Source organism: Pungitius pungitius, chromosome 14 (genome assembly GCF_949316345.1).
Source record: "Pungitius pungitius chromosome 14, fPunPun2.1, whole genome shotgun sequence".
Lineage (NCBI taxonomy): Eukaryota > Metazoa > Chordata > Actinopteri > Perciformes > Gasterosteidae > Pungitius > Pungitius pungitius.
The window spans coordinates 18,544,216-18,616,304 of record NC_084913.1 but is presented as its reverse complement, the minus strand read 5'-3'; positions in this window follow the sequence as shown (position 1 = coordinate 18,616,304).

Below are 72,089 nucleotides of genomic sequence, written 5' to 3'. Positions count from 1 at the left end.
TGATGGAAACAGTGTAAGCTAAAGCATTCTTCATACAGTCCGTTTTAGCTGTTTCTCCTTCTGCAAAAGCTTTGAAAGTAACAATAATAGTCAAAACGTAGTTGAGTGAATCAGGTTCTAAAACTAAACCTAATCCTTCATACCATAATGATACTGATGAATAAAGGTCATTTGCTTGATGGAAACAGTGTAAGCTAAAGCATTCTTCATACAGTCCGTTTTAGCTGTTTTCTCGTTCTGCAAAAGCTTTGAAAGTAACAATAATAGTCAAAACGTAGTTGAGTGAATCAGGTTCTAAAACTAAACCTAATCCTTCATACCATAATGATACTGATGAATAAAGGTCATTTGCTTGATGGAAACAGTGTAAGCTAAAGCATTCTTCATACAGTCCGTTTTAGCTGTTTTCTCCTTCTGCAAAAGCTTTGAAAGTAACAATAATGGTCAAAACGTAGTTGAGTGAATCAGGTTCTAAAACTAAACCTAATCCTTCATACCATAATGATACTGATGAATAAAGGTCATTTGCTTGATGGAAACAGTGTAAGCTTAAGCATTCTTCATACAGTCCGTTTTAGCTGTTTTCTCCTTCTGCAAAAGCTTTGAAAGTAACAATAATGGTCAAAACGTAGTTGAGTGAATCAGGTTCTAAAACTAAACCTAATCCTTCATACCATAATGATACTGATGAATAAAGGTCATTTGCTTGATGGAAACAGTGTAAGCTAAAGCATTCTTCATACAGTCCGTTTTAGCTGTTTTCTCCTTCTGCAAAAGCTTTGAAAGTAACAATAATGGTCAAAACGTAGTTAAGTGAATCAGGTTCTAAAACTAAACCTAATCCTTCATACCATAATGATACTGGTGAATAAAGGTCATTTGCTTGATGGAAACAGTGTAAGCTAAAGCATTATTCATTAGATTCCGTTTTAGCTGTTTCTCATTCTGCAAAAGCTTTGAAAGTAACAATAATGGTCAAAACGTAGTTGAGTTAATCAGGTTCTAAAACTAAACCTAATCCTTCATACCATAATGATACTGATGAATAAAGGTCATTTGCTTGATGGAAACAGTGTAAGCTAAAGCATTCTTCATACAGTCCGTTTTAGCTGTTTCTCCTTCTGCAAAAGCTTTGAAAGTAACAATAATGGTCAAAACGTAGTTGAGTCAATCATGTTCTAAAACTACTCCTAATCCTTCATACCATAATGATACTGATGAATAAAGGTCATTTGCTTGATGGAAACAGTGTAAGCTAAAGCATTATTCATTAGATTCCGTTTTAGCTGTTTCTCATTCTGCAAAAGCTTTGAAAGTAACAATAATGGTCAAAACGTAGTTGAGTGAATCAGGTTCTAAAACTAAACCTAATCCTTCATACCATAATGATACTGATGAATAAAGGTCATTTGCTTGATGGAAACAGTGTAAGCTAAAGCATTCTTCATACAGTCCGTTTTAGCTGTTTTCTCCTTCTGCAAAAGCTTTGAAAGTAACAATAATGGTCAAAACGTAGTTGAGTGAATCATGTTCTAAAACTACACCTAATCCTTCATACCATAATGATACTGGTGAATAAAGGTCATTTGCTTGATGGAAACAGTGTAAGCTAAAGCATTATTCATACAGTCTGTTTTAGCTGTTTTCTCCTTCTGCAAAAGCTTTGAAAGTAACAATAATGGTCAAAACGTAGTTGAGTGAATCAGGTTCTAAAACTAAACCTAATCCTTCATACCATAATGACAATGATGAAAAAAGGTCATTTGCTTGATGGAAACACCGTAAGCTAAAGCATTATTCATACAGTCCGTTTTAGCTGTTTTCTCCTTCTGCAAAAGCTTTGAAAGTAACAATAATAGTCAAAACGTAGTTGAGTGAATCAGGTTCTAAAACTAAACCTAATCCTTCATACCATAATGATACTGATGAATAAAGGTCATTTGCTTGATGGAAACAGTGTAAGCTAAAGCATTCTTCATACAGTCCGTTTTAGCTGTTTTCTCCTTCTGCAAAAGCTTTGAAAGTAACAATAATAGTCAAAACGTAGTTGAGTGAATCAGGTTCTAAAACTAAACCTAATCCTTCATACGATAATGATACTGATGAATAAAGGTCATTTGCTTGATGGAAACAGTGTAAGCTAAAGCATTCTTCATACAGTCCGTTTTAGCTGTTTCTCCTTCTGCAAAAGCTTTGAAAGTAACAATAATGGTCAAAACGTAGTTGAGTCAATCATGTTCTAAAACTACTCCTAATCCTTCATACCATAATGATACTGATGAATAAAGGTCATTTGCTTGATGGAAACAGTGTAAGCTAAAGCATTATTCATTAGATTCCGTTTTAGCTGTTTCTCCTTCTGCAAAAGCTTTGAAAGTAACAATAATGGTCAAAACGTAGTTGAGTGAATCATGTTCTAAAACTACACCTAATCCTTCATACCATAATGATACTGGTGAATAAAGGTCATTTGCTTGATGGAAACAGTGTAAGCTAAAGCATTATTCATACAGTCTGTTTTAGCTGTTTTCTCCTTCTGCAAAAGCTTTGAAAGTAACAATAATGGTCAAAACGTAGTTGAGTGAATCAGGTTCTAAAACTAAACCTAATCCTTCATACCATAATGACAATGATGAAAAAAGGTAATTTGCTTGATAGAAACAGTGTAAGCTAAAGCATTCTTCATACAGTCCGTTTTAGCTGTTTTCTCCTTCTGCAAAAGCTTTGAAAGTAACAATAATAGTCAAAACGTAGTTGAGTGAATCAGGTTCTAAAACTAAACCTAATCCTTCATACCATAATGATACTGATGAATAAAGGTCATTTGCTTGATGGAAACAGTGTAAGCTAAAGCATTCTTCATACAGTCCGTTTTAGCTGTTTTCTCCTTCTGCAAAAGCTTTGAAAGTAACAATAATGGTCAAAACGTAGTTGAGTGAATCATGTTCTAAAACTACTCCTAATCCTTCATACCATAATGATACTGATGAATAAAGGTCATTTGCTTGATGGAAACACTGTAAGCTAAAGCATTATTCATTAAATTCCGTTTTAGCTCTTTCTCCTTCTGCTAAAGCTTTGAAAGTAACAATAATGGTCAAAACGTAGTTGAGTGAATCAGGTTCTAAAACTAAACCTAATCCTTCATACCATAATGATACTGATGAATAAAGGTCATTTGCTTGATGGAAACAGTGTAAGCTAAAGCATTCTTCATACAGTCCGTTTTAGCTGTTTTCTCCTTCTGCAAAAGCTTTGAAAGTAACAATAATGGTCAAAACGTAGTTGAGTGAATCAGGTTCTAAAACTAAACCTAATCCTTCATACCATAATGATACTGATGAATAAAGGTCATTTGCTTGATGGAAACAGTGTAAGCTAAAGCATTCTTCATACAGTCCGTTTTAGCTGTTTTCTCCTTCTGCAAAAGCTTTGAAAGTAACAATAATGGTCAAAACGTAGTTGAGTGAATCATGTTCTAAAACTAAACCTAATCCTTCATACCATAATGATACTGGTGAATAAAGGTCATTTGCTTGATGGAAACAGTGTAAGCTAAAGCATTCTTCATACAGTCCGTTTTAGCTGTTTCTCCTTCTGCAAAAGCTTTGAAAGTAACAATAATGGTCAAAACGTAGTTGAGTCAATCATGTTCTAAAACTAAACCTAATCCTTCATACCATAATGATACTGGTGAATAAAGGTCATTTGCTTGATGGAAACAGTGTAAGCTAAAGCATTCTTCATACAGTCCGTTTTAGCTGTTTTCTCCTTCTGCAAAAGCTTTGAAAGTAACAATAATGGTCAAAACGTAGTTGAGTGAATCATGTTCTAAAACTACACCTAATCCTTCATACCATAATGATACTGGTGAATAAAGGTCATTTGCTTGATGGAAACAGTGTAAGCTAAAGCATTCTTCATACAGTCCGTTTTAGCTGTTTTCTCCTTCTGCAAAAGCTTTGAAAGTAACAATAATAGTCAAAACGTAGTTGAGTGAATCAGGTTCTAAAACTAAACCTAATCCTTCATACCATAATGATACTGATGAATAAAGGTCATTTGCTTGATGGAAACAGTGTAAGCTAAAGCATTCTTCATACAGTCCGTTTTAGCTGTTTTCTCCTTCTGCAAAAGCTTTGAAAGTAACAATAATAGTCAAAACGTAGTTGAGTGAATCAGGTTCTAAAACTAAACCTAATCCTTCATACCATAATGATACTGATGAATAAAGGTCATTTGCTTGATGGAAACAGTGTAAGCTAAAGCATTCTTCATACAGTCCGTTTTAGCTGTTTTCTCCTTCTGCAAAAGCTTTAAAAGTAACAATAATGGTCAAAACGTAGTTGAGTGAATCAGGTTCTAAAACTAAACCTAATCCTTCATACCATAATGATACTGATGAATAAAGGTCATTTGCTTGATGGAAACAGTGTAAGCTAAAGCCTTCTTCATACAGTCCGTTTTAGCTGTTTTCTCCTTCTGCAAAAGCTTTGAAAGTAACAATAATGGTCAAAACGTAGTTGAGTGAATCATGTTCTAAAACTACACCTAATCCTTCATACCATAATGATACTGGTGAATAAAGGTCATTTGCTTGATGGAAACAGTGTAAGCTAAAGCATTCTTCATACAGTCCGTTTTAGCTGTTTTCTCCTTCTGCAAAAGCTTTAAAAGTAACAATAATAGTCAAAACGTAGTTGAGTGAATCAGGTTCTAAAACTAAACCTAATCCTTCATACCATAATGACAATGATGAAAAAAGGTCATTTGCTTGATGGAAACAGTGTAAGCTAAAGCATTATTCATTTGATTCCGTTTTAGCTGTTTCTCCTTCTGCAAAAGCTTTAAAAGTAACACAAATGGTCAAAACGTAGTTAAGTGAATCAGGTTCTAAAACTAAACCTAATCCTTCATACCATAATGATACTGGTGAATAAAGGTCATTTGCTTGATGGAAACAGTGTAAGCTAAAGCATTATTTATTAGATTCCGTTTTAGCTGTTTCTCATTCTGCAAAAGCTTTGAAAGTAACAATAATGGTCAAAACGTAGTTGAGTCAATCATGTTCTAAAACTACTCCTAATCCTTCATACCATAATGATACTGGTGAATAAAGGTCATTTGCTTGATGGAAACAGTGTAAGCTAAAGCATTATTTATTAGATTCCGTTTTAGCTGTTTCTCATTCTGCAAAAGCTTTGAAAGTAACAATAATGGTCAAAACGTAGTTGAGTCAATCATGTTCTAAAACTACTCCTAATCCTTCATACCATAATGATACTGATGAATAAAGGTCATTTGCTTGATGGAAACAGTGTAAGCTAAAGCATTATTCATTAGATTCCGTTTTAGCTGTTTCTCCTTCTGCAAAAGCTTTGAAAGTAACAATAATAGTCAAAACGTAGTTGAGTGAATCATGTTCTAAAACTACACCTAATCCTTCATACCATAATGATACTGGTGAATAAAGGTCATTTGCTTGATGGAAACAGTGTAAGCTAAAGCATTATTCATTAGATTCAGTTTTAGCTCTTTCTCCTTCTGCTAAAGCTTTGAAAGTAACAATAATGGTCAAAACGTAGTTGAGTGAATCAGGTTCTAAAACTAAACCTAATCCTTCATACCATAATGATACTGATGAATAAAGGTCATTTGCTTGATGGAAACAGTGTAAGCTAAAGCATTATTCATTAGATTCCGTTTTAGCTGTTTCTCCTTCTGCAAAAGCTTTAAAAGTAACACAAATGGTCAAAACGTAGTTGAGTGAATCAGGTTCTAAAACTAAACCTAATCCTTCATACCATAATGATACTGATGAATAAAGGTCATTTGCTTGATGGAAACAGTGTAAGCTAAAGCATTCTTCATACAGTCCGTTTTAGCTGTTTTCTCCTTCTGCAAAAGCTTTGAAAGTAACAATAATGGTCAAAACGTAGTTGAGTGAATCAGGTTCTAAAACTAAACCTAATCCTTCATACCATAATGATACTGATGAATAAAGGTCATTTGCTTGATGGAAACAGTGTAAGCTAAAGCATTATTCATACAGTCCGTTTTAGCTGTTTTCTCCTTCTGCAAAAGCTTTGAAAGTAACAATAATGGTCAAAACGTAGTTGAGTGAATCAGGTTCTAAAACTAAACCTAATCCTTCATACCATAATGACAATGATGAAAAAAGGTAATTTGCTTGATAGAAACAGTGTAAGCTAAAGCATTCTTCATACAGTCCGTTTTAGCTGTTTTCTCCTTCTGCAAAAGCTTTGAAAGTAACAATAATAGTCAAAACGTAGTTGAGTGAATCAGGTTCTAAAACTAAACCTAATCCTTCATACCATAATGATACTGATGAATAAAGGTCATTTGCTTGATGGAAACAGTGTAAGCTAAAGCATTCTTCATACAGTCCGTTTTAGCTGTTTTCTCCTTCTGCAAAAGCTTTGAAAGTAACAATAATAGTCAAAACGTAGTTGAGTGAATCAGGTTCTAAAACTAAACCTAATCCTTCATACCATAATGATACTGATGAATAAAGGTCATTTGCTTGATGGAAACAGTGTAAGCTAAAGCATTCTTCATACAGTCCGTTTTAGCTGTTTCTCCTTCTGCAAAAGCTTTGAAAGTAACAATAATGGTCAAAACGTAGTTGAGTCAATCATGTTCTAAAACTACTCCTAATCCTTCATACCATAATGATACTGATGAATAAAGGTCATTTGCTTGATGGAAACAGTGTAAGCTAAAGCATTATTCATTAGATTCCGTTTTAGCTGTTTCTCCTTCTGCAAAAGCTTTGAAAGTAACAATAATGGTCAAAACGTAGTTGAGTGAATCATGTTCTAAAACTACACCTAATCCTTCATACCATAATGATACTGGTGAATAAAGGTCATTTGCTTGATGGAAACAGTGTAAGCTAAAGCATTCTTCATACAGTCCGTTTTAGCTGTTTTCTCCTTCTGCAAAAGCTTTAAAAGTAACAATAATAGTCAAAACGTAGTTGAGTGAATCAGGTTCTAAAACTAAACCTAATCCTTCATACCATAATGACAATGATGAAAAAAGGTCATTTGCTTGATGGAAACAGTGTAAGCTAAAGCATTATTCATTTGATTCCGTTTTAGCTGTTTCTCCTTCTGCAAAAGCTTTAAAAGTAACACAAATGGTCAAAACGTAGTTAAGTGAATCAGGTTCTAAAACTAAACCTAATCCTTCATACCATAATGATACTGGTGAATAAAGGTCATTTGCTTGATGGAAACAGTGTAAGCTAAAGCATTATTTATTAGATTCCGTTTTAGCTGTTTCTCATTCTGCAAAAGCTTTGAAAGTAACAATAATGGTCAAAACGTAGTTGAGTCAATCATGTTCTAAAACTACTCCTAATCCTTCATACCATAATGATACTGGTGAATAAAGGTCATTTGCTTGATGGAAACAGTGTAAGCTAAAGCATTATTTATTAGATTCCGTTTTAGCTGTTTCTCATTCTGCAAAAGCTTTGAAAGTAACAATAATGGTCAAAACGTAGTTGAGTCAATCATGTTCTAAAACTACTCCTAATCCTTCATACCATAATGATACTGATGAATAAAGGTCATTTGCTTGATGGAAACAGTGTAAGCTAAAGCATTATTCATTAGATTCCGTTTTAGCTGTTTCTCCTTCTGCAAAAGCTTTGAAAGTAACAATAATAGTCAAAACGTAGTTGAGTGAATCATGTTCTAAAACTACACCTAATCCTTCATACCATAATGATACTGGTGAATAAAGGTCATTTGCTTGATGGAAACAGTGTAAGCTAAAGCATTATTCATTAGATTCAGTTTTAGCTCTTTCTCCTTCTGCTAAAGCTTTGAAAGTAACAATAATGGTCAAAACGTAGTTGAGTGAATCAGGTTCTAAAACTAAACCTAATCCTTCATACCATAATGATACTGATGAATAAAGGTCATTTGCTTGATGGAAACAGTGTAAGCTAAAGCATTATTCATTAGATTCCGTTTTAGCTGTTTCTCCTTCTGCAAAAGCTTTAAAAGTAACACAAATGGTCAAAACGTAGTTGAGTGAATCAGGTTCTAAAACTAAACCTAATCCTTCATACCATAATGATACTGATGAATAAAGGTCATTTGCTTGATGGAAACAGTGTAAGCTAAAGCATTCTTCATACAGTCCGTTTTAGCTGTTTTCTCCTTCTGCAAAAGCTTTGAAAGTAACAATAATGGTCTAAACGTAGTTGAGTGAATCAGGTTCTAAAACTAAACCTAATCCTTCATACCATAATGATACTGATGAATAAAGGTCATTTGCTTGATGGAAACAGTGTAAGCTAAAGCATTATTCATACAGTCCGTTTTAGCTGTTTTCTCCTTCTGCAAAAGCTTTGAAAGTAACAATAATGGTCAAAACGTAGTTGAGTGAATCAGGTTCTAAAACTAAACCTAATCCTTCATACCATAATGACAATGATGAAAAAAGGTAATTTGCTTGATAGAAACAGTGTAAGCTAAAGCATTCTTCATACAGTCCGTTTTAGCTGTTTCTCCTTCTGCAAAAGCTTTGAAAGTAACAATAATGGTCAAAACGTAGTTGAGTGAATCAGGTTCTAAAACTACACCTAATCCTTCATACCATAATGACAATGATGAAAAAAGGTCATTTGCTTGATAGAAACAGTGTAAGCTAAAGCATTCTTCATACAGTCCGTTTTAGCTGTTTTCTCCTTCTGCAAAAGCTTTGAAAGTAACAATAATGGTCAAAACGTAGTTGAGTGAATCAGGTTCTAAAACTAAACCTAATCCTTCATACCATAATGATACTGATGAATAAAGGTCATTTGCTTGATGGAAACAGTGTAAGCTAAAGCATTATTCATTAGATTCCGTTTTAGCTGTTTCTCCTTCTGCAAAAGCTTTAAAAGTAACACAAATGGTCAAAACGTAGTTGAGTGAATCAGGTTCTAAAACTAAACCTAATCCTTCATACCATAATGATACTGATGAATAAAGGTCATTTGCTTGATGGAAACAGTGTAAGCTAAAGCATTCTTCATACAGTCCGTTTTAGCTGTTTTCTCCTTCTGCAAAAGCTTTAAAAGTAACAATAATGGTCAAAACGTAGTTGAGTGAATCAGGTTCTAAAACTAAACCTAATCCTTCATACCATAATGATACTGATGAATAAAGGTCATTTGCTTGATGGAAACAGTGTAAGCTAAAGCATTATTCATTAGATTCCGTTTTAGCTGTTTCTCCTTCTGCAAAAGCTTTGAAAGTAACAATAATGGTCAAAACGTAGTTGAGTGAATCATGTTCTAAAACTACACCTAATCCTTCATACCATAATGATACTGGTGAATAAAGGTCATTTGCTTGATGGAAACAGTGTAAGCTAAAGCATTCTTCATACAGTCCGTTTTAGCTGTTTTCTCCTTCTGCAAAAGCTTTGAAAGTAACAATAATAGTCAAAACGTAGTTGAGTGAATCAGGTTCTAAAACTAAACCTAATCCTTCATACCATAATGATACTGATGAATAAAGGTCATTTGCTTGATGGAAACAGTGTAAGCTAAAGCATTCTTCATACAGTCCGTTTTAGCTGTTTTCTCCTTCTGCAAAAGCTTTGAAAGTAACAATAATGGTCAAAACGTAGTTGAGTGAATCATGTTCTAAAACTAAACCTAATCCTTCATACCATAATGATACTGGTGAATAAAGGTCATTTGCTTGATGGAAACAGTGTAAGCTAAAGCATTCTTCATACAGTCCGTTTTAGCTGTTTCTCCTTCTGCAAAAGCTTTGAAAGTAACAATAATGGTCAAAACGTAGTTGAGTCAATCATGTTCTAAAACTAAACCTAATCCTTCATACCATAATGATACTGGTGAATAAAGGTCATTTGCTTGATGGAAACAGTGTAAGCTAAAGCATTCTTCATACAGTCCGTTTTAGCTGTTTTCTCCTTCTGCAAAAGCTTTGAAAGTAACAATAATGGTCAAAACGTAGTTGAGTGAATCATGTTCTAAAACTACACCTAATCCTTCATACCATAATGATACTGGTGAATAAAGGTCATTTGCTTGATGGAAACAGTGTAAGCTAAAGCATTCTTCATACAGTCCGTTTTAGCTGTTTTCTCCTTCTGCAAAAGCTTTGAAAGTAACAATAATAGTCAAAACGTAGTTGAGTGAATCAGGTTCTAAAACTAAACCTAATCCTTCATACCATAATGATACTGATGAATAAAGGTCATTTGCTTGATGGAAACAGTGTAAGCTAAAGCATTCTTCATACAGTCCGTTTTAGCTGTTTTCTCCTTCTGCAAAAGCTTTGAAAGTAACAATAATAGTCAAAACGTAGTTGAGTGAATCAGGTTCTAAAACTAAACCTAATCCTTCATACCATAATGATACTGATGAATAAAGGTCATTTGCTTGATGGAAACAGTGTAAGCTAAAGCATTCTTCATACAGTCCGTTTTAGCTGTTTTCTCCTTCTGCAAAAGCTTTAAAAGTAACAATAATGGTCAAAACGTAGTTGAGTGAATCAGGTTCTAAAACTAAACCTAATCCTTCATACCATAATGATACTGATAAATAAAGGTCATTTGCTTGATGGAAACAGTGTAAGCTAAAGCATTATTCATTAGATTCCGTTTTAGCTGTTTCTCCTTCTGCAAAAGCTTTGAAAGTAACAATAATGGTCAAAACGTAGTTGAGTGAATCATGTTCTAAAACTACACCTAATCCTTCATACCATAATGATACTGGTGAATAAAGGTCATTTGCTTGATGGAAACAGTGTAAGCTAAAGCATTCTTCATACAGTCCGTTTTAGCTGTTTTCTCCTTCTGCAAAAGCTTTGAAAGTAACAATAATAGTCAAAACGTAGTTGAGTGAATCAGGTTCTAAAACTAAACCTAATCCTTCATACCATAATGATACTGATGAATAAAGGTCATTTGCTTGATGGAAACAGTGTAAGCTAAAGCATTCTTCATACAGTCCGTTTTAGCTGTTTTCTCCTTCTGCAAAAGCTTTGAAAGTAACAATAATGGTCAAAACGTAGTTGAGTGAATCATGTTCTAAAACTAAACCTAATCCTTCATACCATAATGATACTGGTGAATAAAGGTCATTTGCTTGATGGAAACAGTGTAAGCTAAAGCATTCTTCATACAGTCCGTTTTAGCTGTTTCTCCTTCTGCAAAAGCTTTGAAAGTAACAATAATGGTCAAAACGTAGTTGAGTCAATCATGTTCTAAAACTAAACCTAATCCTTCATACCATAATGATACTGGTGAATAAAGGTCATTTGCTTGATGGAAACAGTGTAAGCTAAAGCATTCTTCATACAGTCCGTTTTAGCTGTTTTCTCCTTCTGCAAAAGCTTTGAAAGTAACAATAATGGTCAAAACGTAGTTGAGTGAATCAGGTTCTAAAACTACACCTAATCCTTCATACCATAATGATACTGGTGAATAAAGGTCATTTGCTTGATGGAAACAGTGTAAGCTAAAGCATTCTTCATACAGTCCGTTTTAGCTGTTTTCTCCTTCTGCAAAAGCTTTGAAAGTAACAATAATAGTCAAAACGTAGTTGAGTGAATCAGGTTCTAAAACTAAACCTAATCCTTCATACCATAATGATACTGATGAATAAAGGTCATTTGCTTGATGGAAACAGTGTAAGCTAAAGCATTCTTCATACAGTCCGTTTTAGCTGTTTTCTCCTTCTGCAAAAGCTTTGAAAGTAACAATAATAGTCAAAACGTAGTTGAGTGAATCAGGTTCTAAAACTAAACCTAATCCTTCATACCATAATGATACTGATGAATAAAGGTCATTTGCTTGATGGAAACAGTGTAAGCTAAAGCATTCTTCATACAGTCCGTTTTAGCTGTTTTCTCCTTCTGCTAAAGCTTTGAAAGTAACAATAATGGTCAAAACGTAGTTGAGTGAATCAGGTTCTAAAACTAAACCTAATCCTTCATACCATAATGATACTGATGAATAAAGGTCATTTGCTTGATGGAAACAGTGTAAGCTAAAGCATTCTTCATACAGTCCGTTTTAGCTGTTTCTCCTTCTGCAAAAGCTTTGAAAGTAACAATAATGGTCAAAACGTAGTTGAGTCAATCATGTTCTAAAACTACTCCTAATCCTTCATACCATAATGATACTGATGAATAAAGGTCATTTGCTTGATGGAAACACTGTAAGCTAAAGCATTATTCATTAAATTCCGTTTTAGCTCTTTCTCCTTCTGCTAAAGCTTTGAAAGTAACAATAATGGTCAAAACGTAGTTGAGTGAATCAGGTTCTAAAACTACACCTAATCCTTCATACCATAATGATACTGGTGAATAAAGGTCATTTGCTTGATGGAAACAGTGTAAGCTAAAGCATTCTTCATACAGTCCGTTTTAGCTGTTTTCTCCTTCTGCAAAAGCTTTGAAAGTAACAATAATAGTCAAAACGTAGTTGAGTGAATCAGGTTCTAAAACTAAACCTAATCCTTCATACCATAATGATACTGATGAATAAAGGTCATTTGCTTGATGGAAACAGTGTAAGCTAAAGCATTCTTCATACAGTCCGTTTTAGCTGTTTTCTCCTTCTGCAAAAGCTTTGAAAGTAACAATAATAGTCAAAACGTAGTTGAGTGAATCAGGTTCTAAAACTAAACCTAATCCTTCATACCATAATGATACTGATGAATAAAGGTCATTTGCTTGATGGAAACAGTGTAAGCTAAAGCATTCTTCATACAGTCCGTTTTAGCTGTTTTCTCCTTCTGCAAAAGCTTTGAAAGTAACAATAATAGTCAAAACGTAGTTGAGTGAATCAGGTTCTAAAACTAAACCTAATCCTTCATACCATAATGATACTGATGAATAAAGGTCATTTGCTTGATGGAAACAGTGTAAGCTAAAGCATTATTCATTAGATTCCGTTTTAGCTGTTTCTCCTTCTGCAAAAGCTTTGAAAGTAACAATAATGGTCAAAACGTAGTTGAGTGAATCATGTTCTAAAACTACACCTAATCCTTCATACCATAATGATACTGGTGAATAAAGGTCATTTGCTTGATGGAAACAGTGTAAGCTAAAGCATTATTTATTAGATTCCGTTTTAGCTGTTTCTCATTCTGCAAAAGCTTTGAAAGTAACAATAATGGTCAAAACGTAGTTGAGTCAATCATGTTCTAAAACTACTCCTAATCCTTCATACCATAATGATACTGGTGAATAAAGGTCATTTGCTTGATGGAAACAGTGTAAGCTAAAGCATTATTTATTAGATTCCGTTTTAGCTGTTTCTCATTCTGCAAAAGCTTTGAAAGTAACAATAATGGTCAAAACGTAGTTGAGTCAATCATGTTCTAAAACTACTCCTAATCCTTCATACCATAATGATACTGATGAATAAAGGTCATTTGCTTGATGGAAACAGTGTAAGCTAAAGCATTATTCATTAGATTCCGTTTTAGCTGTTTCTCCTTCTGCAAAAGCTTTGAAAGTAACAATAATAGTCAAAACGTAGTTGAGTGAATCATGTTCTAAAACTACACCTAATCCTTCATACCATAATGATACTGGTGAATAAAGGTCATTTGCTTGATGGAAACAGTGTAAGCTAAAGCATTATTCATTAGATTCAGTTTTAGCTCTTTCTCCTTCTGCTAAAGCTTTGAAAGTAACAATAATGGTCAAAACGTAGTTGAGTGAATCAGGTTCTAAAACTAAACCTAATCCTTCATACCATAATGATACTGATGAATAAAGGTCATTTGCTTGATGGAAACAGTGTAAGCTAAAGCATTATTCATTAGATTCCGTTTTAGCTGTTTCTCCTTCTGCAAAAGCTTTAAAAGTAACACAAATGGTCAAAACGTAGTTGAGTGAATCAGGTTCTAAAACTAAACCTAATCCTTCATACCATAATGATACTGATGAATAAAGGTCATTTGCTTGATGGAAACAGTGTAAGCTAAAGCATTCTTCATACAGTCCGTTTTAGCTGTTTTCTCCTTCTGCAAAAGCTTTGAAAGTAACAATAATGGTCAAAACGTAGTTGAGTGAATCAGGTTCTAAAACTAAACCTAATCCTTCATACCATAATGATACTGATGAATAAAGGTCATTTGCTTGATGGAAACAGTGTAAGCTAAAGCATTATTCATACAGTCCGTTTTAGCTGTTTTCTCCTTCTGCAAAAGCTTTGAAAGTAACAATAATGGTCAAAACGTAGTTGAGTGAATCAGGTTCTAAAACTAAACCTAATCCTTCATACCATAATGACAATGATGAAAAAAGGTAATTTGCTTGATAGAAACAGTGTAAGCTAAAGCATTCTTCATACAGTCCGTTTTAGCTGTTTTCTCCTTCTGCAAAAGCTTTGAAAGTAACAATAATAGTCAAAACGTAGTTGAGTGAATCAGGTTCTAAAACTAAACCTAATCCTTCATACCATAATGATACTGATGAATAAAGGTCATTTGCTTGATGGAAACAGTGTAAGCTAAAGCATTCTTCATACAGTCCGTTTTAGCTGTTTTCTCCTTCTGCAAAAGCTTTGAAAGTAACAATAATAGTCAAAACGTAGTTGAGTGAATCAGGTTCTAAAACTAAACCTAATCCTTCATACCATAATGATACTGATGAATAAAGGTCATTTGCTTGATGGAAACAGTGTAAGCTAAAGCATTCTTCATACAGTCCGTTTTAGCTGTTTCTCCTTCTGCAAAAGCTTTGAAAGTAACAATAATGGTCAAAACGTAGTTGAGTCAATCATGTTCTAAAACTACTCCTAATCCTTCATACCATAATGATACTGATGAATAAAGGTCATTTGCTTGATGGAAACAGTGTAAGCTAAAGCATTATTCATTAGATTCCGTTTTAGCTGTTTCTCCTTCTGCAAAAGCTTTGAAAGTAACAATAATGGTCAAAACGTAGTTGAGTGAATCATGTTCTAAAACTACACCTAATCCTTCATACCATAATGATACTGGTGAATAAAGGTCATTTGCTTGATGGAAACAGTGTAAGCTAAAGCATTCTTCATACAGTCCGTTTTAGCTGTTTTCTCCTTCTGCAAAAGCTTTAAAAGTAACAATAATAGTCAAAACGTAGTTGAGTGAATCAGGTTCTAAAACTAAACCTAATCCTTCATACCATAATGACAATGATGAAAAAAGGTCATTTGCTTGATGGAAACAGTGTAAGCTAAAGCATTATTCATTTGATTCCGTTTTAGCTGTTTCTCCTTCTGCAAAAGCTTTAAAAGTAACACAAATGGTCAAAACGTAGTTAAGTGAATCAGGTTCTAAAACTAAACCTAATCCTTCATACCATAATGATACTGGTGAATAAAGGTCATTTGCTTGATGGAAACAGTGTAAGCTAAAGCATTATTTATTAGATTCCGTTTTAGCTGTTTCTCATTCTGCAAAAGCTTTGAAAGTAACAATAATGGTCAAAACGTAGTTGAGTCAATCATGTTCTAAAACTACTCCTAATCCTTCATACCATAATGATACTGGTGAATAAAGGTCATTTGCTTGATGGAAACAGTGTAAGCTAAAGCATTATTTATTAGATTCCGTTTTAGCTGTTTCTCATTCTGCAAAAGCTTTGAAAGTAACAATAATGGTCAAAACGTAGTTGAGTCAATCATGTTCTAAAACTACTCCTAATCCTTCATACCATAATGATACTGATGAATAAAGGTCATTTGCTTGATGGAAACAGTGTAAGCTAAAGCATTATTCATTAGATTCCGTTTTAGCTGTTTCTCCTTCTGCAAAAGCTTTGAAAGTAACAATAATAGTCAAAACGTAGTTGAGTGAATCATGTTCTAAAACTACACCTAATCCTTCATACCATAATGATACTGGTGAATAAAGGTCATTTGCTTGATGGAAACAGTGTAAGCTAAAGCATTATTCATTAGATTCAGTTTTAGCTCTTTCTCCTTCTGCTAAAGCTTTGAAAGTAACAATAATGGTCAAAACGTAGTTGAGTGAATCAGGTTCTAAAACTAAACCTAATCCTTCATACCATAATGATACTGATGAATAAAGGTCATTTGCTTGATGGAAACAGTGTAAGCTAAAGCATTATTCATTAGATTCCGTTTTAGCTGTTTCTCCTTCTGCAAAAGCTTTAAAAGTAACACAAATGGTCAAAACGTAGTTGAGTGAATCAGGTTCTAAAACTAAACCTAATCCTTCATACCATAATGATACTGATGAATAAAGGTCATTTGCTTGATGGAAACAGTGTAAGCTAAAGCATTCTTCATACAGTCCGTTTTAGCTGTTTTCTCCTTCTGCAAAAGCTTTGAAAGTAACAATAATGGTCAAAACGTAGTTGAGTGAATCAGGTTCTAAAACTAAACCTAATCCTTCATACCATAATGATACTGATGAATAAAGGTCATTTGCTTGATGGAAACAGTGTAAGCTAAAGCATTATTCATACAGTCCGTTTTAGCTGTTTTCTCCTTCTGCAAAAGCTTTGAAAGTAACAATAATGGTCAAAACGTAGTTGAGTGAATCAGGTTCTAAAACTAAACCTAATCCTTCATACCATAATGACAATGATGAAAAAAGGTAATTTGCTTGATAGAAACAGTGTAAGCTAAAGCATTCTTCATACAGTCCGTTTTAGCTGTTTCTCCTTCTGCAAAAGCTTTGAAAGTAACAATAATGGTCAAAACGTAGTTGAGTGAATCAGGTTCTAAAACTACACCTAATCCTTCATACCATAATGACAATGATGAAAAAAGGTCATTTGCTTGATAGAAACAGTGTAAGCTAAAGCATTCTTCATACAGTCCGTTTTAGCTGTTTTCTCCTTCTGCAAAAGCTTTGAAAGTAACAATAATGGTCAAAACGTAGTTGAGTGAATCAGGTTCTAAAACTAAACCTAATCCTTCATACCATAATGATACTGATGAATAAAGGTCATTTGCTTGATGGAAACAGTGTAAGCTAAAGCATTATTCATTAGATTCCGTTTTAGCTGTTTCTCCTTCTGCAAAAGCTTTAAAAGTAACACAAATGGTCAAAACGTAGTTGAGTGAATCAGGTTCTAAAACTAAACCTAATCCTTCATACCATAATGATACTGATGAATAAAGGTCATTTGCTTGATGGAAACAGTGTAAGCTAAAGCATTCTTCATACAGTCCGTTTTAGCTGTTTTCTCCTTCTGCAAAAGCTTTAAAAGTAACAATAATGGTCAAAACGTAGTTGAGTGAATCAGGTTCTAAAACTAAACCTAATCCTTCATACCATAATGATACTGATGAATAAAGGTCATTTGCTTGATGGAAACAGTGTAAGCTAAAGCATTATTCATTAGATTCCGTTTTAGCTGTTTCTCCTTCTGCAAAAGCTTTGAAAGTAACAATAATGGTCAAAACGTAGTTGAGTGAATCATGTTCTAAAACTACACCTAATCCTTCATACCATAATGATACTGGTGAATAAAGGTCATTTGCTTGATGGAAACAGTGTAAGCTAAAGCATTCTTCATACAGTCCGTTTTAGCTGTTTTCTCCTTCTGCAAAAGCTTTGAAAGTAACAATAATAGTCAAAACGTAGTTGAGTGAATCAGGTTCTAAAACTAAACCTAATCCTTCATACCATAATGATACTGATGAATAAAGGTCATTTGCTTGATGGAAACAGTGTAAGCTAAAGCATTCTTCATACAGTCCGTTTTAGCTGTTTTCTCCTTCTGCAAAAGCTTTGAAAGTAACAATAATGGTCAAAACGTAGTTGAGTGAATCATGTTCTAAAACTAAACCTAATCCTTCATACCATAATGATACTGGTGAATAAAGGTCATTTGCTTGATGGAAACAGTGTAAGCTAAAGCATTCTTCATACAGTCCGTTTTAGCTGTTTCTCCTTCTGCAAAAGCTTTGAAAGTAACAATAATGGTCAAAACGTAGTTGAGTCAATCATGTTCTAAAACTAAACCTAATCCTTCATACCATAATGATACTGGTGAATAAAGGTCATTTGCTTAATGGAAACAGTGTAAGCTAAAGCATTCTTCATACAGTCCGTTTTAGCTGTTTTCTCCTTCTGCAAAAGCTTTGAAAGTAACAATAATGGTCAAAACGTAGTTGAGTGAATCATGTTCTAAAACTACACCTAATCCTTCATACCATAATGATACTGGTGAATAAAGGTCATTTGCTTGATGGAAACAGTGTAAGCTAAAGCATTCTTCATACAGTCCGTTTTAGCTGTTTTCTCCTTCTGCAAAAGCTTTGAAAGTAACAATAATAGTCAAAACGTAGTTGAGTGAATCAGGTTCTAAAACTAAACCTAATCCTTCATACCATAATGATACTGATGAATAAAGGTCATTTGCTTGATGGAAACAGTGTAAGCTAAAGCATTCTTCATACAGTCCGTTTTAGCTGTTTTCTCCTTCTGCAAAAGCTTTGAAAGTAACAATAATAGTCAAAACGTAGTTGAGTGAATCAGGTTCTAAAACTAAACCTAATCCTTCATACCATAATGATACTGATGAATAAAGGTCATTTGCTTGATGGAAACAGTGTAAGCTAAAGCATTCTTCATACAGTCCGTTTTAGCTGTTTTCTCCTTCTGCTAAAGCTTTGAAAGTAACAATAATGGTCAAAACGTAGTTGAGTGAATCAGGTTCTAAAACTAAACCTAATCCTTCATACCATAATGATACTGATGAATAAAGGTCATTTGCTTGATGGAAACAGTGTAAGCTAAAGCATTCTTCATACAGTCCGTTTTAGCTGTTTTCTCCTTCTGCAAAAGCTTTGAAAGTAACAATAATAGTCAAAACGTAGTTGAGTGAATCAGGTTCTAAAACTAAACCTAATCCTTCATACCATAATGATACTGATGAATAAAGGTCATTGGCTTGATGGAAACAGTGTAAGCTAAAGCATTCTTCATACAGTCCGTTTTAGCTGTTTTCTCCTTCTGCAAAAGCTTTGAAAGTAACAATAATAGTCAAAACGTAGTTGAGTGAATCAGGTTCTAAAACTAAACCTAATCCTTCATACCATAATGATACTGATGAATAAAGGTCATTTGCTTGATGGAAACAGTGTAAGGTAAAGCATTCTTCATACAGTCCGTTTTAGCTGTTTTCTCCTTCTGCAAAAGCTTTGAAAGTAACAATAATAGTCAAAACGTAGTTGAGTGAATCAGGTTCTAAAACTAAACCTAATCCTTCATACCATAATGATACTGATGAATAAAGGTCATTTGCTTGATGGAAACAGTGTAAGCTAAAGCATTATTCATTAGATTCCGTTTTAGCTGTTTCTCCTTCTGCAAAAGCTTTGAAAGTAACAATAATGGTCAAAACGTAGTTGAGTGAATCATGTTCTAAAACTACACCTAATCCTTCATACCATAATGATACTGGTGAATAAAGGTCATTTGCTTGATGGAAACAGTGTAAGCTAAAGCATTCTTCATACAGTCCGTTTTAGCTGTTTTCTCCTTCTGCAAAAGCTTTGAAAGTAACAATAATAGTCAAAACGTAGTTGAGTGAATCAGGTTCTAAAACTAAACCTAATCCTTCATACCATAATGATACTGATGAATAAAGGTCATTTGCTTGATGGAAACAGTGTAAGCTAAAGCATTCTTCATACAGTCCGTTTTAGCTGTTTTCTCCTTCTGCAAAAGCTTTGAAAGTAACAATAATGGTCAAAACGTAGTTGAGTGAATCATGTTCTAAAACTAAACCTAATCCTTCATACCATAATGATACTGGTGAATAAAGGTCATTTGCTTGATGGAAACAGTGTAAGCTAAAGCATTCTTCATACAGTCCGTTTTAGCTGTTTCTCCTTCTGCAAAAGCTTTGAAAGTAACAATAATGGTCAAAACGTAGTTGAGTCAATCATGTTCTAAAACTAAACCTAATCCTTCATACCATAATGATACTGGTGAATAAAGGTCATTTGCTTGATGGAAACAGTGTAAGCTAAAGCATTCTTCATACAGTCCGTTTTAGCTGTTTTCTCCTTCTGCAAAAGCTTTGAAAGTAACAATAATGGTCAAAACGTAGTTGAGTGAATCATGTTCTAAAACTACACCTAATCCTTCATACCATAATGATACTGGTGAATAAAGGTCATTTGCTTGATGGAAACAGTGTAAGCTAAAGCATTCTTCATACAGTCCGTTTTAGCTGTTTTCTCCTTCTGCAAAAGCTTTGAAAGTAACAATAATAGTCAAAACGTAGTTGAGTGAATCAGGTTCTAAAACTAAACCTAATCCTTCATACCATAATGATACTGATGAATAAAGGTCATTTGCTTGATGGAAACAGTGTAAGCTAAAGCATTCTTCATACAGTCCGTTTTAGCTGTTTTCTCCTTCTGCAAAAGCTTTGAAAGTAACAATAATAGTCAAAACGTAGTTGAGTGAATCAGGTTCTAAAACTAAACCTAATCCTTCATACCATAATGATACTGATGAATAAAGGTCATTTGCTTGATGGAAACAGTGTAAGCTAAAGCATTCTTCATACAGTCCGTTTTAGCTGTTTTCTCCTTCTGCTAAAGCTTTGAAAGTAACAATAATGGTCAAAACGTAGTTGAGTGAATCAGGTTCTAAAACTAAACCTAATCCTTCATACCATAATGATACTGATGAATAAAGGTCATTTGCTTGATGGAAACAGTGTAAGCTAAAGCATTCTTCATACAGTCCGTTTTAGCTGTTTCTCCTTCTGCAAAAGCTTTGAAAGTAACAATAATAGTCAAAACGTAGTTGAGTGAATCAGGTTCTAAAACTACACCTAATCCTTCATACCATTATGATACTGGTGAATAAAGGTCATTTGCTTGATGGAAACAGTGTAAGCTAAAGCATTCTTCATACAGTCCGTTTTAGCTGTTTTCTCCTTCTGCAAAAGCTTTGAAAGTAACAATAATAGTCAAAACGTAGTTGAGTGAATCAGGTTCTAAAACTAAACCTAATCCTTCATACCATAATGATACTGATGAATAAAGGTCATTTGCTTGATGGAAACAGTGTAAGCTAAAGCATTCTTCATACAGTCCGTTTTAGCTGTTTTCTCCTTCTGCTAAAGCTTTGAAAGTAACAATAATGGTCAAAACGTAGTTGAGTGAATCAGGTTCTAAAACTAAACCTAATCCTTCATACCATAATGATACTGATGAATAAAGGTCATTTGCTTGATGGAAACAGTGTAAGCTAAAGCATTCTTCATACAGTCCGTTTTAGCTGTTTCTCCTTCTGCAAAAGCTTTGAAAGTAACAATAATGGTCAAAACGTAGTTGAGTCAATCATGTTCTAAAACTACTCCTAATCCTTCATACCATAATGATACTGATGAATAAAGGTCATTTGCTTGATGGAAACACTGTAAGCTAAAGCATTATTCATTAAATTCCGTTTTAGCTCTTTCTCCTTCTGCTAAAGCTTTGAAAGTAACAATAATGGTCAAAACGTAGTTGAGTGAATCAGGTTCTAAAACTACACCTAATCCTTCATACCATAATGATACTGGTGAATAAAGGTCATTTGCTTGATGGAAACAGTGTAAGCTAAAGCATTCTTCATACAGTCCGTTTTAGCTGTTTTCTCCTTCTGCAAAAGCTTTGAAAGTAACAATAATGGTCAAAACGTAGTTGAGTGAATCAGGTTCTAAAACTAAACCTAATCCTTCATACCATAATGATACTGATGAATAAAGGTCATTTGCTTGATGGAAACAGTGTAAGCTAAAGCATTATTCATTAGATTCCGTTTTAGCTGTTTCTCCTTCTGCAAAAGCTTTGAAAGTAACAATAATGGTCAAAACGTAGTTGAGTGAATCATGTTCTAAAACTACACCTAATCCTTCATACCATAATGATACTGGTGAATAAAGGTCATTTGCTTGATGGAAACAGTGTAAGCTAAAGCATTCTTCATACAGTCCGTTTTAGCTGTTTTCTCCTTCTGCTAAAGCTTTGAAAGTAACAATAATGGTCAAAACGTAGTTGAGTGAATCAGGTTCTAAAACTAAACCTAATCCTTCATACCATAATGATACTGATGAATAAAGGTCATTTGCTTGATGGAAACAGTGTAAGCTAAAGCATTCTTCATACAGTCCGTTTTAGCTGTTTCTCCTTCTGCAAAAGCTTTGAAAGTAACAATAATGGTCAAAACGTAGTTGAGTCAATCATGTTCTAAAACTACTCCTAATCCTTCATACCATAATGATACTGATGAATAAAGGTCATTTGCTTGATGGAAACACTGTAAGCTAAAGCATTATTCATTAAATTCCGTTTTAGCTCTTTCTCCTTCTGCTAAAGCTTTGAAAGTAACAATAATGGTCAAAACGTAGTTGAGTGAATCAGGTTCTAAAACTACACCTAATCCTTCATACCATAATGATACTGGTGAATAAAGGTCATTTGCTTGATGGAAACAGTGTAAGCTAAAGCATTCTTCATACAGTCCGTTTTAGCTGTTTTCTCCTTCTGCAAAAGCTTTGAAAGTAACAATAATGGTCAAAACGTAGTTGAGTGAATCAGGTTCTAAAACTAAACCTAATCCTTCATACCATAATGATACTGATGAATAAAGGTCATTTGCTTGATGGAAACAGTGTAAGCTAAAGCATTATTCATACAGTCCGTTTTAGCTGTTTTCTCCTTCTGCAAAAGCTTTGAAAGTAACAATAATGGTCAAAACGTAGTTGAGTGAATCAGGTTCTAAAACTAAACCTAATCCTTCATACCATAATGACAATGATGAAAAAAGGTAATTTGCTTGATAGAAACAGTGTAAGCTAAAGCATTCTTCATACAGTCCGTTTTAGCTGTTTCTCCTTCTGCAAAAGCTTTGAAAGTAACAATAATGGTCAAAACGTAGTTGAGTGAATCAGGTTCTAAAACTACACCTAATCCTTCATACCATAATGACAATGATGAAAAAAGGTCATTTGCTTGATAGAAACAGTGTAAGCTAAAGCATTCTTCATACAGTCCGTTTTAGCTGTTTTCTCCTTCTGCAAAAGCTTTGAAAGTAACAATAATGGTCAAAACGTAGTTGAGTGAATCAGGTTCTAAAACTAAACCTAATCCTTCATACCATAATGATACTGATGAATAAAGGTCATTTGCTTGATGGAAACAGTGTAAGCTAAAGCATTATTCATTAGATTCCGTTTTAGCTGTTTCTCCTTCTGCAAAAGCTTTAAAAGTAACACAAATGGTCAAAACGTAGTTGAGTGAATCAGGTTCTAAAACTAAACCTAATCCTTCATACCATAATGATACTGATGAATAAAGGTCATTTGCTTGATGGAAACAGTGTAAGCTAAAGCATTCTTCATACAGTCCGTTTTAGCTGTTTTCTCCTTCTGCAAAAGCTTTAAAAGTAACAATAATGGTCAAAACGTAGTTGAGTGAATCAGGTTCTAAAACTAAACCTAATCCTTCATACCATAATGATACTGATGAATAAAGGTCATTTGCTTGATGGAAACAGTGTAAGCTAAAGCATTATTCATTAGATTCCGTTTTAGCTGTTTCTCCTTCTGCAAAAGCTTTGAAAGTAACAATAATGGTCAAAACGTAGTTGAGTGAATCATGTTCTAAAACTACACCTAATCCTTCATACCATAATGATACTGGTGAATAAAGGTCATTTGCTTGATGGAAACAGTGTAAGCTAAAGCATTCTTCATACAGTCCGTTTTAGCTGTTTTCTCCTTCTGCAAAAGCTTTGAAAGTAACAATAATAGTCAAAACGTAGTTGAGTGAATCAGGTTCTAAAACTAAACCTAATCCTTCATACCATAATGATACTGATGAATAAAGGTCATTTGCTTGATGGAAACAGTGTAAGCTAAAGCATTCTTCATACAGTCCGTTTTAGCTGTTTTCTCCTTCTGCAAAAGCTTTGAAAGTAACAATAATGGTCAAAACGTAGTTGAGTGAATCATGTTCTAAAACTAAACCTAATCCTTCATACCATAATGATACTGGTGAATAAAGGTCATTTGCTTGATGGAAACAGTGTAAGCTAAAGCATTCTTCATACAGTCCGTTTTAGCTGTTTTCTCCTTCTGCAAAAGCTTTGAAAGTAACAATAATGGTCAAAACGTAGTTGAGTGAATCATGTTCTAAAACTACACCTAATCCTTCATACCATAATGATACTGGTGAATAAAGGTCATTTGCTTGATGGAAACAGTGTAAGCTAAAGCATTCTTCATACAGTCCGTTTTAGCTGTTTTCTCCTTCTGCAAAAGCTTTGAAAGTAACAATAATAGTCAAAACGTAGTTGAGTGAATCAGGTTCTAAAACTAAACCTAATCCTTCATACCATAATGATACTGATGAATAAAGGTCATTTGCTTGATGGAAACAGTGTAAGCTAAAGCATTCTTCATACAGTCCGTTTTAGCTGTTTTCTCCTTCTGCAAAAGCTTTGAAAGTAACAATAATAGTCAAAACGTAGTTGAGTGAATCAGGTTCTAAAACTAAACCTAATCCTTCATACCATAATGATACTGATGAATAAAGGTCATTTGCTTGATGGAAACAGTGTAAGCTAAAGCATTCTTCATACAGTCCGTTTTAGCTGTTTTCTCCTTCTGCTAAAGCTTTGAAAGTAACAATAATGGTCAAAACGTAGTTGAGTGAATCAGGTTCTAAAACTAAACCTAATCCTTCATACCATAATGATACTGATGAATAAAGGTCATTTGCTTGATGGAAACAGTGTAAGCTAAAGCATTCTTCATACAGTCCGTTTTAGCTGTTTCTCCTTCTGCAAAAGCTTTGAAAGTAACAATAATGGTCAAAACGTAGTTGAGTCAATCATGTTCTAAAACTACTCCTAATCCTTCATACCATAATGATACTGATGAATAAAGGTCATTTGCTTGATGGAAACACTGTAAGCTAAAGCATTATTCATTAAATTCCGTTTTAGCTCTTTCTCCTTCTGCTAAAGCTTTGAAAGTAACAATAATGGTCAAAACGTAGTTGAGTGAATCAGGTTCTAAAACTACACCTAATCCTTCATACCATAATGATACTGGTGAATAAAGGTCATTTGCTTGATGGAAACAGTGTAAGCTAAAGCATTCTTCATACAGTCCGTTTTAGCTGTTTTCTCCTTCTGCAAAAGCTTTGAAAGTAACAATAATAGTCAAAACGTAGTTGAGTGAATCAGGTTCTAAAACTAAACCTAATCCTTCATACCATAATGATACTGATGAATAAAGGTCATTTGCTTGATGGAAACAGTGTAAGCTAAAGCATTCTTCATACAGTCCGTTTTAGCTGTTTTCTCCTTCTGCAAAAGCTTTGAAAGTAACAATAATAGTCAAAACGTAGTTGAGTGAATCAGGTTCTAAAACTAAACCTAATCCTTCATACCATAATGATACTGATGAATAAAGGTCATTTGCTTGATGGAAACAGTGTAAGCTAAAGCATTCTTCATACAGTCCGTTTTAGCTGTTTTCTCCTTCTGCAAAAGCTTTGAAAGTAACAATAATAGTCAAAACGTAGTTGAGTGAATCAGGTTCTAAAACTAAACCTAATCCTTCATACCATAATGATACTGATGAATAAAGGTCATTTGCTTGATGGAAACAGTGTAAGCTAAAGCATTATTCATTAGATTCCGTTTTAGCTGTTTCTTCTTCTGCAAAAGCTTTGAAAGTAACAATAATGGTCAAAACGTAGTTGAGTGAATCATGTTCTAAAACTACACCTAATCCTTCATACCATAATGATACTGGTGAATAAAGGTCATTTGCTTGATGGAAACAGTGTAAGCTAAAGCATTCTTCATACAGTCCGTTTTAGCTGTTTTCTCCTTCTGCAAAAGCTTTGAAAGTAACAATAATAGTCAAAACGTAGTTGAGTGAATCAGGTTCTAAAACTAAACCTAATCCTTCATACCATAATGATACTGATGAATAAAGGTCATTTGCTTGATGGAAACAGTGTAAGCTAAAGCATTCTTCATACAGTCCGTTTTAGCTGTTTTCTCCTTCTGCAAAAGCTTTGAAAGTAACAATAATGGTCAAAACGTAGTTGAGTGAATCATGTTCTAAAACTAAACCTAATCCTTCATACCATAATGATACTGGTGAATAAAGGTCATTTGCTTGATGGAAACAGTGTAAGCTAAAGCATTCTTCATACAGTCCGTTTTAGCTGTTTCTCCTTCTGCAAAAGCTTTGAAAGTAACAATAATGGTCAAAACGTAGTTGAGTCAATCATGTTCTAAAACTAAACCTAATCCTTCATACCATAATGATACTGGTGAATAAAGGTCATTTGCTTGATGGAAACAGTGTAAGCTAAAGCATTCTTCATACAGTCCGTTTTAGCTGTTTTCTCCTTCTGCAAAAGCTTTGAAAGTAACAATAATGGTCAAAACGTAGTTGAGTGAATCATGTTCTAAAACTACACCTAATCCTTCATACCATAATGATACTGGTGAATAAAGGTCATTTGCTTGATGGAAACAGTGTAAGCTAAAGCATTCTTCATACAGTCCGTTTTAGCTGTTTTCTCCTTCTGCAAAAGCTTTGAAAGTAACAATAATAGTCAAAACGTAGTTGAGTGAATCAGGTTCTAAAACTAAACCTAATCCTTCATACCATAATGATACTGATGAATAAAGGTCATTTGCTTGATGGAAACAGTGTAAGCTAAAGCATTCTTCATACAGTCCGTTTTAGCTGTTTCTCCTTCTGCAAAAGCTTTGAAAGTAACAATAATGGTCAAAACGTAGTTGAGTCAATCATGTTCTAAAACTACTCCTAATCCTTCATACCATAATGATACTGATGAATAAAGGTCATTTGCTTGATGGAAACACTGTAAGCTAAAGCATTATTCATTAAATTCCGTTTTAGCTCTTTCTCCTTCTGCTAAAGCTTTGAAAGTAACAATAATGGTCAAAACGTAGTTGAGTGAATCAGGTTCTAAAACTACACCTAATCCTTCATACCATAATGATACTGGTGAATAAAGGTCATTTGCTTGATGGAAACAGTGTAAGCTAAAGCATTCTTCATACAGTCCGTTTTAGCTGTTTTCTCCTTCTGCAAAAGCTTTGAAAGTAACAATAATGGTCAAAACGTAGTTGAGTGAATCAGGTTCTAAAACTAAACCTAATCCTTCATACCATAATGATACTGATGAATAAAGGTCATTTGCTTGATGGAAACAGTGTAAGCTAAAGCATTATTCATACAGTCCGTTTTAGCTGTTTTCTCCTTCTGCAAAAGCTTTGAAAGTAACAATAATGGTCAAAACGTAGTTGAGTGAATCAGGTTCTAAAACTAAACCTAATCCTTCATACCATAATGACAATGATGAAAAAAGGTAATTTGCTTGATAGAAACAGTGTAAGCTAAAGCATTCTTCATACAGTCCGTTTTAGCTGTTTCTCCTTCTGCAAAAGCTTTGAAAGTAACAATAATGGTCAAAACGTAGTTGAGTGAATCAGGTTCTAAAACTACACCTAATCCTTCATACCATAATGACAATGATGAAAAAAGGTCATTTGCTTGATAGAAACAGTGTAAGCTAAAGCATTCTTCATACAGTCCGTTTTAGCTGTTTTCTCCTTCTGCAAAAGCTTTGAAAGTAACAATAATGGTCAAAACGTAGTTGAGTGAATCAGGTTCTAAAACTAAACCTAATCCTTCATACCATAATGATACTGATGAATAAAGGTCATTTGCTTGATGGAAACAGTGTAAGCTAAAGCATTATTCATTAGATTCCGTTTTAGCTGTTTCTCCTTCTGCAAAAGCTTTAAAAGTAACACAAATGGTCAAAACGTAGTTGAGTGAATCAGGTTCTAAAACTAAACCTAATCCTTCATACCATAATGATACTGATGAATAAAGGTCATTTGCTTGATGGAAACAGTGTAAGCTAAAGCATTCTTCATACAGTCCGTTTTAGCTGTTTTCTCCTTCTGCAAAAGCTTTAAAAGTAACAATAATGGTCAAAACGTAGTTGAGTGAATCAGGTTCTAAAACTAAACCTAATCCTTCATACCATAATGATACTGATGAATAAAGGTCATTTGCTTGATGGAAACAGTGTAAGCTAAAGCATTATTCATTAGATTCCGTTTTAGCTGTTTCTCCTTCTGCAAAAGCTTTGAAAGTAACAATAATGGTCAAAACGTAGTTGAGTGAATCATGTTCTAAAACTACACCTAATCCTTCATACCATAATGATACTGGTGAATAAAGGTCATTTGCTTGATGGAAACAGTGTAAGCTAAAGCATTCTTCATACAGTCCGTTTTAGCTGTTTTCTCCTTCTGCAAAAGCTTTGAAAGTAACAATAATAGTCAAAACGTAGTTGAGTGAATCAGGTTCTAAAACTAAACCTAATCCTTCATACCATAATGATACTGATGAATAAAGGTCATTTGCTTGATGGAAACAGTGTAAGCTAAAGCATTCTTCATACAGTCCGTTTTAGCTGTTTTCTCCTTCTGCAAAAGCTTTGAAAGTAACAATAATGGTCAAAACGTAGTTGAGTGAATCATGTTCTAAAACTAAACCTAATCCTTCATACCATAATGATACTGGTGAATAAAGGTCATTTGCTTGATGGAAACAGTGTAAGCTAAAGCATTCTTCATACAGTCCGTTTTAGCTGTTTCTCCTTCTGCAAAAGCTTTGAAAGTAACAATAATGGTCAAAACGTAGTTGAGTCAATCATGTTCTAAAACTAAACCTAATCCTTCATACCATAATGATACTGGTGAATAAAGGTCATTTGCTTGATGGAAACAGTGTAAGCTAAAGCATTCTTCATACAGTCCGTTTTAGCTGTTTTCTCCTTCTGCAAAAGCTTTGAAAGTAACAATAATGGTCAAAACGTAGTTGAGTGAATCATGTTCTAAAACTACACCTAATCCTTCATACCATAATGATACTGGTGAATAAAGGTCATTTGCTTGATGGAAACAGTGTAAGCTAAAGCATTCTTCATACAGTCCGTTTTAGCTGTTTTCTCCTTCTGCAAAAGCTTTGAAAGTAACAATAATAGTCAAAACGTAGTTGAGTGAATCAGGTTCTAAAACTAAACCTAATCCTTCATACCATAATGATACTGATGAATAAAGGTCATTTGCTTGATGGAAACAGTGTAAGCTAAAGCATTCTTCATACAGTCCGTTTTAGCTGTTTCTCCTTCTGCAAAAGCTTTGAAAGTAACAATAATGGTCAAAACGTAGTTGAGTCAATCATGTTCTAAAACTACTCCTAATCCTTCATACCATAATGATACTGATGAATAAAGGTCATTTGCTTGATGGAAACACTGTAAGCTAAAGCATTATTCATTAAATTCCGTTTTAGCTCTTTCTCCTTCTGCTAAAGCTTTGAAAGTAACAATAATGGTCAAAACGTAGTTGAGTGAATCAGGTTCTAAAACTACACCTAATCCTTCATACCATAATGATACTGGTGAATAAAGGTCATTTGCTTGATGGAAACAGTGTAAGCTAAAGCATTCTTCATACAGTCCGTTTTAGCTGTTTTCTCCTTCTGCAAAAGCTTTGAAAGTAACAATAATGGTCAAAACGTAGTTGAGTGAATCAGGTTCTAAAACTAAACCTAATCCTTCATACCATAATGATACTGATGAATAAAGGTCATTTGCTTGATGGAAACAGTGTAAGCTAAAGCATTATTCATACAGTCCGTTTTAGCTGTTTTCTCCTTCTGCAAAAGCTTTGAAAGTAACAATAATGGTCAAAACGTAGTTGAGTGAATCAGGTTCTAAAACTAAACCTAATCCTTCATACCATAATGACAATGATGAAAAAAGGTAATTTGCTTGATAGAAACAGTGTAAGCTAAAGCATTCTTCATACAGTCCGTTTTAGCTGTTTCTCCTTCTGCAAAAGCTTTGAAAGTAACAATAATGGTCAAAACGTAGTTGAGTGAATCAGGTTCTAAAACTACACCTAATCCTTCATACCATAATGACAATGATGAAAAAAGGTCATTTGCTTGATAGAAACAGTGTAAGCTAAAGCATTCTTCATACAGTCCGTTTTAGCTGTTTTCTCCTTCTGCAAAAGCTTTGAAAGTAACAATAATGGTCAAAACGTAGTTGAGTGAATCAGGTTCTAAAACTAAACCTAATCCTTCATACCATAATGATACTGATGAATAAAGGTCATTTGCTTGATGGAAACAGTGTAAGCTAAAGCATTATTCATTAGATTCCGTTTTAGCTGTTTCTCCTTCTGCAAAAGCTTTAAAAGTAACACAAATGGTCAAAACGTAGTTGAGTGAATCAGGTTCTAAAACTAAACCTAATCCTTCATACCATAATGATACTGATGAATAAAGGTCATTTGCTTGATGGAAACAGTGTAAGCTAAAGCATTCTTCATACAGTCCGTTTTAGCTGTTTTCTCCTTCTGCAAAAGCTTTAAAAGTAACAATAATGGTCAAAACGTAGTTGAGTGAATCAGGTTCTAAAACTAAACCTAATCCTTCATACCATAATGATACTGATGAATAAAGGTCATTTGCTTGATGGAAACAGTGTAAGCTAAAGCATTATTCATTAGATTCCGTTTTAGCTGTTTCTCCTTCTGCAAAAGCTTTGAAAGTAACAATAATGGTCAAAACGTAGTTGAGTGAATCATGTTCTAAAACTACACCTAATCCTTCATACCATAATGATACTGGTGAATAAAGGTCATTTGCTTGATGGAAACAGTGTAAGCTAAAGCATTCTTCATACAGTCCGTTTTAGCTGTTTTCTCCTTCTGCAAAAGCTTTGAAAGTAACAATAATAGTCAAAACGTAGTTGAGTGAATCAGGTTCTAAAACTAAACCTAATCCTTCATACCATAATGATACTGATGAATAAAGGTCATTTGCTTGATGGAAACAGTGTAAGCTAAAGCATTCTTCATACAGTCCGTTTTAGCTGTTTTCTCCTTCTGCAAAAGCTTTGAAAGTAACAATAATGGTCAAAACGTAGTTGAGTGAATCATGTTCTAAAACTAAACCTAATCCTTCATACCATAATGATACTGGTGAATAAAGGTCATTTGCTTGATGGAAACAGTGTAAGCTAAAGCATTCTTCATACAGTCCGTTTTAGCTGTTTCTCCTTCTGCAAAAGCTTTGAAAGTAACAATAATGGTCAAAACGTAGTTGAGTCAATCATGTTCTAAAACTAAACCTAATCCTTCATACCATAATGATACTGGTGAATAAAGGTCATTTGCTTGATGGAAACAGTGTAAGCTAAAGCATTCTTCATACAGTCCGTTTTAGCTGTTTTCTCCTTCTGCAAAAGCTTTGAAAGTAACAATAATGGTCAAAACGTAGTTGAGTGAATCATGTTCTAAAACTACACCTAATCCTTCATACCATAATGATACTGGTGAATAAAGGTCATTTGCTTGATGGAAACAGTGTAAGCTAAAGCATTCTTCATACAGTCCGTTTTAGCTGTTTTCTCCTTCTGCAAAAGCTTTGAAAGTAACAATAATAGTCAAAACGTAGTTGAGTGAATCAGGTTCTAAAACTAAACCTAATCCTTCATACCATAATGATACTGATGAATAAAGGTCATTTGCTTGATGGAAACAGTGTAAGCTAAAGCATTCTTCATACAGTCCGTTTTAGCTGTTTCTCCTTCTGCAAAAGCTTTGAAAGTAACAATAATGGTCAAAACGTAGTTGAGTCAATCATGTTCTAAAACTACTCCTAATCCTTCATACCATAATGATACTGATGAATAAAGGTCATTTGCTTGATGGAAACACTGTAAGCTAAAGCATTATTCATTAAATTCCGTTTTAGCTCTTTCTCCTTCTGCTAAAGCTTTGAAAGTAACAATAATGGTCAAAACGTAGTTGAGTGAATCAGGTTCTAAAACTACACCTAATCCTTCATACCATAATGATACTGGTGAATAAAGGTCATTTGCTTGATGGAAACAGTGTAAGCTAAAGCATTCTTCATACAGTCCGTTTTAGCTGTTTTCTCCTTCTGCAAAAGCTTTGAAAGTAACAATAATGGTCAAAACGTAGTTGAGTGAATCAGGTTCTAAAACTAAACCTAATCCTTCATACCATAATGATACTGATGAATAAAGGTCATTTGCTTGATGGAAACAGTGTAAGCTAAAGCATTATTCATACAGTCCGTTTTAGCTGTTTTCTCCTTCTGCAAAAGCTTTGAAAGTAACAATAATGGTCAAAACGTAGTTGAGTGAATCAGGTTCTAAAACTAAACCTAATCCTTCATACCATAATGACAATGATGAAAAAAGGTAATTTGCTTGATAGAAACAGTGTAAGCTAAAGCATTCTTCATACAGTCCGTTTTAGCTGTTTCTCCTTCTGCAAAAGCTTTGAAAGTAACAATAATGGTCAAAACGTAGTTGAGTGAATCAGGTTCTAAAACTACACCTAATCCTTCATACCATAATGACAATGATGAAAAAAGGTCATTTGCTTGATAGAAACAGTGTAAGCTAAAGCATTCTTCATACAGTCCGTTTTAGCTGTTTTCTCCTTCTGCAAAAGCTTTGAAAGTAACAATAATGGTCAAAACGTAGTTGAGTGAATCAGGTTCTAAAACTAAACCTAATCCTTCATACCATAATGATACTGATGAATAAAGGTCATTTGCTTGATGGAAACAGTGTAAGCTAAAGCATTATTCATTAGATTCCGTTTTAGCTGTTTCTCCTTCTGCAAAAGCTTTAAAAGTAACACAAATGGTCAAAACGTAGTTGAGTGAATCAGGTTCTAAAACTAAACCTAATCCTTCATACCATAATGATACTGATGAATAAAGGTCATTTGCTTGATGGAAACAGTGTAAGCTAAAGCATTCTTCATACAGTCCGTTTTAGCTGTTTTCTCCTTCTGCAAAAGCTTTAAAAGTAACAATAATGGTCAAAACGTAGTTGAGTGAATCAGGTTCTAAAACTAAACCTAATCCTTCATACCATAATGATACTGATGAATAAAGGTCATTTGCTTGATGGAAACAGTGTAAGCTAAAGCATTATTCATTAGATTCCGTTTTAGCTGTTTCTCCTTCTGCAAAAGCTTTGAAAGTAACAATAATGGTCAAAACGTAGTTGAGTGAATCATGTTCTAAAACTACACCTAATCCTTCATACCATAATGATACTGGTGAATAAAGGTCATTTGCTTGATGGAAACAGTGTAAGCTAAAGCATTCTTCATACAGTCCGTTTTAGCTGTTTTCTCCTTCTGCAAAAGCTTTGAAAGTAACAATAATAGTCAAAACGTAGTTGAGTGAATCAGGTTCTAAAACTAAACCTAATCCTTCATACCATAATGATACTGATGAATAAAGGTCATTTGCTTGATGGAAACAGTGTAAGCTAAAGCATTCTTCATACAGTCCGTTTTAGCTGTTTTCTCCTTCTGCAAAAGCTTTGAAAGTAACAATAATGGTCAAAACGTAGTTGAGTGAATCATGTTCTAAAACTAAACCTAATCCTTCATACCATAATGATACTGGTGAATAAAGGTCATTTGCTTGATGGAAACAGTGTAAGCTAAAGCATTCTTCATACAGTCCGTTTTAGCTGTTTCTCCTTCTGCAAAAGCTTTGAAAGTAACAATAATGGTCAAAACGTAGTTGAGTCAATCATGTTCTAAAACTAAACCTAATCCTTCATACCATAATGATACTGGTGAATAAAGGTCATTTGCTTGATGGAAACAGTGTAAGCTAAAGCATTCTTCATACAGTCCGTTTTAGCTGTTTTCTCCTTCTGCAAAAGCTTTGAAAGTAACAATAATGGTCAAAACGTAGTTGAGTGAATCATGTTCTAAAACTACACCTAATCCTTCATACCATAATGATACTGGTGAATAAAGGTCATTTGCTTGATGGAAACAGTGTAAGCTAAAGCATTCTTCATACAGTCCGTTTTAGCTGTTTTCTCCTTCTGCAAAAGCTTTGAAAGTAACAATAATAGTCAAAACGTAGTTGAGTGAATCAGGTTCTAAAACTAAACCTAATCCTTCATACCATAATGATACTGATGAATAAAGGTCATTTGCTTGATGGAAACAGTGTAAGCTAAAGCATTCTTCATACAGTCCGTTTTAGCTGTTTTCTCCTTCTGCAAAAGCTTTGAAAGTAACAATAATAGTCAAAACGTAGTTGAGTGAATCAGGTTCTAAAACTAAACCTAATCCTTCATACCATAATGATACTGATGAATAAAGGTCATTTGCTTGATGGAAACAGTGTAAGCTAAAGCATTCTTCATACAGTCCGTTTTAGCTGTTTTCTCCTTCTGCTAAAGCTTTGAAAGTAACAATAATGGTCAAAACGTAGTTGAGTGAATCAGGTTCTAAAACTAAACCTAATCCTTCATACCATAATGATACTGATGAATAAAGGTCATTTGCTTGATGGAAACAGTGTAAGCTAAAGCATTCTTCATACAGTCCGTTTTAGCTGTTTCTCCTTCTGCAAAAGCTTTGAAAGTAACAATAATGGTCAAAACGTAGTTGAGTCAATCATGTTCTAAAACTACTCCTAATCCTTCATACCATAATGATACTGATGAATAAAGGTCATTTGCTTGATGGAAACACTGTAAGCTAAAGCATTATTCATTAAATTCCGTTTTAGCTCTTTCTCCTTCTGCTAAAGCTTTGAAAGTAACAATAATGGTCAAAACGTAGTTGAGTGAATCAGGTTCTAAAACTACACCTAATCCTTCATACCATAATGATACTGGTGAATAAAGGTCATTTGCTTGATGGAAACAGTGTAAGCTAAAGCATTCTTCATACAGTCCGTTTTAGCTGTTTTCTCCTTCTGCAAAAGCTTTGAAAGTAACAATAATAGTCAAAACGTAGTTGAGTGAATCAGGTTCTAAAACTAAACCTAATCCTTCATACCATAATGATACTGATGAATAAAGGTCATTTGCTTGATGGAAACAGTGTAAGCTAAAGCATTCTTCATACAGTCCGTTTTAGCTGTTTTCTCCTTCTGCAAAAGCTTTGAAAGTAACAATAATAGTCAAAACGTAGTTGAGTGAATCAGGTTCTAAAACTAAACCTAATCCTTCATACCATAATGATACTGATGAATAAAGGTCATTTGCTTGATGGAAACAGTGTAAGCTAAAGCATTCTTCATACAGTCCGTTTTAGCTGTTTTCTCCTTCTGCAAAAGCTTTGAAAGTAACAATAATAGTCAAAACGTAGTTGAGTGAATCAGGTTCTAAAACTAAACCTAATCCTTCATACCATAATGATACTGATGAATAAAGGTCATTTGCTTGATGGAAACAGTGTAAGCTAAAGCATTATTCATTAGATTCCGTTTTAGCTGTTTCTCCTTCTGCAAAAGCTTTGAAAGTAACAATAATGGTCAAAACGTAGTTGAGTGAATCATGTTCTAAAACTACACCTAATCCTTCATACCATAATGATACTGGTGAATAAAGGTCATTTGCTTGATGGAAACAGTGTAAGCTAAAGCATTCTTCATACAGTCCGTTTTAGCTGTTTTCTCCTTCTGCAAAAGCTTTGAAAGTAACAATAATAGTCAAAACGTAGTTGAGTGAATCAGGTTCTAAAACTAAACCTAATCCTTCATACCATAATGATACTGATGAATAAAGGTCATTTGCTTGATGGAAACAGTGTAAGCTAAAGCATTCTTCATACAGTCCGTTTTAGCTGTTTTCTCCTTCTGCAAAAGCTTTGAAAGTAACAATAATGGTCAAAACGTAGTTGAGTGAATCATGTTCTAAAACTAAACCTAATCCTTCATACCATAATGATACTGGTGAATAAAGGTCATTTGCTTGATGGAAACAGTGTAAGCTAAAGCATTCTTCATACAGTCCGTTTTAGCTGTTTCTCCTTCTGCAAAAGCTTTGAAAGTAACAATAATGGTCAAAACGTAGTTGAGTCAATCATGTTCTAAAACTAAACCTAATCCTTCATACCATAATGATACTGGTGAATAAAGGTCATTTGCTTGATGGAAACAGTGTAAGCTAAAGCATTCTTCATACAGTCCGTTTTAGCTGTTTTCTCCTTCTGCAAAAGCTTTGAAAGTAACAATAATGGTCAAAACGTAGTTGAGTGAATCATGTTCTAAAACTACACCTAATCCTTCATACCATAATGATACTGGTGAATAAAGGTCATTTGCTTGATGGAAACAGTGTAAGCTAAAGCATTCTTCATACAGTCCGTTTTAGCTGTTTTCTCCTTCTGCAAAAGCTTTGAAAGTAACAATAATAGTCAAAACGTAGTTGAGTGAATCAGGTTCTAAAACTACACCTAATCCTTCATACCATAATGATACTGGTGAATAAAGGTCATTTGCTTGATGGAAACAGTGTAAGCTAAAGCATTCTTCATACAGTCCGTTTTAGCTGTTTTCTCCTTCTGCAAAAGCTTTGAAAGTAACAATAATAGTCAAAACGTAGTTGAGTGAATCAGGTTCTAAAACTAAACCTAATCCTTCATACCATAATGATACTGATGAATAAAGGTCATTTGCTTGATGGAAACAGTGTAAGCTAAAGCATTCTTCATACAGTCCGTTTTAGCTGTTTTCTCCTTCTGCTAAAGCTTTGAAAGTAACAATAATGGTCAAAACGTAGTTGAGTGAATCAGGTTCTAAAACTAAACCTAATCCTTCATACCATAATGATACTGATGAATAAAGGTCATTTGCTTGATGGAAACAGTGTAAGCTAAAGCATTCTTCATACAGTCCGTTTTAGCTGTTTCTCCTTCTGCAAAAGCTTTGAAAGTAACAATAATGGTCAAAACGTAGTTGAGTCAATCATGTTCTAAAACTACTCCTAATCCTTCATACCATAATGATACTGATGAATAAAGGTCATTTGCTTGATGGAAACACTGTAAGCTAAAGCATTATTCATTAAATTCCGTTTTAGCTCTTTCTCCTTCTGCTAAAGCTTTGAAAGTAACAATAATGGTCAAAACGTAGTTGAGTGAATCAGGTTCTAAAACTACACCTAATCCTTCATACCATAATGATACTGGTGAATAAAGGTCATTTGCTTGATGGAAACAGTGTAAGCTAAAGCATTCTTCATACAGTCCGTTTTAGCTGTTTTCTCCTTCTGCAAAAGCTTTGAAAGTAACAATAATAGTCAAAACGTAGTTGAGTGAATCAGGTTCTAAAACTAAACCTAATCCTTCATACCATAATGATACTGATGAATAAAGGTCATTTGCTTGATGGAAACAGTGTAAGCTAAAGCATTCTTCATACAGTCCGTTTTAGCTGTTTTCTCCTTCTGCAAAAGCTTTGAAAGTAACAATAATAGTCAAAACGTAGTTGAGTGAATCAGGTTCTAAAACTAAACCTAATCCTTCATACCATAATGATACTGATGAATAAAGGTCATTTGCTTGATGGAAACAGTGTAAGCTAAAGCATTCTTCATACAGTCCGTTTTAGCTGTTTTCTCCTTCTGCAAAAGCTTTGAAAGTAACAATAATAGTCAAAACGTAGTTGAGTGAATCAGGTTCTAAAACTAAACCTAATCCTTCATACCATAATGATACTGATGAATAAAGGTCATTTGCTTGATGGAAACAGTGTAAGCTAAAGCATTATTCATTAGATTCCGTTTTAGCTGTTTCTCCTTCTGCAAAAGCTTTGAAAGTAACAATAATGGTCAAAACGTAGTTGAGTGAATCATGTTCTAAAACTACACCTAATCCTTCATACCATAATGATACTGGTGAATAAAGGTCATTTGCTTGATGGAAACAGTGTAAGCTAAAGCATTCTTCATACAGTCCGTTTTAGCTGTTTTCTCCTTCTGCAAAAGCTTTGAAAGTAACAATAATGGTCAAAACGTAGTTGAGTGAATCAGGTTCTAAAACTACACCTAATCCTTCATACCATAATGATACTGGTGAATAAAGGTCATTTGCTTGATGGAAACAGTGTAAGCTAAAGCATTCTTCATACAGTCCGTTTTAGCTGTTTTCTCCTTCTGCAAAAGCTTTGAAAGTAACAATAATAGTCAAAACGTAGTTGAGTGAATCAGGTTCTAAAACTAAACCTAATCCTTCATACCATAATGATACTGATGAATAAAGGTCATTTGCTTGATGGAAACAGTGTAAGCTAAAGCATTCTTCATACAGTCCGTTTTAGCTGTTTTCTCCTTCTGCAAAAGCTTTGAAAGTAACAATAATAGTCAAAACGTAGTTGAGTGAATCAGGTTCTAAAACTAAACCTAATCCTTCATACCATAATGATACTGATGAATAAAGGTCATTTGCTTGATGGAAACAGTGTAAGCTAAAGCATTCTTCATACAGTCCGTTTTAGCTGTTTCTCCTTCTGCAAAAGCTTTGAAAGTAACAATAATGGTCAAAACGTAGTTGAGTCAATCATGTTCTAAAACTACTCCTAATCCTTCATACCATAATGATACTGATGAATAAAGGTCATTTGCTTGATGGAAACACTGTAAGCTAAAGCATTATTCATTAAATTCCGTTTTAGCTCTTTCTCCTTCTGCTAAAGCTTTGAAAGTAACAATAATGGTCAAAACGTAGTTGAGTGAATCAGGTTCTAAAACTACACCTAATCCTTCATACCATAATGATACTGGTGAATAAAGGTCATTTGCTTGATGGAAACAGTGTAAGCTAAAGCATTCTTCATACAGTCCGTTTTAGCTGTTTTCTCCATCTGCAAAAGCTTTGAAAGTAACAATAATAGTCAAAACGTAGTTGAGTGAATCAGGTTCTAAAACTAAACCTAATCCTTCATACCATAATGATACTGATGAATAAAGGTCATTTGCTTGATGGAAACAGTGTAAGCTAAAGCATTCTTCATACAGTCCGTTTTAGCTGTTTTCTCCTTCTGCAAAAGCTTTGAAAGTAACAATAATAGTCAAAACGTAGTTGAGTGAATCAGGTTCTAAAACTAAACCTAATCCTTCATACCATAATGATACTGATGAATAAAGGTCATTTGCTTGATGGAAACAGTGTAAGCTAAAGCATTCTTCATACAGTCCGTTTTAGCTGTTTCTCCTTCTGCAAAAGCTTTGAAAGTAACAATAATGGTCAAAACGTAGTTGAGTCAATCATGTTCTAAAACTACTCCTAATCCTTCATACCATAATGATACTGATGAATAAAGGTCATTTGCTTGATGGAAACACTGTAAGCTAAAGCATTATTCATTAAATTCCGTTTTAGCTCTTTCTCCTTCTGCTAAAGCTTTGAAAGTAACAATAATGGTCAAAACGTAGTTGAGTGAATCAGGTTCTAAAACTACACCTAATCCTTCATACCATAATGATACTGGTGAATAAAGGTCATTTGCTTGATGGAAACAGTGTAAGCTAAAGCATTCTTCATACAGTCCGTTTTAGCTGTTTTCTCCTTCTGCAAAAGCTTTGAAAGTAACAATAATAGTCAAAACGTAGTTGAGTGAATCAGGTTCTAAAACTAAACCTAATCCTTCATACCATAATGATACTGATGAATAAAGGTCATTTGCTTGATGGAAACAGTGTAAGCTAAAGCATTCTTCATACAGTCCGTTTTAGCTGTTTTCTCCTTCTGCAAAAGCTTTGAAAGTAACAATAATAGTCAAAACGTAGTTGAGTGAATCAGGTTCTAAAACTAAACCTAATCCTTCATACCATAATGATACTGATGAATAAAGGTCATTTGCTTGATGGAAACAGTGTAAGCTAAAGCATTCTTCATACAGTCCGTTTTAGCTGTTTTCTCCTTCTGCAAAAGCTTTGAAAGTAACAATAATAGTCAAAACGTAGTTGAGTGAATCAGGTTCTAAAACTAAACCTAATCCTTCATACCATAATGATACTGATGAATAAAGGTCATTTGCTTGATGGAAACAGTGTAAGCTAAAGCATTATTCATTAGATTCCGTTTTAGCTGTTTCTCCTTCTGCAAAAGCTTTGAAAGTAACAATAATGGTCAAAACGTAGTTGAGTGAATCATGTTCTAAAACTACACCTAATCCTTCATACCATAATGATACTGGTGAATAAAGGTCATTTGCTTGATGGAAACAGTGTAAGCTAAAGCATTCTTCATACAGTCCGTTTTAGCTGTTTTCTCCTTCTGCAAAAGCTTTGAAAGTAACAATAATGGTCAAAACGTAGTTGAGTGAATCATGTTCTAAAACTAAACCTAATCCTTCATACCATAATGATACTGGTGAATAAAGGTCATTTGCTTGATGGAAACAGTGTAAGCTAAAGCATTCTTCATACAGTCCGTTTTAGCTGTTTCTCCTTCTGCAAAAGCTTTGAAAGTAACAATAATGGTCAAAACGTAGTTGAGTCAATCATGTTCTAAAACTAAACCTAATCCTTCATACCATAATGATACTGGTGAATAAAGGTCATTTGCTTGATGGAAACAGTGTAAGCTAAAGCATTCTTCATACAGTCCGTTTTAGCTGTTTTCTCCTTCTGCAAAAGCTTTGAAAGTAACAATAATGGTCAAAACGTAGTTGAGTGAATCATGTTCTAAAACTACACCTAATCCTTCATACCATAATGATACTGGTGAATAAAGGTCATTTGCTTGATGGAAACAGTGTAAGCTAAAGCATTCTTCATACAGTCCGTTTTAGCTGTTTTCTCCTTCTGCAAAAGCTTTGAAAGTAACAATAATAGTCAAAACGTAGTTGAGTGAATCAGGTTCTAAAACTAAACCTAATCCTTCATACCATAATGATACTGATGAATAAAGGTCATTTGCTTGATGGAAACAGTGTAAGCTAAAGCATTCTTCATACAGTCCGTTTTAGCTGTTTTCTCCTTCTGCAAAAGCTTTGAAAGTAACAATAATGGTCAAAACGTAGTTGAGTGAATCATGTTCTAAAACTAAACCTAATCCTTCATACCATAATGATACTGGTGAATAAAGGTCATTTGCTTGATGGAAACAGTGTAAGCTAAAGCATTCTTCATACAGTCCGTTTTAGCTGTTTCTCCTTCTGCAAAAGCTTTGAAAGTAACAATAATGGTCAAAACGTAGTTGAGTCAATCATGTTCTAAAACTAAACCTAATCCTTCATACCATAATGATACTGGTGAATAAAGGTCATTTGCTTGATGGAAACAGTGTAAGCTAAAGCATTCTTCATACAGTCCGTTTTAGCTGTTTTCTCCTTCTGCAAAAGCTTTGAAAGTAACAATAATGGTCAAAACGTAGTTGAGTGAATCATAATCTAAAACTACACCTAATCCTTCATACCATAATGATACTGGTGAATAAAGGTCATTTGCTTGATGGAAACAGTGTAAGCTAAAGCATTCTTCAAACAGTCCGTTTTAGCTGTTTTCTCCTTCTGCAAAAGCTTTGAAAGTAACAATAATAGTCAAAACGTAGTTGAGTGAATCAGGTTCTAAAACTAAACCTAATCCTTCATACCATAATGATACTGATGAATAAAGGTCATTTGCTTGATGGAAACAGTGTAAGCTAAAGCATTCTTCATACAGTCCGTTTTAGCTGTTTTCTCCTTCTGCAAAAGCTTTGAAAGTAACAATAATAGTCAAAACGTAGTTGAGTGAATCAGGTTCTAAAACTAAACCTAATCCTTCATACCATAATGATACTGATGAATAAAGGTCATTTGCTTGATGGAAACAGTGTAAGCTAAAGCATTCTTCATACAGTCCGTTTTAGCTTTTTTCTCCTTCTGCTAAAGCTTTGAAAGTAACAATAATGGTCAAAACGTAGTTGAGTGAATCAGGTTCTAAAACTAAACCTAATCCTTCATACCATAATGATACTGATGAATAAAGGTCATTTGCTTGATGGAAACAGTGTAAGCTAAAGCATTCTTCATACAGTCCGTTTTAGCTGTTTCTCCTTCTGCAAAAGCTTTGAAAGTAACAATAATAGTCAAAACGTAGTTGAGTGAATCAGGTTCTAAAACTACACCTAATCCTTCATACCATAATGATACTGGTGAATAAAGGTCATTTGCTTGATGGAAACAGTGTAAGCTAAAGCATTCTTCATACAGTCCGTTTTAGCTGTTTTCTCCTTCTGCAAAAGCTTTGAAAGTAACAATAATAGTCAAAACGTAGTTGAGTGAATCAGGTTCTAAAACTAAACCTAATCCTTCATACCATAATGATACTGATGAATAAAGGTCATTTGCTTGATGGAAACAGTGTAAGCTTAAAGCATTCTTCATTCAGTCCGTTTTAGCTGTTTTCTCCTTCTGCTAAAGCTTTGAAAGTAACAATAATGGTCAAAACGTAGTTGAGTGAATCAGGTTCTAAAACTAAACCTAATCCTTCATACCATAATGATACTGATGAATAAAGGTCATTTGCTTGATGGAAACAGTGTAAGCTAAAGCATTCTTCATACAGTCCGTTTTAGCTGTTTCTCCTTCTGCAAAAGCTTTGAAAGTAACAATAATGGTCAAAATGTAGTTGAGTCAATCATGTTCTAAAACTACTCCTAATCCTTCATACCATAATGATACTGATGAATAAAGGTCATTTGCTTGATGGAAACACTGTAAGCTAAAGCATTATTCATTAAATTCCGTTTTAGCTCTTTCTCCTTCTGCTAAAGCTTTGAAAGTAACAATAATGGTCAAAACGTAGTTGAGTGAATCAGGTTCTAAAACTACACCTAATCCTTCATACCATAATGATACTGGTGAATAAAGGTCATTTGCTTGATGGAAACAGTGTAAGCTAAAGCATTCTTCATACAGTCCGTTTTAGCTGTTTTCTCCTTCTGCAAAAACTTTGAAAGTAACAATAATGGTCAAAACGTAGTTGAGTGAATCATGTTCTAAAACTACACCTAATCCTTCATACCATAATGATACTGGTGAATAAAGGTCATTTGCTTGATGGAAACAGTGTAAGCTAAAGCATTCTTCATACAGTCCGTTTTAGCTGTTTTCTCCTTCTGCAAAAGCTTTGAAAGTAACAATAATAGTCAAAACGTAGTTGAGTGAATCAGGTTCTAAAACTAAACCTAATCCTTCATACCATAATGATACTGATGAATAAAGGTCATTTGCTTGATGGAAACAGTGTAAGCTAAAGCATTCTTCATACAGTCCGTTTTAGCTGTTTTCTCCTTCTGCAAAAGCTTTGAAAGTAACAATAATAGTCAAAACGTAGTTGAGTGAATCAGGTTCTAAAACTAAACCTAATCCTTCATACCATAATGATACTGATGAATAAAGGTCATTTGCTTGATGCAAACAGTGTAAGCTAAAGCATTATTCATTAGATTCCGTTTTAGCTGTTTCTCCTTCTGCAAAAGCTTTGAAAGTAACAATAATGGTCAAAACGTAGTTGAGTCAATCATGTTCTAAAACTACACCTAATCCTTCATACCATAATGATACTGGTGAATAAAGGTCATTTGCTTGATGGAAACAGTGTAAGCTAAAGCATTCTTCATACAGTCCGTTTTAGCTGTTTTCTCCTTCTGCAAAAGCTTTGAAAGTAACAATAATAGTCAAAACGTAGTTGAGTGAATCAGGTTCTAAAACTAAACCTAATCCTTCATACCATAATGATACTGATGAATAAAGGTCATTTGCTTGATGGAAACAGTGTAAGCTAAAGCATTCTTCATACAGTCCGTTTTAGCTGTTTTCTCCTTCTGCAAAAGCTTTGAAAGTAACAATAATGGTCAAAACGTAGTTGAGTGAATCATGTTCTAAAACTAAACCTAATCCTTCATACCATAATGATACTGGTGAATAAAGGTCATTTGCTTGATGGAAACAGTGTAAGCTAAAGCATTCTTCATACAGTCCGTTTTAGCTGTTTCTCCTTCTGCAAAAGCTTTGAAAGTAACAATAATGGTCAAAACGTAGTTGAGTCAATCATGTTCTAAAACTAAACCTAATCCTTCATACCATAATGATACTGGTGAATAAAGGTCATTTGCTTGATGGAAACAGTGTAAGCTAAAGCATTCTTCATACAGTCCGTTTTAGCTGTTTTCTCCTTCTGCAAAAGCTTTGAAAGTAACAATAATGGTCAAAACGTAGTTGAGTGAATAATGTTCTAAAACTACACCTAATCCTTCATACCATAATGATACTGGTGAATAAAGGTCATTTGCTTGATGGAAACAGTGTAAGCTAAAGCATTCTTCAAACAGTCCGTTTTAGCTGTTTTCTCCTTCTGCAAAAGCTTTGAAAGTAACAATAATAGTCAAAACGTAGTTGAGTGAATCAGGTTCTAAAACTAAACCTAATCCTTCATACCATAATGATACTGGTGAATAAAGGTCATTTGCTTGATGGAAACAGTGTAAGCTAAAGCATTCTTCATACAGTCCGTTTTAGCTGTTTTCTCCTTCTGCAAAAGCTTTGAAAGTAACAATAATGGTCAAAACGTAGTTGAGTGAATCATGTTCTAAAACTACACCTAATCCTTCATACCATAATGATACTGGTGAATAAAGGTCATTTGCTTGATGGAAACAGTGTAAGCTAAAGCATTCTTCATACAGTCCGTTTTAGCTGTTTTCTCCTTCTGCAAAAGCTTTGAAAGTAACAATAATAGTCAAAACGTAGTTGAGTGAATCAGGTTCTAAAACTAAACCTAATCCTTCATACCATAATGATACTGATGAATAAAGGTCATTTGCTTGATGGAAACAGTGTAAGCTAAAGCATTCTTCATACAGTCCGTTTTAGCTGTTTCTCCTTCTGCAAAAGCTTTGAAAGTAACAATAATAGTCAAAACGTAGTTGAGTGAATCAGGTTCTAAAACTACACCTAATCCTTCATACCATAATGATACTGGTGAATAAAGGTCATTTGCTTGATGGAAACAGTGTAAGCTAAAGCATTCTTCATACAGTCCGTTTTAGCTGTTTTCTCCTTCTGCAAAAGCTTTGAAAGTAACAATAATAGTCAAAACGTAGTTGAGTGAATCAGGTTCTAAAACTAAACCTAATCCTTCATACCATAATGATACTGATGAATAAAGGTCATTTGCTTGATGGAAACAGTGTAAGCTAAAGCATTCTTCATACAGTCCGTTTTAGCTGTTTTCTCCTTCTGCTAAAGCTTTGAAAGTAACAATAATGGTCAAAACGTAGTTGAGTGAATCAGGTTCTAAAACTAAACCTAATCCTTCATACCATAATGATACTGATGAATAAAGGTCATTTGCTTGATGGAAACAGTGTAAGCTAAAGCATTCTTCATACAGTCCGTTTTAGCTGTTTTCTCCTTCTGCAAAAGCTTTGAAAGTAACAATAATAGTCAAAACGTAGTTGAGTGAATCAGGTTCTAAAACTAAACCTAATCCTTCATACCATAATGATACTGATGAATAAAGGTCATTTGCTTGATGGAAACAGTGTAAGCTAAAGCATTCTTCATACAGTCCGTTTTAGCTGTTTTCTCCTTCTGCAAAAGCTTTGAAAGTAACAATAATAGTCAAAACGTAGTTGAGTGAATCAGGTTCTAAAACTAAACCTAATCCTTCATACCATAATGATACTGATGAATAAAGGTCATTTGCTTGATGGAAACAGTGTAAGCTAAAGCATTCTTCATACAGTCCGTTTTAGCTGTTTTCTCCTTCTGCAAAAGCTTTGAAAGTAACAATAATAGTCAAAACGTAGTTGAGTGAATCAGGTTCTAAAACTAAACCTAATCCTTCATACCATAATGATACTGATGAATAAAGGTCATTTGCTTGATGGAAACAGTGTAAGCTAAAGCATTATTCATTAGATTCCGTTTTAGCTGTTTCTCCTTCTGCAAAAGCTTTGAAAGTAACAATAATGGTCAAAACGTAGTTGAGTGAATCATGTTCTAAAACTACACCTAATCCTTCATACCATAATGATACTGGTGAATAAAGGTCATTTGCTTGATGGAAACAGTGTAAGCTAAAGCATTCTTCATACAGTCCGTTTTAGCTGTTTTCTCCTTCTGCAAAAGCTTTGAAAGTAACAATAATGGTCAAAACGTAGTTGAGTGAATCATGTTCTAAAACTACACCTAATCCTTCATACCATAATGATACTGGTGAATAAAGGTCATTTGCTTGATGGAAACAGTGTAAGCTAAAGCATTCTTCATACAGTCCGTTTTAGCTGTTTTCTCCTTCTGCAAAAGCTTTGAAAGTAACAATAATAGTCAAAACGTAGTTGAGTGAATCAGGTTCTAAAACTAAACCTAATCCTTCATACCATAATGATACTGATGAATAAAGGTCATTTGCTTGATGGAAACAGTGTAAGCTAAAGCATTCTTCATACAGTCCGTTTTAGCTGTTTTCTCCTTCTGCAAAAGCTTTGAAAGTAACAATAATAGTCAAAACGTAGTTGAGTGAATCAGGTTCTAAAACTAAACCTAATCCTTCATACCATAATGATACTGATGAATAAAGGTCATTTGCTTGATGGAAACAGTGTAAGCTAAAGCATTCTTCATACAGTCCGTTTTAGCTGTTTCTCCTTCTGCAAAAGCTTTGAAAGTAACAATAATGGTCAAAACGTAGTTGAGTCAATCATGTTCTAAAACTACTCCTAATCCTTCATACCATAATGATACTGATGAATAAAGGTCATTTGCTTGATGGAAACACTGTAAGCTAAAGCATTATTCATTAAATTCCGTTTTAGCTCTTTCTCCTTCTGCTAAAGCTTTGAAAGTAACAATAATGGTCAAAACGTAGTTGAGTGAATCAGGTTCTAAAACTACACCTAATCCTTCATACCATAATGATACTGGTGAATAAAGGTCATTTGCTTGATGGAAACAGTGTAAGCTAAAGCATTCTTCATACAGTCCGTTTTAGCTGTTTTCTCCTTCTGCAAAAGCTTTGAAAGTAACAATAATAGTCAAAACGTAGTTGAGTGAATCAGGTTCTAAAACTAAACCTAATCCTTCATACCATAATGATACTGATGAATAAAGGTCATTTGCTTGATGGAAACACTGTAAGCTAAAGCATTATTCATTAAATTCCGTTTTAGCTCTTTCTCCTTCTGCTAAAGCTTTGAAAGTAACAATAATGGTCAAAACGTAGTTGAGTGAATCAGGTTCTAAAACTACACCTAATCCTTCATACCATAATGATACTGGTGAATAAAGGTCATTTGCTTGATGGAAACAGTGTAAGCTAAAGCATTCTTCATACAGTCCGTTTTAGCTGTTTTCTCCTTCTGCAAAAGCTTTGAAAGTAACAATAATAGTCAAAACGTAGTTGAGTGAATCAGGTTCTAAAACTAAACCTAATCCTTCATACCATAATGATACTGATGAATAAAGGTCATTTGCTTGATGGAAACAGTGTAAGCTAAAGCATTCTTCATACAGTCCGTTTTAGCTGTTTTCTCCTTCTGCAAAAGCTTTGAAAGTAACAATAATAGTCAAAACGTAGTTGAGTGAATCAGGTTCTAAAACTAAACCTAATCCTTCATACCATAATGATACTGATGAATAAAGGTCATTTGCTTGATGGAAACAGTGTAAGCTAAAGCATTCTTCATACAGTCCGTTTTAGCTGTTTTCTCCTTCTGCAAAAGCTTTGAAAGTAACAATAATAGTCAAAACGTAGTTGAGTGAATCAGGTTCTAAAACTAAACCTAATCCTTCATACCATAATGATACTGATGAATAAAGGTCATTTGCTTGATGGAAACAGTGTAAGCTAAAGCATTCTTCATACAGTCCGTTTTAGCTGTTTTCTCCTTCTGCAAAAGCTTTGAAAGTAACAATAATAGTCAAAACGTAGTTGAGTGAATCAGGTTCTAAAACTAAACCTAATCCTTCATACCATAATGATACTGATGAATAAAGGTCATTTGCTTGATGGAAACAGTGTAAGCTAAAGCATTATTCATTAGATTCCGTTTTAGCTGTTTCTCCTTCTGCAAAAGCTTTGAAAGTAACAATAATGGTCAAAACGTAGTTGAGTCAATCATGTTCTAAAACTACACCTAATCCTTCATACCATAATGATAATGGTGAATAAAGGTCATTTGCTTGATGGAAACAGTGTAAGCTAAAGCATTCTTCATACAGTCCGTTTTAGCTGTTTTCTCCTTCTGCAAAAGCTTTGAAAGTAACAATAATAGTCAAAACGTAGTTGAGTGAATCAGGTTCTAAAACTAAACCTAATCCTTCATACCATAATGATACTGATGAATAAAGGTCATTTGCTTGATGGAAACAGTGTAAGCTAAAGCATTCTTCATACAGTCCGTTTTAGCTGTTTTCTCCTTCTGCAAAAGCTTTGAAAGTAACAATAATGGTCAAAACGTAGTTGAGTGAATCATGTTCTAAAACTAAACCTAATCCTTCATACCATAATGATACTGGTGAATAAAGGTCATTTGCTTGTTCGAAACAGTGTAAGCTAAAGCATTCTTCATACAGTCCGTTTTAGCTGTTTCTCCTTCTGCAAAAGCTTTGAAAGTAACAATAATGGTCAAAACGTAGTTGAGTCAATCATGTTCTAAAACTAAACCTAATCCTTCATACCATAATGATACTGGTGAATAAAGGTCATTTGCTTGATGGAAACAGTGTAAGCTAAAGCATTCTTCATACAGTCCGTTTTAGCTGTTTTCTCCTTCTGCAAAAGCTTTGAAAGTAACAATAATGGTCAAAACGTAGTTGAGTGAATCATAATCTAAAACTACACCTAATCCTTCATACCATAATGATACTGGTGAATAAAGGTCATTTGCTTGATGGAAACAGTGTAAGCTAAAGCATTCTTCAAACAGTCCGTTTTAGCTGTTTTCTCCTTCTGCAAAAGCTTTGAAAGTAACAATAATAGTCAAAACGTAGTTGAGTGAATCAGGTTCTAAAACTAAACCTAATCCTTCATACCATAATGATACTGATGAATAAAGGTCATTTGCTTGATGGAAACAGTGTAAGCTAAAGCATTCTTCATACAGTCCGTTTTAGCTGTTTTCTCCTTCTGCAAAAGCTTTGAAAGTAACAATAATAGTCAAAACGTAGTTGAGTGAATCAGGTTCTAAAACTAAACCTAATCCTTCATACCATAATGATACTGATGAATAAAGGTCATTTGCTTGATGGAAACAGTGTAAGCTAAAGCATTCTTCATACAGTCCGTTTTAGCTTTTTTCTCCTTCTGCTAAAGCTTTGAAAGTAACAATAATGGTCAAAACGTAGTTGAGTGAATCAGGTTCTAAAACTAAACCTAATCCTTCATACCATAATGATACTGATGAATAAAGGTCATTTGCTTGATGGAAACAGTGTAAGCTAAAGCATTCTTCATACAGTCCGTTTTAGCTGTTTCTCCTTCTGCAAAAGCTTTGAAAGTAACAATAATAGTCAAAAAGTAGTTGAGTGAATCAGGTTCTAAAACTACACCTAATCCTTCATACCATAATGATACTGGTGAATAAAGGTCATTTGCTTGATGGAAACAGTGTAAGCTAAAGCATTCTTCATACAGTCCGTTTTAGCTGTTTTCTCCTTCTGCAAAAGCTTTGAAAGTAACAATAATAGTCAAAACGTAGTTGAGTGAATCAGGTTCTAAAACTAAACCTAATCCTTCATACCATAATGATACTGATGAATAAAGGTCATTTGCTTGATGGAAACAGTGTAAGCTTAAAGCATTCTTCATTCAGTCCGTTTTAGCTGTTTTCTCCTTCTGCTAAAGCTTTGAAAGTAACAATAATGGTCAAAACGTAGTTGAGTGAATCAGGTTCTAAAACTAAACCTAATCCTTCATACCATAATGATACTGATGAATAAAGGTCATTTGCTTGATGGAAACAGTGTAAGCTAAAGCATTCTTCATACAGTCCGTTTTAGCTGTTTCTCCTTCTGCAAAAGCTTTGAAAGTAACAATAATGGTCAAAATGTAGTTGAGTCAATCATGTTCTAAAACTACTCCTAATCCTTCATACCATAATGATACTGATGAATAAAGGTCATTTGCTTGATGGAAACACTGTAAGCTAAAGCATTATTCATTAAATTCCGTTTTAGCTCTTTCTCCTTCTGCTAAAGCTTTGAAAGTAACAATAATGGTCAAAACGTAGTTGAGTGAATCAGGTTCTAAAACTACACCTAATCCTTCATACCATAATGATACTGGTGAATAAAGGTCATTTGCTTGATGGAAACAGTGTAAGCTAAAGCATTCTTCATACAGTCCGTTTTAGCTGTTTTCTCCTTCTGCAAAAACTTTGAAAGTAACAATAATGGTCAAAACGTAGTTGAGTGAATCATGTTCTAAAACTACACCTAATCCTTCATACCATAATGATACTGGTGAATAAAGGTCATTTGCTTGATGGAAACAGTGTAAGCTAAAGCATTCTTCATACAGTCCGTTTTAGCTGTTTTCTCCTTCTGCAAAAGCTTTGAAAGTAACAATAATAGTCAAAACGTAGTTGAGTGAATCAGGTTCTAAAACTAAACCTAATCCTTCATACCATAATGATACTGATGAATAAAGGTAATTTGCTTGATGGAAACAGTGTAAGCTAAAGCATTCTTCATACAGTCCGTTTTAGCTGTTTTCTCCTTCTGCAAAAGCTTTGAAAGTAACAATAATAGTCAAAACGTAGTTGAGTGAATCAGGTTCTAAAACTAAACCTAATCCTTCATACCATAATGATACTGATGAATAAAGGTCATTTGCTTGATGGAAACAGTGTAAGCTAAAGCATTCTTCATACAGTCCGTTTTAGCTGTTTCTCCTTCTGCAAAAGCTTTGAAAGTAACAATAATGGTCAAAACGTAGTTGAGTCAATCATGTTCTAAAACTACTCCTAATCCTTCATACCATAATGACAATGATGAAAAAAGGTCATTTGCTTGATGGAAACAGTGTAAGCTAAAGCATTATTCATTTGATTCCGTTTTAGCTGTTTCTCCTTCTGCAAAAGCTTTAAAAGTAACACAAATGGTCAAAACGTAGTTAAGTGAATCAGGTTCTAAAACTAAACCTAATCCTTCATACCATAATGATACTGGTGAATAAAGGTCATTTGCTTGATGGAAACAGTGTAAGCTAAAGCATTATTTATTAGATTCCGTTTTAGCTGTTTCTCATTCTGCAAAAGCTTTGAAAGTAACAATAATGGTCAAAACGTAGTTGAGTCAATCATGTTCTAAAACTACTCCTAATCCTTCATACCATAATGATACTGGTGAATAAAGGTCATTTGCTTGATGGAAACAGTGTAAGCTAAAGCATTATTTATTAGATTCCGTTTTAGCTGTTTCTCATTCTGCAAAAGCTTTGAAAGTAACAATAATGGTCAAAACGTAGTTGAGTCAATCATGTTCTAAAACTACTCCTAATCCTTCATACCATAATGATACTGATGAATAAAGGTCATTTGCTTGATGGAAACAGTGTAAGCTAAAGCATTATTCATTAGATTCCGTTTTAGCTGTTTCTCCTTCTGCAAAAGCTTTGAAAGTAACAATAATAGTCAAAACGTAGTTGAGTGAATCATGTTCTAAAACTACACCTAATCCTTCATACCATAATGATACTGGTGAATAAAGGTCATTTGCTTGATGGAAACAGTGTAAGCTAAAGCATTCTTCATACAGTCCGTTTTAGCTGTTTTCTCCTTCTGCAAAAACTTTGAAAGTAACAATAATGGTCAAAACGTAGTTGAGTGAATCATGTTCTAAAACTACACCTAATCCTTCATACCATAATGATACTGGTGAATAAAGGTCATTTGCTTGATGGAAACAGTGTAAGCTAAAGCATTCTTCATACAGTCCGTTTTAGCTGTTTTCTCCTTCTGCAAAAGCTTTGAAAGTAACAATAATAGTCAAAACGTAGTTGAGTGAATCAGGTTCTAAAACTAAACCTAATCCTTCATACCATAATGATACTGATGAATAAAGGTCATTTGCTTGATGGAAACAGTGTAAGCTAAAGCATTCTTCATACAGTCCGTTTTAGCTGTTTTCTCCTTCTGCAAAAGCTTTGAAAGTAACAATAATAGTCAAAACGTAGTTGAGTGAATCAGGTTCTAAAACTAAACCTAATCCTTCATACCATAATGATACTGATGAATAAAGGTCATTTGCTTGATGGAAACAGTGTAAGCTAAAGCATTCTTCATACAGTCCGTTTTAGCTGTTTCTCCTTCTGCAAAAGCTTTGAAAGTAACAATAATGGTCAAAACGTAGTTGAGTCAAACATGTTCTAAAACTACTCCTAATCCTTCATACCATAATGATACTGATGAATAAAGGTCATTTGCTTGATGGAAACAGTGTAAGCTAAAGCATTATTCATTAGATTCCGTTTTAGCTGTTTCTCCTTCTGCAAAAGCTTTGAAAGTAACAATAATAGTCAAAACGTAGTTGAGTGAATCAGGTTCTAAAACTAAACCTAATCCTTCATACCATAATGATACTGATGAATAAAGGTCATTTGCTTGATGGAAACAGTGTAAGCTAAAGCATTATTCATACAGTCTGTTTTAGCTGTTTTCTCCTTCTGCAAAAGCTTTGAAAGTAACAATAATGGTCAAAACGTAGTTGAGTGAATCAGGTTCTAAAACTAAACCTAATCCTTCATACCATAATGACAATGATGAAAAAAGGTAATTTGCTTGATAGAAACAGTGTAAGCTAAAGCATTCTTCATACAGTCCGTTTTAGCTGTTTCTCCTTCTGCAAAAGCTTTGAAAGTAACAATAATGGTCAAAACGTAGTTGAGTGAATCAGGTTCTAAAACTACACCTAATCCTTCATACCATAATGATACTGGTGAATAAAGGTCATTTGCTTGATGGAAACAGTGTAAGCTAAAGCATTCTTCATACAGTCCGTTTTAGCTGTTTTCTCCTTCTGCAAAAGCTTTGAAAGTAACAATAATAGTCAAAACGTAGTTGAGTGAATCAGGTTCTAAAACTGAACCTAATCCTTCATACCATAATGACAATGATGAAAAAAGGTCATTTGCTTGATGGAAACACCGTAAGCTAAAGCATTATTCATTAAATTCCGTTTTAGCTCTTTCTCCTTCTGCTAAAGCTTTGAAAGTAACAATAATGGTCAAAACGTAGTTGAGTGAATCAGGTTCTAAAACTAAACCTAATCCTTCATACCATAATGATACTGATGAATAAAGGTCATTTGCTTGATGGAAACAGTGTAAGCTAAAGCATTCTTCATACAGTCCGTTTTAGCTGTTTTCTCCTTCTGCAAAAGCTTTGAAAGTAACAATAATAGTCAAAACGTAGTTGAGTGAATCAGGTTCTAAAACTAAACCTAATCCTTCATACCATAATGATACTGATGAATAAAGGTCATTTGCTTGATGGAAACAGTGTAAGCTAAAGCCTTCTTCATACAGTCCGTTTTAGCTGTTTTCTCCTTCTGCAAAAGCTTTGAAAGTAACAATAATAGTCAAAACGTAGTTGAGTGAATCAGGTTCTAAAACTAAACCTAATCCTTGATACCATAATGATACTGATGAATAAAGGTCATTTGCTTGATGGAAACAGTGTAAGCTAAAGCATTCTTCATACAGTCCGTTTTAGCTGTTTCTCCTTCTGCAAAAGCTTTGAAAGTAACAATAATGGTCAAAACGTAGTTGAGTCAATCATGTTCTAAAACTACTCCTAATCCTTCATACCATAATGATACTGATGAATAAAGGTCATTTGCTTGATGGAAACATTAGTAAGCTAAAGCATTATTCATTAGATTCCGTTTTAGCTGTTTCTCCTTCTGCAAAAGCTTTGAAAGTAACAATAATAGTCAAAACGTAGTTGAGTGAATCAGGTTCTAAAACTAAACCTAATCCTTCATACCATAATGATACTGATGAATAAAGGTCATTTGCTTGATGGAAACAGTGTAAGCTAAAGCATTATTCATACAGTCTGTTTTAGCTGTTTTCTCCTTCTGCAAAAGCTTTGAAAGTAACAATAATGGTCAAAACGTAGTTGAGTGAATCAGGTTCTAAAACTAAACCTAATCCTTCATACCATAATGACAATGATGAAAAAAGGTCATTTGCTTGATGGAAACAGTGTAAGCTAAAGCATTCTTCATACAGTCCGTTTTAGCTGTTTTCTCCTTCTGCAAAAGCTTTGAAAGTAACAATAATAGTCAAAACGTAGTTGAGTGAATCAGGTTCTAAAACTAAACCTAATCCTTCATACCATAATGATACTGATGAATAAAGGTCATTTGCTTGATGGAAACAGTGTAAGCTAAAGCCTTCTTCATACAGTCCGTTTTAGCTGTTTTCTCCTTCTGCAAAAGCTTTGAAAGTAACAATAATAGTCAAAACGTAGTTGAGTGAATCAGGTTCTAAAACTAAACCTAATCCTTGATACCATAATGATACTGATGAATAAAGGTCATTTGCTTGATGGAAACAGTGTAAGCTAAAGCATTCTTCATACAGTCCGTTTTAGCTGTTTCTCCTTCTGCAAAAGCTTTGAAAGTAACAATAATGGTCAAAACGTAGTTGAGTCAATCATGTTCTAAAACTACTCCTAATCCTTCATACCATAATGATACTGATGAATAAAGGTCATTTGCTTGATGGAAACAGTGTAAGCTAAAGCATTCTTCATACAGTCCGTTTTAGCTGTTTCTCCTTCTGCAAAAGCTTTGAAAGTAACAATAATGGTCAAAACGTAGTTGAGTCAATCATGTTCTAAAACTACTCCTAATCCTTCATACCATAATGATACTGATGAATAAAGGTCATTTGCTTGATGGAAACAGTGTAAGCTAAAGCATTATTCATTAGATTCCGTTTTAGCTGTTTCTCCTTCTGCAAAAGCTTTGAAAGTAACAATAATGGTCAAAACGTAGTTGAGTGAATCATGTTCTAAAACTACACCTAATCCTTCATACCATAATGATACTGGTGAATAAAGGTCATTTGCTTGATGGAAACAGTGTAAGCTAAAGCATTCTTCATACAGTCCGTTTTAGCTGTTTTCTCCTTCTGCAAAAGCTTTGAAAGTAACAATAATAGTCAAAACGTAGTTGAGTGAATCAGGTTCTAAAACTAAACCTAATCCTTCATACCATAATGATACTGATGAATAAAGGTCATTTGCTTGATGGAAACAGTGTAAGCTAAAGCATTCTTCATACAGTCCGTTTTAGCTGTTTTCTCCTTCTGCAAAAGCTTTGAAAGTAACAATAATAGTCAAAACGTAGTTGAGTGAATCAGGTTCTAAAACTAAACCTAATCCTTCATACCATAATGATACTGATGAATAAAGGTCATTTGCTTGATGGAAACAGTGTAAGCTAAAGCATTCTTCATACAGTCCGTTTTAGCTGTTTCTCCTTCTGCAAAAGCTTTGAAAGTAACAATAATGGTCAAAACGTAGTTGAGTCAATCATGTTCTAAAACCACTCCTAATCCTTCATACCATAATGATACTGATGAATAAAGGTCATTTGCTTGATGGAAACAGTGTAAGCTAAAGCATTATTCATTAGATTCCGTTTTAGCTGTTTCTCCTTCTGCAAAAGCTTTGAAAGTAACAATAATGGTCAAAACGTAGTTGAGTGAATCATGTTCTAAAACTACACCTAATCCTTCATACCATAATGATACTGGTGAATAAAGGTCATTTGCTTGATGGAAACAGTGTAAGCTAAAGCATTCTTCATACAGTCCGTTTTAGCTGTTTTCTCCTTCTGCAAAAGCTTTGAAAGTAACAATAATGGTCAAAACGTAGTTGAGTCAATCATGTTCTAAAACTACTCCTAATCCTTCATACCATAATGATACTGATGAATAAAGGTCATTTGCTTGATGGAAACAGTGTAAGCTAAAGCATTCTTCATACAGTCCGTTTTAGCTGTTTCTCCTTCTGCAAAAGCTTTGAAAGTAACAATAATGGTCAAAACGTAGTTGAGTCAATCATGTTCTAAAACTACTCCTAATCCTTCATACCATAATGATACTGGTGAATAAAGGTCATTTGCTTGATGGAAACAGTGTAAGCTAAAGCATTATTCATTAGATTCCGTTTTAGCTGTTTCTCCTTCTGCAAAAGCTTTGAAAGTAACAATAATGGTCAAAACGTAGTTGAGTGAATCATGTTCTAAAACTACACCTAATCCTTCATACCATAATGATACTGGTGAATAAAGGTCATTTGCTTGATGGAAACAGTGTAAGCTAAAGCATTCTTCATACAGTCCGTTTTAGCTGTTTTCTCCTTCTGCAAAAGCTTTGAAAGTAACAATAATAGTCAAAACGTAGTTGAGTGAATCAGGTTCTAAAACTAAACCTAATCCTTCATACCATAATGATACTGATGAATAAAGGTCATTTGCTTGATGGAAACAGTGTAAGCTAAAGCATTCTTCATACAGTCCGTTTTAGCTGTTTTCTCCTTCTGCAAAAGCTTTGAAAGTAACAATAATAGTCAAAACGTAGTTGAGTGAATCAGGTTCTAAAACTAAACCTAATCCTTCATACCATAATGATACTGATGAATAAAGGTCATTTGCTTGATGGAAACAGTGTAAGCTAAAGCATTCTTCATACAGTCCGTTTTAGCTGTTTCTCCTTCTGCAAAAGCTTTGAAAGTAACAATAATGGTCAAAACGTAGTTGAGTCAATCATGTTCTAAAACCACTCCTAATCCTTCATACCATAATGATACTGATGAATAAAGGTCATTTGCTTGATGGAAACAGTGTAAGCTAAAGCATTATTCATTAGATTCCGTTTTAGCTGTTTCTCCTTCTGCAAAAGCTTTGAAAGTAACAATAATGGTCAAAACGTAGTTGAGTGAATCATGTTCTAAAACTACACCTAATCCTTCATACCTTAATGATACTGATGAATAAAGGTCATTTGCTTGATGGAAACAGTGTAAGCTAAAGCATTATTCATTAGATTCCGTTTTAGCTGTTTCTCCTTCTGCAAAAGCTTTGAAAGTAACAATAATGGTCAAAACGTAGTTGAGTGAATCATGTTCTAAAACTACACCTAATCCTTCATACCATAATGATACTGATGAATAAAGGTCATTTGCTTGATGGAAACAGTGTAAGCTAAAGCATTCTTCATACAGTCCGTTTTAGCTGTTTCTCCTTCTGCAAAAGCTTTGAAAGTAACAATAATGGTCAAAACGTAGTTGAGTGAATCATGTTCTAAAACTACACCTAATCCTTCATACCATAATGATACTGGTGAATAAAGGTCATTTGCTTGATGGAAACAGTGTAAGCTAAAGCATTCTTCATACAGTCCGTTTTAGCTGTTTCTCCTTCTGCAAAAGCTTTGAAAGTAACAATAATGGTCAAAACGTAGTTGAGTCAATCATGTTCTAAAACTACTCCTAATCCTTCATACCATAATGATACTGATGAATAAAGGTCATTTGCTTGATGGAAACAGTGTAAGCTAAAGCATTCTTCATACAGTCCGTTTTAGCTGTTTCTCCTTCTGCAAAAGCTTTGAAAGTAACAATAATGGTCAAAACGTAGTTGAGTCAATCATGTTCTAAAACTACTCCTAATCCTTCATACCATAATGATACTGATGAATAAAGGTCATTTGCTTGATGGAAACAGTGTAAGCTAAAGCATTATTCATTAGATTCCGTTTTAGCTGTTTCTCCTTCTGCAAAAGCTTTGAAAGTAACAATAATGGTCAAAACGTAGTTGAGTGAATCATGTTCTAAAACTACACCTAATCCTTCATACCGTAATGATACTGGTGAATAAAGGTCATTTGCTTGATGGAAACAGTGTAAGCTAAAGCATTCTTCATACAGTCCGTTTTAGCTGTTTTCTCCTTCTGCAAAAGCTTTGAAAGTAACAATAATAGTCAAAACGTAGTTGAGTGAATCAGGTTCTAAAACTAAACCTAATCCTTCATACCATAATGATACTGATGAATAAAGGTCATTTGCTTGATGGAAACAGTGTAAGCTAAAGCATTCTTCATACAGTCCGTTTTAGCTGTTTTCTCCTTCTGCAAAAGCTTTGAAAGTAACAATAATAGTCAAAACGTAGTTGAGTGAATCAGGTTCTAAAACTAAACCTAATCCTTCATACCATAATGATACTGATGAATAAAGGTCATTTGCTTGATGGAAACAGTGTAAGCTAAAGCATTCTTCATACAGTCCGTTTTAGCTGTTTCTCCTTCTGCAAAAGCTTTGAAAGTAACAATAATGGTCAAAACGTAGTTGAGTCAATCATGTTCTAAAACCACTCCTAATCCTTCATACCATAATGATACTGATGAATAAAGGTCATTTGCTTGATGGAAACAGTGTAAGCTAAAGCATTATTCATTAGATTCCGTTTTAGCTGTTTCTCCTTCTGCAAAAGCTTTGAAAGTAACAATAATGGTCAAAACGTAGTTGAGTGAATCATGTTCTAAAACTACACCTAATCCTTCATACCATAATGATACTGATGAATAAAGGTCATTTGCTTGATGGAAACAGTGTAAGCTAAAGCATTATTCATTAGATTCCGTTTTAGCTGTTTCTCCTTCTGCAAAAGCTTTGAAAGTAACAATAATGGTCAAAACGTAGTTGAGTGAATCATGTTCTAAAACTACACCTAATCCTTCATACCATAATGATACTGGTGAATAAAGGTCATTTGCTTGATGGAAACAGTGTAAGCTAAAGCATTCTTCATACAGTCCGTTTTAGCTGTTTTCTCCTTCTGCAAAAGCTTTGAAAGTAACAATAATAGTCAAAACGTAGTTGAGTAAATCAGGTTCTAAAACTAAACCTAATCCTTCATACCATAATGATACTGATGAATAAAGGTCATTTGCTTAATGGAAACAGTGTAAGCTAAAGCATTCTTCATACAGTCCGTTTTAGCTGTTTTCTCCTTCTGCAAAAGCTTTGAAAGTAACAATAATAGTCAAAACGTAGTTGAGTGAATCAGGTTCTAAAACTAAACCTAATCCTTCATACCATAATGATACTGATAAATAAAGGTCATTTGCTTGATGGAAACAGTGTAAGCTAAAGCATTCTTCATACAGTCCGTTTTAGCTGTTTCTCCTTCTGCAAAAGCTTTGAAAGTAACAATAATGGTCAAAACGTAGTTGAGTGAATCATGTTCTAAAACTACACCTAATCCTTCATACCATAATGATACTGGTGAATAAAGGTCATTTGCTTGATGGAAACAGTGTAAGCTAAAGCATTCTTCATACAGTCCGTTTTAGCTGTTTTCTCCTTCTGCAAAAGCTTTGAAAGTAACAATAATAGTCAAAACGTAGTTGAGTGAATCAGGTTCTAAAACTAAACCTAATCCTTCATACCATAATGATACTGATGAATAAAGGTCATTTGCTTGATGGAAACAGTGTAAGCTAAAGCATTCTTCATACAGTCCGTTTTAGCTGTTTTCTCCTTCTGCAAAAGCTTTGAAAGTAACAATAATAGTCAAAATGTAGTTGAGTGAATCATGTTCTAAAACTACACCTAATCCTTCATACCATAATGATACTGGTGAATAAAGGTCATTTGCTTGATGGAAACAGTGTAAGCTAAAGCATTCTTCATACAGTCCGTTTTAGCTGTTTTCTCCTTCTGCAAAAGCTTTGAAAGTAACAATAATAGTCAAAACGTAGTTGAGTGAATCAGGTTCTAAAACTAAACCTAATCCTTCATACCATAATGATACTGATGAATAAAGGTCATTTGCTTGATGGAAACAGTGTAAGCTAAAGCATTCTTCATACAGTCCGTTTTAGCTGTTTTCTCCTTCTGCAAAAGCTTTGAAAGTAACAATAATAGTCAAAATGTAGTTGAGTGAATCAGGTTCTAAAACTAAACCTAATCCTTCATACCATAATGATACTGATGAATAAAGGTCATTTGCTTGATGGAAACAGTGTAAGCTAAAGCATTCTTCATACAGTCCGTTTTAGCGGTTTCTCCTTCTGCAAAAGCTTTGAAAGTAACAATAATGGTCAAAACGTAGTTGAGTGAATCAGGTTCTAAAACTAAACCTAATCCTTCATACCATAATGATACTGATGAATAAAGGTCATTTGCTTGATGGAAACAGTGTAAGCTAAAGCATTCTTCATACAGTCCGTTTTAGCTGTTTCTCCTTCTGCAAAAGCTTTGAAAGTAACAATAATGGTCAAAACGTAGTTGAGTCAATCATGTTCTAAAACCACTCCTAATCCTTCATACCATAATGATACTGATGAATAAAGGTCATTTGCTTGATGGAAACAGTGTAAGCTAAAGCATTCTTCATACAGTCCGTTTTAGCTGTTTTCTCCTTCTGCAAAAGCTTTAAAAGTAACAATAATAGTCAAAACGTAGTTGAGTGAATCAGGTTCTAAAACTAAACCTAATCCTTCATACCATAATGATACTGATGAATAAAGGTCATTTGCTTGATGGAAACAGTGTAAGCTAAAGCATTCTTCATACAGTCCGTTTTAGCTGTTTCTCCTTCTGCAAAAGCTTTGAAAGTAACAATAATGGTCAAAACGTAGTTGAGTCAATCATGTTCTAAAACCACTCCTAATCCTTCATACCATAATGATACTGATGAATAAAGGTCATTTGCTTGATGGAAACAGTGTAAGCTAAAGCATTATTCATTAGATTCCGTTTTAGCTGTTTCTCCTTCTGCAAAAGCTTTGAAAGTAACAATAATGGTCAAAACGTAGTTGAGTGAATCATGTTCTAAAACTACACCTAATCCTTCATCCCATAATGATACTGGTGAATAAAGGTCATTTGCTTGATGGAAACAGTGTAAGCTAAAGCATTCTTCATACAGTCCGTTTTAGCTGTTTCTCCTTCTGCAAAAGCTTTGAAAGTAACAATAATGGTCAAAACGTAGTTGAGTCAATCATGTTCTAAAACTACTCCTAATCCTTCATACCATAATGATACTGATGAATAAAGGTCATTTGCTTGATGGAAACAGTGTAAGCTAAAGCATTATTCATTAGATTCCGTTTTAGCTGTTTCTCCTTCTGCAAAAGCTTTGAAAGTAACAATAATGGTCAAAACGTAGTTGAGTGAATCATGTTCTAAAACTACACCTAATCCTTCATACCATAATGATACTGGTGAATAAAGGTCATTTGCTTGATGGAAACAGTGTAAGCTAAAGCATTCTTCATACAGTCCGTTTTAGCTGTTTTCTCCTTCTGCAAAAGCTTTGAAAGTAACAATAATAGTCAAAACGTAGTTGAGTGAATCAGGTTCTAAAACTAAACCTAATCCTTCATACCATAATGATACTGATGAATAAAGGTCATTTGCTTAATGGAAACAGTGTAAGCTAAAGCATTCTTCATACAGTCCGTTTTAGCTGTTTTCTCCTTCTGCAAAAGCTTTGAAAGTAACAATAATAGTCAAAACGTAGTTGAGTGAATCAGGTTCTAAAACTAAACCTAATCCATCATACCATAATGATACTGATGAATAAAGGTCATTTGCTTGATGGAAACAGTGTAAGCTAAAGCATTCTTCATACAGTCCGTTTTAGCTGTTTTCTCCTTCTGCAAAAGCTTTGAAAGTAACAATAATAGTCAAAACGTAGTTGAGTGAATCAGGTTCTAAAACTAAACCTAATCCTTCATACCATAATGATACTGATGAATAAAGGTCATTTGCTTGATGGAAACAGTGTAAGCTAAAGCATTCTTCATACAGTCCGTTTTAGCTGTTTTCTCCTTCTGCAAAAGCTTTGAAAGTAACAATAATAGTCAAAATGTAGTTGAGTGAATCAGGTTCTAAAACTAAACCTAATCTCATACCATAATGATACTGATGAATAAAGGTCATTTGCTTGATGGAAACAGTGTAAGCTAAAGCATTTTTCATACAGTCCGTTTTAGCGGTTTCTCCTTCTGCAAAAGCTTTGAAAGTAACAATAATGGTCAAAACGTAGTTGAGTGAATCAGGTTCTAAAACTAAACCTAATCCTTCATACCATAATGATACTGATGAATAAAGGTCATTTGCTTGATGGAAACAGTGTAAGCTAAAGCATTCTTCATACAGTCCGTTTTAGCTGTTTCTCCTTCTGCAAAAGCTTTGAAAGTAACAATAATGGTCAAAACGTAGTTGAGTCAATCATGTTCTAAAACTACTCCTAATCCTTCATACCATAATGATACTGATGAATAAAGGTCATTTGCTTGATGGAAACAGTGTAAGCTAAAGCATTATTCATTAGATTCCGTTTTAGCTGTTTCTCCTTCTGCAAAAGCTTTGAAAGTAACAATAATGGTCAAAACGTAGTTGAGTGAATCATGTTCTAAAACTACACCTAATCCTTCATACCATAATGATACTGGTGAATAAAGGTCATTTGCTTGATGGAAACAGTGTAAGCTAAAGCATTCTTCATACAGTCCGTTTTAGCTGTTTTCTCCTTCTGCAAAAGCTTTGAAAGTAACAATAATAGTCAAAACGTAGTTGAGTGAATCAGGTTCTAAAACTAAACCTAATCCTTCATACCATAATGATACTGATGAATAAAGGTCATTTGCTTAATGGAAACAGTGTAAGCTAAAGCATTCTTCATACAGTCCGTTTTAGCTGTTTTCTCCTTCTGCAAAAGCTTTGAAAGTAACAATAATAGTCAAAACGTAGTTGAGTGAATCAGGTTCTAAAACTAAACCTAATCCTTCATACCATAATGATACTGATGAATAAAGGTCATTTGCTTGATGGAAACAGTGTAAGCTAAAGCATTCTTCATACAGTCCGTTTTAGCTGTTTCTCCTTCTGCAAAAGCTTTGAAAGTAACAATAATGGTCAAAACGTAGTTGAGTGAATCATGTTCTAAAACTACACCTAATCCTTCATACCATAATGATACTGGTGAATAAAGGTCATTTGCTTGATGGAAACAGTGTAAGCTAAAGCATTCTTCATACAGTCCGTTTTAGCTGTTTTCTCCTTCTGCAAAAGCTTTGAAAGTAACAATAATAGTCAAAACGTAGTTGAGTGAATCAGGTTCTAAAACTAAACCTAATCCTTCATACCATAATGATACTGATGAATAAAGGTCATTTGCTTGATGGAAACAGTGTAAGCTAAAGCATTCTTCATACAGTCCGTTTTAGCTGTTTTCTCCTTCTGCAAAAGCTTTGAAAGTAACAATAATAGTCAAAATGTAGTTGAGTGAATCAGGTTCTAAAACTAAACCTAATCCTTCATACCATAATGATACTGATGAATAAAGGTCATTTGCTTGATGGAAACAGTGTAAGCTAAAGCATTCTTCATACAGTCCGTTTTAGCGGTTTCTCCTTCTGCAAAAGCTTTGAAAGTAACAATAATGGTCAAAACGTAGTTGAGTCAATCATGTTCTAAAACTACTCCTAATCCTTCATACCATAATGATACTGATGAATAAAGGTCATTTGCTTGATGGAAACAGTGTAAGCTAAAGCATTATTCATTAGATTCCGTTTTAGCTGTTTCTCCTTCTGCAAAAGCTTTGAAAGTAACAATAATAGTCAAAACGTAGTTGAGTGAATCAGGTTCTAAAACTAAACCTAATCCTTCATACCATAATGATACTGATGAATAAAGGTCATTTGCTTGATGGAAACAGTGTAAGCTAAAGCATTCTTCATACAGTCCGTTTTAGCTGTTTTCTCCTTCTGCAAAAGCTTTGAAAGTAACAATAATAGTCAAAACGTAGTTGAGTGAATCAGGTTCTAAAACTAAACCTAATCCTTCATACCATAATGATACTGATGAATAAAGGTCATTTGCTTGATGGAAACAGTGTAAGCTAAAGCATTCTTCATACAGTCCGTTTTAGCTGTTTCTCCTTCTGCAAAAGCTTTGAAAGTAACAATAATGGTCAAAACGTAGTTGAGTCAATCATGTTCTAAAACCACTCCTAATCCTTCATACCATAATGATACTGATGAATAAAGGTCATTTGCTTGATGGAAACAGTGTAAGCTAAAGCATTATTCATTAGATTCCGTTTTAGCTGTTTCTCCTTCTGCAAAAGCTTTGAAAGTAACAATAATGGTCAAAACGTAGTTGAGTGAATCATGTTCTAAAACTACACCTAATCCTTCATACCATAATGATACTGATGAATAAAGGTCATTTGCTTGATGGAAACAGTGTAAGCTAAAGCATTATTCATTAGATTCCGTTTTAGCTGTTTCTCCTTCTGCAAAAGCTTTGAAAGTAACAATAATGGTCAAAACGTAGTTGAGTGAATCATGTTCTAAAACTACACCTAATCCTTCATACCATAATGATACTGGTGAATAAAGGTCATTTGCTTGATGGAAACAGTGTAAGCTAAAGCATTCTTCATACAGTCCGTTTTAGCTGTTTTCTCCTTCTGCAAAAGCTTTGAAAGTAACAATAATAGTCAAAACGTAGTTGAGTAAATCAGGTTCTAAAACTAAACCTAATCCTTCATACCATAATGATACTGATGAATAAAGGTCATTTGCTTAATGGAAACAGTGTAAGCTAAAGCATTCTTCATACAGTCCGTTTTAGCTGTTTTCTCCTTCTGCAAAAGCTTTGAAAGTAACAATAATAGTCAAAACGTAGTTGAGTGAATCAGGTTCTAAAACTAAACCTAATCCTTCATACCATAATGATACTGATGAATAAAGGTCATTTGCTTGATGGAAACAGTGTAAGCTAAAGCATTCTTCATACAGTCCGTTTTAGCTGTTTCTCCTTCTGCAAAAGCTTTGAAAGTAACAATAATGGTCAAAACGTAGTTGAGTGAATCATGTTCTAAAACTACACCTAATCCTTCATACCATAATGATACTGGTGAATAAAGGTCATTTGCTTGATGGAAACAGTGTAAGCTAAAGCATTCTTCATACAGTCCGTTTTAGCTGTTTTCTCCTTCTGCAAAAGCTTTGAAAGTAACAATAATAGTCAAAACGTAGTTGAGTGAATCAGGTTCTAAAACTAAACCTAATCCTTCATACCATAATGATACTGATGAATAAAGGTCATTTGCTTGATGGAAACAGTGTAAGCTAAAGCATTCTTCATACAGTCCGTTTTAGCTGTTTTCTCCTTCTGCAAAAGCTTTGAAAGTAACAATAATAGTCGAAATGTAGTTGAGTGAATCATGTTCTAAAACTACACCTAATCCTTCATACCATAATGATACTGGTGAATAAAGGTCATTTGCTTGATGGAAACAGTGTAAGCTAAAGCATTCTTCATACAGTCCGTTTTAGCTGTTTTCTCCTTCTGCAAAAGCTTTGAAAGTAACAATAATAGTCAAAACGTAGTTGAGTGAATCAGGTTCTAAAACTAAACCTAATCCTTCATACCATAATGATACTGATGAATAAAGGTCATTTGCTTGATGGAAACAGTGTAAGCTAAAGCATTCTTCATACAGTCCGTTTTAGCTGTTTTCTCCTTCTGCAAAAGCTTTGAAAGTAACAATAATAGTCAAAATGTAGTTGAGTGAATCAGGTTCTAAAACTAAACCTAATCCTTCATACCATAATGATACTGATGAATAAAGGTCATTTGCTTGATGGAAACAGTGTAAGCTAAAGCATTCTTCATACAGTCCGTTTTAGCGGTTTCTCCTTCTGCAAAAGCTTTGAAAGTAACAATAATGGTCAAAACGTAGTTGAGTGAATCAGGTTCTAAAACTAAACCTAATCCTTCATACCATAATGATACTGATGAATAAAGGTCATTTGCTTGATGGAAACAGTGTAAGCTAAAGCATTCTTCATACAGTCCGTTTTAGCTGTTTCTCCTTCTGCAAAAGCTTTGAAAGTAACAATAATGGTCAAAACGTAGTTGAGTCAATCATGTTCTAAAACCACTCCTAATCCTTCATACCATAATGATACTGATGAATAAAGGTCATTTGCTTGATGGAAACAGTGTAAGCTAAAGCATTATTCATTAGATTCCGTTTTAGCTGTTTCTCCTTCTGCAAAAGCTTTGAAAGTAACAATAATGGTCAAAACGTAGTTGAGTGAATCATGTTCTAAAACTACACCTAATCCTTCATCCCATAATGATACTGGTGAATAAAGGTCATTTGCTTGATGGAAACAGTGTAAGCTAAAGCATTCTTCATACAGTCCGTTTTAGCTGTTTCTCCTTCTGCAAAAGCTTTGAAAGTAACAATAATGGTCAAAACGTAGTTGAGTCAATCATGTTCTAAAACTACTCCTAATCCTTCATACCATAATGATACTGATGAATAAAGGTCATTTGCTTGATGGAAACAGTGTAAGCTAAAGCATTATTCATTAGATTCCGTTTTAGCTGTTTCTCCTTCTGCAAAAGCTTTGAAAGTAACAATAATGGTCAAAACGTAGTTGAGTGAATCATGTTCTAAAACTACACCTAATCCTTCATACCATAATGATACTGGTGAATAAAGGTCATTTGCTTGATGGAAACAGTGTAAGCTAAAGCATTCTTCATACAGTCCGTTTTAGCTGTTTTCTCCTTCTGCAAAAGCTTTGAAAGTAACAATAATAGTCAAAACGTAGTTGAGTGAATCAGGTTCTAAAACTAAACCTAATCCTTCATACCATAATGATACTGATGAATAAAGGTCATTTGCTTAATGGAAACAGTGTAAGCTAAAGCATTCTTCATACAGTCCGTTTTAGCTGTTTTCTCCTTCTGCAAAAGCTTTGAAAGTAACAATAATAGTCAAAACGTAGTTGAGTGAATCAGGTTCTAAAACTAAACCTAATCCTTCATACCATAATGATACTGATGAATAAAGGTCATTTGCTTGATGGAAACAGTGTAAGCTAAAGCATTCTTCATACAGTCCGTTTTAGCTGTTTTCTCCTTCTGCAAAAGCTTTGAAAGTAACAATAATAGTCAAAACGTAGTTGAGTGAATCAGGTTCTAAAACTAAACCTAATCCTTCATACCATAATGATACTGATGAATAAAGGTCATTTGCTTGATGGAAACAGTGTAAGCTAAAGCATTCTTCATACAGTCCGTTTTAGCTGTTTTCTCCTTCTGCAAAAGCTTTGAAAGTAACAATAATAGTCAAAATGTAGTTGAGTGAATCAGGTTCTAAAACTAAACCTAATCTCATACCATAATGATACTGATGAATAAAGGTCATTTGCTTGATGGAAACAGTGTAAGCTTAAGCATTTTTCATACAGTCCGTTTTAGCGGTTTCTCCTTCTGCAAAAGCTTTGAAAGTAACAATAATGGTCAAAACGTAGTTGAGTGAATCAGGTTCTAAAACTAAACCTAATCCTTCATACCATAATGATACTGATGAATAAAGGTCATTTGCTTGATGGAAACAGTGTAAGCTAAAGCATTCTTCATACAGTCCGTTTTAGCTGTTTCTCCTTCTGCAAAAGCTTTGAAAGTAACAATAATGGTCAAAACGTAGTTGAGTCAATCATGTTCTAAAACTACTCCTAATCCTTCATACCATAATGATACTGATGAATAAAGGTCATTTGCTTGATGGAAACAGTGTAAGCTAAAGCATTATTCATTAGATTCCGTTTTAGCTGTTTCTCCTTCTGCAAAAGCTTTGAAAGTAACAATAATGGTCAAAACGTAGTTGAGTGAATCATGTTCTAAAACTACACCTAATCCTTCATACCATAATGATACTGGTGAATAAAGGTCATTTGCTTGATGGAAACAGTGTAAGCTAAAGCATTCTTCATACAGTCCGTTTTAGCTGTTTTCTCCTTCTGCAAAAGCTTTGAAAGTAACAATAATAGTCAAAACGTAGTTGAGTGAATCAGGTTCTAAAACTAAACCTAATCCTTCATACCATAATGATACTGATGAATAAAGGTCATTTGCTTAATGGAAACAGTGTAAGCTAAAGCATTCTTCATACAGTCCGTTTTAGCTGTTTTCTCCTTCTGCAAAAGCTTTGAAAGTAACAATAATAGTCAAAACGTAGTTGAGTGAATCAGGTTCTAAAACTAAACCTAATCCTTCATACCATAATGATACTGATGAATAAAGGTCATTTGCTTGATGGAAACAGTGTAAGCTAAAGCATTCTTCATACAGTCCGTTTTAGCTGTTTCTCCTTCTGCAAAAGCTTTGAAAGTAACAATAATGGTCAAAACGTAGTTGAGTGAATCATGTTCTAAAACTACACCTAATCCTTCATACCATAATGATACTGGTGAATAAAGGTCATTTGCTTGATGGAAACAGTGTAAGCTAAAGCATTCTTCATACAGTCCGTTTTAGCTGTTTTCTCCTTCTGCAAAAGCTTTGAAAGTAACAATAATAGTCAAAACGTAGTTGAGTGAATCAGGTTCTAAAACTAAACCTAATGCTTCATACCATAATGATACTGATGAATAAAGGTCATTTGCTTGATGGAAACAGTGTAAGCTAAAGCATTCTTCATACAGTCCGTTTTAGCTGTTTTCTCCTTCTGCAAAAGCTTTGAAAGTAACAATAATAGTCAAAATGTAGTTGAGTGAATCAGGTTCTAAAACTAAACCTAATCCTTCATACCATAATGATACTGATGAATAAAGGTCATTTGCTTGATGGAAACAGTGTAAGCTAAAGCATTCTTCATACAGTCCGTTTTAGCGGTTTCTCCTTCTGCAAAAGCTTTGAAAGTAACAATAATGGTCAAAACGTAGTTGAGTCAATCATGTTCTAAAACTACTCCTAATCCTTCATACCATAATGATACTGATGAATAAAGGTCATTTGCTTGATGGAAACAGTGTAAGCTAAAGCATTATTCATTAGATTCCGTTTTAGCTGTTTCTCCTTCTGCAAAAGCTTTGAAAGTAACAATAATGGTCAAAACGTAGTTGAGTGAATCATGTTCTAAAACTACACCTAATCCTTCATACCATAATGATACTGGTGAATAAAGGTCATTTGCTTGATGGAAACAGTGTAAGCTAAAGCATTCTTCATACAGTCCGTTTTAGCTGTTTTCTCCTTCTGCAAAAGCTTTGAAAGTAACAATAATAGTCAAAACGTAGTTGAGTGAATCAGGTTCTAAAACTAAACCTAATCCTTCATACCATAATGATACTGATGAATAAAGGTCATTTGCTTGATGGAAACAGTGTAAGCTAAAGCATTCTTCATACAGTCCGTTTTAGCTGTTTTCTCCTTCTGCAAAAGCTTTGAAAGTAACAATAATAGTCAAAACGTAATTGAGTGAATCAGGTTCTAAAACTAAACCTAATCCTTCATACCATAATGATACTGATGAATAAAGGTCATTTGCTTGATGGAAACAGTGTAAGCTAAAGCATTCTTCATACAGTCCGTTTTAGCTGTTTTCTCCTTCTGCAAAAGCTTTGAAAGTAACAATAATGGTCAAAACGTAGTTGAGTGAATCATGTTCTAAAACTACTCCTAATCCTTCATACCATAATGATACTGATGAATAAAGGTCATTTGCTTGATGGAAACAGTGTAAGCTAAAGCATTATTCATTAGATTCCGTTTTAGCTGTTTCTCCTTCTGCAAAAGCTTTGAAAGTAACAATAATGGTCAAAACGTAGTTGAGTGAATCATGTTCTAAAACTACACCTAATCCTTCATACCATAATGATACTGGTGAATAAAGGTCATTTGCTTGATGGAAACAGTGTAAGCTAAAGCATTCTTCATACAGTCCGTTTTAGCTGTTTTCTCCTTCTGCAAAAGCTTTGAAAGTAACAATAATAGTCAAAACGTAGTTGAGTGAATCAGGTTCTAAAACTAAACCTAATCCTTCATACCATTATGATACTGATGAATAAAGGTCATTTGCTTGATGGAAACAGTGTAAGCTAAAGCATTCTTCATACAGTCCGTTTTAGCTGTTTTCTCCTTCTGCAAAAGCTTTGAAAGTAACAATAATAGTCAAAACGTAGTTGAGTGAATCAGGTTCTAAAACTAAACCTAATCCTTCATACCATAATGATACTGATGAATAAAGGTCATTTGCTTGATGGAAACAGTGTAAGCTAAAGCATTCTTCATACAGTCCGTTTTAGCTGTTTTCTCCTTCTGCAAAAGCTTTGAAAGTAACAATAATGGTCAAAACGTAGTTGAGTGAATCATGTTCTAAAACTACTCCTAATCCTTCATACCATAATGATACTGATGAATAAAGGTCATTTGCTTGATGGAAACAGTGTAAGCTAAAGCATTATTCATTAGATTCCGTTTTAGCTGTTTCTCCTTCTGCAAAAGCTTTGAAAGTAACAATAATGGTCAAAACGTAGTTGAGTGAATCATGTTCTAAAACTACACCTAATCCTTCATACCATAATGATACTGATGAATAAAGGTCATTTGCTTGATGGAAACAGTGTAAGCTAAAGCATTATTCATTAGATTCCGTTTTAGCTGTTTCTCCTTCTGCAAAAGCTTTGAAAGTAACAATAATGGTCAAAACGTAGTTGAGTGAATCATGTTCTAAAACTACACCTAATCCTTCATACCATAATGATACTGGTGAATAAAGGTCATTTGCTTGATGGAAACAGTGTAAGCTAAAGCATTCTTCATACAGTCCGTTTTAGCTGTTTTCTCCTTCTGCAAAAGCTTTGAAAGTAACAATAATAGTCAAAACGTAGTTGAGTGAATCAGGTTCTAAAACTAAACCTAATCCTTCATACCATAATGATACTGATGAATAAAGGTCATTTGCTTGATGGAAACAGTGTAAGCTAAAGCATTCTTCATACAGTCCGTTTTAGCTGTTTTCTCCTTCTGCAAAAGCTTTGAAAGTAACAATAATGGTCAAAACGTAGTTGAGTGAATCATGTTCTAAAACTACTCCTAATCCTTCATACCATAATGATACTGATGAATAAAGGTCATTTGCTTGATGGAAACAGTGTAAGCTAAAGCATTATTCATTAGATTCCGTTTTAGCTGTTTCTCCTTCTGCAAAAGCTTTGAAAGTAACAATAATGGTCAAAACGTAGTTGAGTGAATCATGTTCTAAAACTACACCTAATCCTTCATACCATAATGATACTGATGAATAAAGGTAATTTGCTTGATGGAAACAGTGTAAGCTAAAGCATTATTCATTAGATTCCGTTTTAGCTGTTTCTCCTTCTGCAAAAGCTTTGAAAGTAACAATAATGGTCAAAACGTAGTTGAGTGAATCATGTTCTAAAACTACACCTAATCCTTCATACCATAATGATACTGGTGAATAAAGGTCATTTGCTTGATGGAAACAGTGTAAGCTAAAGCATTCTTCATACAGTTCGTTTTAGCTGTTTTCTCCTTCTGCAAAAGCTTTGAAAGTAACAATAATAGTCAAAACGTAGTTGAGTGAATCAGGTTCTAAAACTAAACCTAATCCTTCATACCATAATGATACTGATGAATAAAGGTCATTTGCTTAATGGAAACAGTGTAAGCTAAAGCATTCTTCATACAGTCCGTTTTAGCTGTTTTCTCCTTCTGCAAAAGCTTTGAAAGTAACAATAATAGTCAAAACGTAGTTGAGTGAATCAGGTTCTAAAACTAAACCTAATCCTTCATACCATAATGATACTGATGAATAAAGGTCATTTGCTTGATGGAAACAGTGTAAGCTAAAGCATTCTTCATACAGTCCGTTTTAGCTGTTTCTCCTTCTGCAAAAGCTTTGAAAGTAACAATAATGGTCAAAACGTAGTTGAGTGAATCATGTTCTAAAACTACACCTAATCCTTCATACCATAATGATACTGGTGAATAAAGGTCATTTGCTTGATGGAAACAGTGTAAGCTAAAGCATTCTTCATACAGTCCGTTTTAGCTGTTTTCTCCTTCTGCAAAAGCTTTGAAAGTAACAATAATAGTCAAAACGTAGTTGAGTGAATCAGGTTCTAAAACTAAACCTAATCCTTCATACCATAATGATACTGATGAATAAAGGTCATTTGCTTGATGGAAACAGTGTAAGCTAAAGCATTCTTCATACAGTCCGTTTTAGCTGTTTTCTCCTTCTGCAAAAGCTTTGAAAGTAACAATAATAGTCAAAATGTAGTTGAGTGAATCAGGTTCTAAAACT